Source organism: Lissotriton helveticus, chromosome 10 (genome assembly GCF_964261635.1).
Source record: "Lissotriton helveticus chromosome 10, aLisHel1.1, whole genome shotgun sequence".
In the NCBI taxonomy this organism is placed as follows: domain Eukaryota; kingdom Metazoa; phylum Chordata; class Amphibia; order Caudata; family Salamandridae; genus Lissotriton; species Lissotriton helveticus.
The window spans coordinates 807,331,092-807,403,180 of record NC_136071.1 but is presented as its reverse complement, the minus strand read 5'-3'; positions in this window follow the sequence as shown (position 1 = coordinate 807,403,180).

Sequence of the window (72,089 nt, the reverse complement as noted above, 5' to 3'; positions counted from 1 at the left end):
GATCCTACCGAGAGACAAGATGGCGGCCGCTACGGACTGTTTGGAATGTTTACAGACGCCGGAGAACCAATCAGCTTCGCTTCGCAAAGCTCCGTAACGCGAAAAGTCCGCGAACCGGAGCGCTGCCCGGTCCGCTGTTACAGATATATATCTTTTTTTGAACGTTAATTTCTCAAAATCCACTGGAGCACATATATTGAGACCTACAAAAGGCACATCGGGCTACCAGTCCCTACAATTTTGCCAAGTTTCGTGCAAATCCATTCAGCCGTTCGGGCTAAAAGTGAGGCCAACCGCCCTATGGAAAACTCAATGTTAAAAACACGTTTTGGGACCCCCCTTTTTTCTCGTCCCCCCCTTGACGAACCCCCCCAAATTTTCAAGGGCTGCTCAGAAACAAAATGTGCCATTTTCCTGAACATTTCAGCCAATTCCGTCCACAAACGCCAAAGTTATTAGACATAGAATTTTCAAAAATCCCATAGAGAAAAAATCCTAACTATATATACCTACTGGCGACCGCCAGTAGGTAATATATATATATATATATATATATATATATATATATATATATATATATATATATATATATATATATATATATATATATATATATATATATATATATATATATATATATATTCACTGAAAAAAACAGGTTTTACACACGTTATAGTTAGGAAGTAGCATTTACAAAACCTTTGAAATTCACTGAAAAAACCGTAGGTTGGACACATCTTATAGTTACCTGGACATTTCACTCATATAAAACCATTGAAATTCCCCCGTTATAGTTAGTTCAGCTAACTATAACTCGTGCGCTCGCAATGCACTGCTGATGACGTCACATATTACATCACTCATGACATGGTCCGTGACATCGCTCATGACATCACTGATGACATCTCAAATTACATCACTGATGACATCACTGATGAAATCATCCAGTGAATGGGTGTTTTTCTGAAAATTAAATATGTTTTATATGTGTATATCTGAAGGTTGATGGAAGAAGAAATGGGTATATAAGTGTATAAATGGCTGCTTTTTTGGTGAAAAATAGATTATATAACTGACTGATTAAGTGTATCTTAATGAATACATCTTTTAGTGAGTAATGTTTAAATATATACATTTCTGTATCAGTCTCTCACTTTCTGTATAAGTGGCTGCATGTGTTGGTGAGTAGCTATATGAATGAGTGAGACCTGAGTGTCTATATAGGTTATTGTTTGTTTGATTATCAGTAGGAGTGTCTGAGTGTTTGAGTGTCTGTATGCTTTGTTGGGAGGTCTTACGTAGTGCATAGATGCATGAATGAGTGACTTACTGCTTGTATGTGTTGAAGGCAGCATAAGTGCAGGACTGTATGGGTGGATGAGTGTGTGTGGTGAGTAGCTATATAGGTAATTTTTTTTCTGTATGGGTGGATGAGTGTATATAAGGGTGTGTTAGTGAATGAATGACTGTTTTAATAGTGTATTCGTGAGTAAGTACATATGTTTTAAACTAGTACATATGAGTTATGTGTGAGTAACTCTATGGATGAGTGTCGGTGTGTAACAGGATGATCAGGATGTATCAGTGTCTGAGTACATATGATGAGTGAGTACATGTATGAGTGACTGTATATGTCTGTTGATGAATGAGTGGATGTGTGTATAGATCTTGGAATTACTAAATAGGTGTGTTGTAAGTGGCATTGGTATGTCTATTTTATTGAAAATGTTATTTTCTATTTTTGAATGTGTGTAATAAAAGTTATATTAGGGTGAGAGAAGATCTGCCACTCTTCCACAAGGATGATGTCATCAGTGATGTCATCAGTGATGTCATTTGAGATGTCATAAGTGATGTCATGAGTGATGTCACTGACCATGTCATGAGTGATGTAATATTTGATGTCATCAGCAGTGCATTGCGGGCGCGCGAGTTATAGTTAGCTGAACTAACTATAACGGGGGAATTTCAATGGTTTTATATGAGTGAAATGTCCAGGTAACTATAACATGTGTCCAACCTACGTTTTTTTCAGTGAATTTCAAAGGTTTTGTAAATGCTACTTCCTAACTATAACGTGTGTAAAACCTACGTTTTTTTCAGTGAATTTTAAAGGTTTTTTAAATGCTAATTCCTAACTATAACGTGGCTGTAACCTATGGTTTTTACATTGAATTTCAATGGTTTTGTAAATGAAAATGTTTTAATGTAATAATTGTTATATTTTTTATACTGATTTACTATATTATTATAATTTTTTTATTTTTAGATATATTAATTTTTTAAATTACATTACATATTTTTAATATAAATTGATAAAAAATGTTTGTACACCTCTCTGCAACGCAGCCCCCTGACGCGTTTGCAGTGGGGGAACTAATTCCCCTTGCATACTGGGGGTCCCTGGGGGCCAACTAGCCTACCAGGAACCTCCAGTATTCCTCAGGGGGCTGCATTGCAGAGAGGTGTAATGAGTCCACACCCTTTTTTACACCTCTCTGCAGCGCAGCCCACGGGCGTGTTTGCAGAGGGGGAACTAATTCCCCTTGCATACTGGGGGTCCCTGGGAGGCAACTAGCCCACAAGGAGCCTCCAGTATGCGCGAGGGGGCTGCGTTGCTTTGCCCCGGAGGGCGATGGTCCCCGGGGCAGTGTGGGGGGGGGGGATTGGGCACCCCCCACACTTCTTTATTACTATGCCCCCACAATTTGGTCCCCCTGGGGGGTAATTTTTAAATAAACATACCGTTTTTAAAAAAAAAACATTTTTTGCCATGGGGGTTCTTGTGGGACCCCATGAGCAGGCCTAGGGGGTCAGGGTGCTTCTACCCTGCCCCCTTTTTGTGTTCTACACGTTTGTTTTTCTGCTTTCTTGTGCCTCGGTCTACCGAGCACAAGATGGCTGCCAACACTTCCTGGTTTGAAGTGTTGAAAGCCAATGAGCAATAGTATCAAAGTTTTCCCTCATCGACCAAATTATTTGCATACAAAAATTACTTCACCTCATTTCACTATTCAATTCAAAAAGTACACTTTATGAACACAGCATTTTATCTAAAATGCTGTGTTCATAAAGTGTACTTTTTTAATTGAATAGTGAAATGATGTGAAGTAATTTTTGTATGCAAATAATTTGGTCGATGAGGGAAAACTTTGATACTATTGTATATTCATTCTCCTCTTTTTCCCTGACCCTACGGTCTCATAGAGGAGGTCCCCTTATATTGCATTTGAAAGCCAATGAGCATGCAGCTTGTGCTCGAGAAGTTTTAGAACTCAAAAAGGGGGCAGGGTAGAAGCACCCTGACCCCCTAGGCATGCTCAGGGGTTCCCACAAGGAAGCAGGCCTAGGGGGTCAGGGTGCTTCTACCCTGCCCCCTTTTTGAGTTCTACACTTTTTTTTTGGCTTTCTTGTGCCTCAGTCTACTGAGGCACAAGATGGCTGCCATCCATTTCTGTTTTGGAGTGTTGACAGACAGTGGCAGCCAATCAGCATAAGGCTCGTGCACGGCAAGGTGCGCGCATGGTGCGCGCACGGTGCACGCTTATAGATATATAATTATCTATAACCAAAAGCGTGATCTGCGTACCAGACTCTACCATTTTGCCAAGTTTGGTGTAATTCCGTTCAGCGGATCGGGCTGTAGCCGTGTCTAAAGGTCCTATGGAAATTAACATGGGGAAAACACGTTTTGGGACCCCCCTTTTTTCTCGGCCCCCACTTGACGAATCTACCCGAGACTTTCAGGGAAGGAGCGGAGCGGAGCTGGCCAAAATTTTGGAAAATTACACACAAATTCCTCAACCGGCGCCAGAGTTATTCCCAATAGAATGTTGCGGATTTCCTATGGAAACTAGGTCCTAACTATAACTACCTACTGGCGACCGCCGGTATATATATATACAACAATGTTCCTGCTCACCACTCCACGGTGAGAAAAGCCAGGTAAGGACGTCTTCCAAATGACTCTTAAACGATCACAGCATCAAAAAGGCAAAGAAAGGCAGCAAGTCGTTTTCAAGTGAAAAGGCAGGATATTTATTCCACATAACAGAAAATGAAGGACATAATGTCATCCATGACGCGTTTCGCTCCGTGAAGGAGCTTGTTCACATAACGCGCCCCGAATTGTAACACCAATTTATAGGTCATACACAGGTGATTTCAATTGACACATGCCTAAAATGAAAATAGAAAACAGACTAAAACAGTCGCCATATTGAGTGAGTCACAAATGTTCAGTGCCAAAAATTAATGCCATTGATTAAATAGACCTTGCTATGTAATGGTTGCCTAATGCCAAAACATTACAACAACAACAAACAATGTATGAATATATATGATTCATAATATATACAATGTAAATATATACAAATGTAGAGAATAGTCGACAAGTGTCTTAATAAATGCATTGTAAATAAATGAAGAACAGAAAAAGACAAGTGTCCAAATCTAGTCCATAGTTGGAGTTGTCCTTCATTGTAAATTTCAAATGAATCCAAATTTGACAAGGTCGACAAAATTCAATTCATAATGCAGTTTGTTGATTGGCAGAGTTGAAACATGTAGTGAAAATATGGCCTGAAAATAAAACAAAAATTGTGTATATAAAGTGCATAGTTTAGCGTGATAAGTCATACAAAACCGTGTGTTAAAAACATTACCAAAGCAACATATATATATATATATATATAATTGTACTTACCAACTTGGCGTCTTCATTTATTCGCAGAAAGACTAAAAGAAGAGAAAACATTACAGAATTATTTCATCTTACGCAGACAGCCTTAATACTTATGGAAACACATATTAAAAGGACAAAAGAAAGAACATAGTACAGGTACTAAAAAGTTAACTAGGGTATAGTTGAGTGGTTGGGGACTAGAGAAGTTTCAGAAGTTACACATGTTTTTTTGTTACACAATTCCACAAGAAACACGCACACCTAATCAGAACAGAATAGTGACAGATCATGACTCATAGATCGACACTAACATAAGAAAGCAGCAAACCACTGTGGAAAGACAGGTAACTTAGAGGAAGTCGTGTAAGGAGGGTGATAAGGAGCTGTTTACACTGGTTACTTGCTGTAATTTGTTACGGGAGTCAACAAGAAGAATTCTTTGAGTCCAGTCAGGAGAAGCGAAGCAGTGGCAGTCTCTCTTTCTCTTCCCAATCCCCGTTCCCCCTCACTGCTGCTAGTGAGCATTGAAGTTCGTTGTAGTGGTGATGGGGATTGAGGAAATTCACATCTGCTCCTGTGGAATCTGCCGTTCAGGTATTGGTACTTGATAATGGGTAGTCTAGAGGACCTTCTATTTCAGAGAGAATAACGCTGGGTTTTCAGACTAAGGAGTCACATTCTAGGATTCAATGATGATATTCCATGGTCCTCCTTATCATGACCTTCATATGGTTTTGTATTTGAGATTTATTCTTTTTCATCATCTACTTTATTCTAGAGACTAAACCACAATATGTCAATTTCAAAGTAACAGGATTTTGAGGGTCCATTTATAATCTGCTTAACCCATTTTATAGGTCCATATCTACCTGTTTGCTTGAACATTTCTGTCTTACGATAAGATTAAAGGTACATGTTTTGCATCCAATTGTGTTTATCAATTTCTATAACCGCCCCGTTCTATTATCCATGAGAACCGTGGATTGTTGGAAATAGAACTAGAAAGTGTACAGTGGAGATACATACATTATTCAATACTATATTCCTTGCATTATAGTCCTCTAGATGAATTAAACACAATTTTTAGGAAAAATAAACTAGGTTTACTTGTATTTTTTGTGCTCCCTTGCAATCTTGTAGCACTCATTAGAGACGGCAAAGGGACTATCTTTCCCTGTATCCACTGCGCTCTCTGGCATTCTCAGAGTGTACGTTTGAGACGTCATTGATGGTAGATGCACCTTCAAAATGGCATCCGCCCTCTGCCCACGTTACTTCCTCAACAGGCACATCAGAGAAAAGATGCATAAAACCTTTTTTTTTTCTTAGTAGTCACATGTAATCGGAACCTTAGACATTTGTCCCCACTATGTAAGTCTTGGTTTGTGATTACGCTTTTGGCATATTCGCTGTCCATGAATATACTTTAACGAAGACTCATGTCTTTCATTTCTTTATTTCATCAGGCCTGAGGCCTCTTGTGAATAATTTTTAGGTGCAGAATATTTATGCATAGAACTTAAATACATTTGTATCTGCTTTACACTGCTAAGCTACTGCTTCATGAAACAAAGTGTAGCTGATATGATACATATTACAGTACCTAGTACAATCTCTTAACTTTCCTTTTCCTTCACATTTACTTGCATGTAGCATTGTTACATGTGTTGCCTTGATTTAGGCTTGAGTGGAAGTAATACACTTTACTCCTCTAGGGTAATACTTACCTCATTACTAAGTGCCACACTCTATTAGTATAATTCTGGTGACTTACACAATTACAGATGCATGCCCATGCTTTCACATCATGAACACCTTTAATTGGACTCTGAATGTGCAATAACTTATTGTTGGTTGTGTATGCTTAAAAGTCTATGTATTCTTTTAGGGGAGAACAACAGTTGACTCCGCTAACCCGAAGTTGTGGGCCACCTTCTATATCTGGTGGTTCACCACCAACCCCGACTTCTCATACATACATACAATTGTCTATGCCTATTACAGAGTGACAGTGTTTGATGGTCCTGAAGAATGGCGAAGAACCTCTTGATAGGGTCATAGATAGGGCATAACCATGTTCACCTTTTATCACTAGGGAAAGTCCTTTTGCCCCCATTTTCATTGTTTTACGCTATCCTTTGGAGGCATCAGACTAAAGTTTAGATTTTGCTTACCACAAGGTAGTTTTAATTCATTTCACTCTTATATATCTAACACTTTGGAGTCCTCACTCATAGCAATATCTTCATAAGGGTTTATATGGAAAGTGTCTACAAACCCCTCAAGAGCTCCTCTCTTTAGAAGAGAGTTGTAGCCCACAACAGGTACCATTGTTCATAGTGTGAGGAGGGACCCTGTGATGAAGCATGCCCCCTTAATGGGTGGGGTTTCTCGTCCCAAATAAAAAATATTTTCCTTAAATAGAGGAATACATACAATTACTTTACTACACATACTTTATTATGTTATATTTTTAGATTTGTGCCATCAAGGGTGAGCTCAGTTTAAATGGCGGTCAAAAAATGCTCATTTGTTAACAACTGTAGCATCCTTTGAACGGGTGAGCATGGCCAAGATGGCAATGGCATAGGTTGCAATGCAGTGCTCCGGGTATAACTGCCCCATACATAAACATCCTGTAAACACAATAATACATTTCAGCAGAATTGGCCCTTCCTCCTAGTTATTTAGCCCATTAACAGGGGCCTGATCTCCTAGAATGAGCTTTACAGTGTCCATATTTATATTCGCTGCTGTACTCATGAGACTGAGATAATGGCCTCGCGTATTGTAGCCCGGCAATGTTTTTTTGTACAAATCAAATTAGTTACTTTGTTCATGGGGGAATCCATATTCTCCGTTTAGCCTTTGGCCAGTTTTGGCAGATTTCCCATATATATCTCCGATCTCTCTACACAGTGCGGGTTATAGGGGTGTGACATGCTAACCCTGTCCATCCTAGCCATCCTTTAAGCCTTATCCAGAAGGATTAGTAAATTATCAGAATGATATCTATCACTCTTCTCATTGAAACCAGAAAGGAAAATGGTCCTGGAAGGTTTGGAAGCATGCAGGTTACACAATTGCTTTGCTCTTTATTGAAAGGGTGCCATTTGGTCGTCAGTGGCATAGTAAGACCTTTTGCCGTCCTGGGCATTTCCAGAATTTGCCCCCCAGGGACGGCTTGGGGAGGTAAGACTGGGAGTTGGCAACAGATGACGAGGGAGAGAAAACATACCTTGCGCTCAATGCCGTCCCAGAAGTGTGCCCTCTGGGATGGACTGCCCCCAGCCCCTCCTAGCTATGCCACTGTTGGTGGCTGAATCTTTAATATGGGGTTCCAAATTGACCCGTGTTGGAGAGTTGCAAAGAGGGTGGAATTTGACTGCAACCTGTAGGAATACCACTTAAGTGGTGAGTAGATTCTCCATTTGGACGTATTGCGGATGAGGGCCCCACTAAATAAAACTGGTGCAAACGGGAGGTAGGGGCAGTTTCCTGGATAATGGTAAAGTTCAGGGTAGCAATAGATTCCTGCATAAACCTTAAAGTAGAATTAACTCCTTAATTTGGGAGAACTAATTTTTGAGATAGACAATTAAGACTTGTAAGTCCCCTGTAACTAAGGAATCAATATCCCCTATTAGCATCAGTCTTGTGGGGCTATCGCTACTACCCTCTGAGCAATTGTAGGCATTTAAATGGTAGGCTGAGATAAGGGGTGGAGCATTTATATCTGTAAGTTCTTTCTGCTGGACACGAGGGGCCTTACCCACAGGTTTCACACTATTGACCATTTGGCTGGATACCTGGGTTCATTCAATAAGTGCCTAATTCGGGATTACAATGGCCGATTTAGGGCACATACTGCGATCATACAGGCTGCTACCTGAAGTGAGTTCTTTCTCTTTAAATTTGCTTTGTTTGCCTGAGTTGATGTGGGTGATTTTATTTTCCTTAGCAGATTTCATAAATTTAGCGGACTGTTTGTCATTGTGCTTGAGCATCCCCTCCACTTCTACAATTAAATTGTCAATCTCACTTGAGGTTCAGTTCTCTGCAGAATATCTAGGTGTTTTTGCCCCTTTCCCATTAGTCATCGTGCTTCACGCCACTTTCTTCTAACCCATTATGCCCTCATGAACTCAGGGCTCACTTTGCTTCTTATCTTGATAGTGACCACTTATTGAATAAAGTAATTGAATCTATCACCCAGACTTTGTGCAGATTATACAATTGGAAGGTTATTTAGTAGTATGTAAACAAAACTGCCTACCAGAAGCTGTATTTGGAGCAAAGAACGTATCACAGGACTCTTGAGTGCAGGTCCAAGGGGTGTGGGCCTGCCCTGTCTTCTCCTCCCCTTGAAGGGTGAAGGACGGGCCCGACATTGGCCTAAGCTTGGTCCATGGTCGTCCTTCACAGCGGGCTCACTGGAAGCGCTATATAGCGCACACGAGATGAGCAGCAGGTGTGGTGATGTCAAGGGCTGCCACCTCGCCCCCCAAGAGAGATCTGGGACACATAGTCCCAGGGCTATTTCTGGTGTTTCCGAATTTTGACTATTAGATCTAAGAAAGATATTGGCCAACCAGCTGCTTCCAATAGTAAAATAGATCATGCATCTAGGTCAGAGTGGGTTCATGGAAAGGAAGGAACGTCTGGCTTTAACTAAAATGCTTGTTTCACGTAATTGACAGGGCAACTGGGGACAGGGCAACTGGGGAAAGCTTGGGGCATTTTTGGTAGTCTTGTTGGATAATGAAAAGGCCTTTGACTCTCTAAGTTGACCATACATCATGGAAGTGCTTCCGAGGTTGGGCCTGAGTTCAAGCTTTCTGGAATGAGTACAGTTAATCTACACAGATCCTTCAGCCAGGGTAGGCACGGGCCGGGTAATACTTGTTCAATTAAATATAGGCAGAGGCACAAGGATGGGGTGGCTTTTATCACCAATTATTTTCGAGATGGCATTAAAACCATTGGCATGCCTTCTCAGGCTTGGAGGACCACACTGAGGAGCAAACGTGGGTGGTAGATGGTACTTTGTTTAATTAAATACTGTTTATGTGCTTATCTTCCTGCACAAGGGTATTTCCACCATATCACCTTAATGTCACTAGTGAAGAAATTTTAGAACTTGGTACCACGGTAAAAAAAGCAGAACTCCCGCCCTTTTCAATTATAATCTTCCCGGATTGTACCATGGCCTGAAGGGTTAGTGCATTGTTTAGTGGTAGAAAAAGGGGAGTGAACATTCAGGTACCCTCCTCACCAAGCCACATAATGGCCTGGAGACGCAATCACCCATCCTCCGGGGTCTGATGCATAATGTATTTATTTGGTGAAGGGATGGGGAAGGCCCCTCTCATAACCATGTATTGGCCCTAGGGACCCCACCCACTGGGGTCTGAGGCAATATTTATTTGGGGAGTGCGGCCTGGGGACACCCACTCTGTGCCACTTAATGGCGTAGGGCACCCTCTCAAGGCTGTCTGTGTGGCGGCTGGGCATGGTGCGTTGAAGGGCTTAGCACACCCATGCGCTGACCCTCACAACTGATCACCAGAATGATGTGAAGTGTCGCAGAATGCACGACGACAAAAAACACAAAAATAAAATAATAAAAAATGAAAAATGACATATAACAGTCCGGGGATGCAACAATCAGATCTGGCAACATCATTTCTGTGGCCACTGGTTCTGTTGATATGACTACGCAAAGTAACAGAACAGAAGCAGCTCGCAGTGGAACGAGGAAGTTAATAAAGAGGCAGGTCTACCTCGTGGCGACATACAGTAAACTCATCCACCAACCTTAAGACCTGCTGTGAGGAACTGGGTGGCCCCGAGTTTTCTTCGGAAGCTGATTGTTATTTTTTTAGAGAGCCATTGACATGAAGATATTTTTGGGTAAATCTCTGATAAGGTTGACGTACGTAATTAACAATCTATTTCCCAATTTTATAGCACAGTCCACATACCAGTTTAGTACAGTCACCTTTGTTCATAAAAAAGAAGCTCATTTACCTTTTCTTTAACAGGCAGCTGAAGTGTCAGCTTTAAGCCACAAATAACAAGCCTTGTCAAAGCCAATAGGTCTGGCCCTTGTGTGGTGCACTCATAGAGGGACACAACAAGCCGGCAGCTGCACCCGTGCGTATGTGCACACAAACCACAAGCCCATTTTGATATTTAGATGCACAGAGGAATAGTTACACGTTTCATTCATACCATAACTACACGAATTAACAGCGGGCACGTTTCAGATCATGCCTGATGCATATCTAGAAAAGTACGAGCACCTTTGACTATGAGGAGCTGTGACAGCTGTATGTACTGCGAGTATCTAAGAGTACATCCTCAATACCGTATGACGTTAAATGGCAGGGTGCAATGCATGGGGCAATGTACATTTGTAGCAGGGTAGAAACATGCAATGTCTAGAAGGCTTTGAAAGCATTTGCATATCAGTATGAACATTGCTTGAATGGGCAGGTACTGTCTGGTACTGAGTACATGGGCTTCTTTAATTTGACAGGGAGATTACCTGCACCTCTCAGCAGTCCTGTAATATATTAAGTGAGAGAGCGTTGGCATTTATCAGGACAAAAAGGGGACTCTAAACAGTGAGTACCTACACTTTCTATATTCCAACTTAAAGCACTGAGTATGAAGTTCCCTGCATGGTAGGTCATGTATTGGTAGAATGAAGCTATGAGGTTGATGACATGCATGGCCTAAGATGACTCCCCAGCAGCTGGATGTCCACTAACTTGGTAAAATGTCTCTGGTGGTGTATGGTGCTTTCCTAGCAGAATCACATCCATTGAGAAAGCACCACAATGCCAGACCAATAGATGTAAGTACTGTACAAATACCAATAAAATAATGACATAAGACGAAAACACATACACTTATTACAGATTCAGCAATAGCGATTCTGCAGTTATGGTTAAGGAGTTTCTTTCGAAAATCACGTTTTTGCTTTGCTAAATACGTTTCCACTATTGAAGGAGTCTGCACAAAACGTTCCAACAAAAGTGCATCCCGTTTAGGTTTGGCATGCCAAGTTTTGTGCAGATCTGTCCAGGGGAAGGATAAATTAAGGGAGGGGAGGGGGCTAAAAAGCAACCTGTTTCGTTCTAACTGCAATACTTTTCTCTCTCCTACAGAAGAAGACCGCAAAGCACCAAATTTCGCATGGAACTAGAACTTTACCTATTGGAGTGCCTTTACTTGTTTTACTGTAAATCCATTGAGTAGTGTTTGTGGATATTAGAATTTGAAAGAGGTCAGATGGTCTTCAAATGGTTAAAAAGTGTTAATTTGTTGATAACTGTAGCATCCTTTGACTGGGTGGGTTTGGCCAAAATGGCAACTGCATAGGTTGCAATCCTGTGCTCCGGCGACAACCGCCCCATTCCTAAACATTCTGTCAACACAATAATACATTTCTGCAGTCGTGGGCTGAGTCTGAGCTGGGACACTCCACCAGTCTGCAGGGATTAAAAGGTGGAAGTCTGCAGGTCCTCAGTACTGCCAATCAGGTTGGGCTGGAGGCACGCCAGGGAGAGAGAGGTTTACCATATCTTGACTATGAGATACTAGGAAAGATATTGGCCAACTAGCTGCTCCCAATAGTATAAGTGATAATTAACGAACCAAGATCAGAATGGGTTGTTAGAAAAGATGGAACACCTTGTTTATTATAAGATGATTGTTTCACGTAATCAATAAGACAACTTAGGAGGGCTTTAGGAACTTGGTAGTCTTGTTGGATATTGAAAAGGCTGTATCTCTTCAGACTCGGACACCGGACCGAACGTCTTTTCTCTCTTTGCTAAAATTTGGGGCAACAATACCCTTTGGAAGAGCAGACACATTTTAAAAAATCCACAGACAAAATAAAGTGGTGCTCTTTATCCTACGAATTGAACTTAAAACAAGGACATATATTATTTATCGAACTCTGATCATTACAATCATGGAATAAATAAAAACACAAAAAGCCTTGAAGACGTCCCATGGGGACGAAATGCATTGCGTCGGCTATGAATTTGTATTGTGTTTTAATGAAATCCAATGAAGCATCATCAAAAAAGAATAAAAGAAGAATAGTTTTCGCATAAGAATTTGGAGCCTGTAATAATTTCTTTGGGAGATTATTTCATGTTCGATCATTATTAAGTCTCATACTGTTGTACGTTAAATGATATCAATCTTTACTTCGGGGTATGTGCTGATCCTTTCCGTATCTCGGATATTGAAAAGGACTTTGATTCTCTAAGATGGCCATACATTATGGAAGCGCCTCGCAGGTTGGGCCCGAGTTTAAGCTTTCTGGAATGAGTACAGCTAATCTACACTGATCCTATAGCCAGGGCAGGCACGGGCCGGTTGATATCTGTCCAATTTCATCATCATCAAAATAGTTCATTTCGGGTGTCACTGAGTTCATAAAACACACAAGCCATAAAAAGTAACATTGCAAAACATTGTGAACATACAAAGTGAAAGTTTGCTTAGTATAAGAGTAAAACTGCTGATCGATAGCTCCTAAAATATTGCTCTGGTTACAGAAAGAGAAAGTGCATCCACAATTATAAATATACAATACTAATAACAATTTGCTATACATCACAATTACATTAAACGAAACCAAGGTAGAGAGATTTAAAATCAAACGCAATATAAAATAGTTGCTAGACACTAGTCGGCCGAAAGCCCTTTTTTCTATGGTGAAGAAGCTAGCTGGCTCAAACACCTCTCCTACTCCACCAGCTTTGGGGGAAACTCAATACAACAAAATCACCGACTTTTTTATATCTAAAGTCGACACAATTTATAACTCTCTCTCTACTGCTCCCACTGGGGTACTTCATGACTCTCCCACTTTAGGAAGACATGGATTTCCATCTTCTACGGCACAGGTTACGGAGTGGCCCCAGTTAGATCAGAGCTCGCTTCGGGATTGTATGGCCAGGGTAAATTCAGGCTCTCCCTTGGATCCAATCCCTATCGATACTCTTTGACAGCTATCTCCTGATCGACGTTCGCATACAACGCGTCCAAGACTTGGAACACTCTTCCACTCCATCTCAGAGCTAACCCTAACCTCACAGTGTTTCGCAAGCAATTAAAGACTTTTCTGTTCACATCCCCTTACTAATTGCTTGTCCCCCTCCTTTGCTTCAGTGGGTTTGTGGCTATCTTAGTGCTTGGACGCCTCCGGGCAACAATTCGCGCTCTATAAATCAGCAAGTTTACAAGTTTACTCCAGGTCATTCAAGAGCTCCTTAATTCCTAATTACGGGAATCCATCATCCCGGATGAATGGAAAAAACGCCATGGTGGTCCCACTCCTAAAAAAAACGGCGCAGATCCCAAGATGCTTTCTAACTTCCGTCCCATCTCTCTGCTGCCAATGTTCTCAAAGATACTGGGGAGGTACATTAACACACATCTAACCTCCCACGTGGAGACCACTGGATTTTTGCATCCGTCCCAATCTGGGTTTCGCTCCCACTTCCCCACGGAGACCACTCTCCTGGGGGTCTGTGAGAGCCTACGCTCTCACCTCGATTCAGGGCCAAACCTTGGCGCTTATACTTTTTCGATTTAAGCGCCGCATTTGACACGGTCTCACACCCTGTCCTCCTGAATGCTCTGAGGGTGGCTGGGGTGACCGGTTCTGCGCTGGCCTGGCTGTCCTCCTTTTTGAGTGGCCGATCATGTCAGGTTGTTTCCTCTAACTCCTCTACCTCTGCCCGTTCGTCTGCGCATGGGGTGCCCCAGGGGTCCTCACTGAGCCCTATGCTCTTTAACATCTTTGTGAGGCCCCTGGCAAGCATCGTGGAAGATGCTGGTCTTTCCCTTTACTCCTACGCAGAAGACACCCAAATCATCTTTTCCCTTTCTTCGGCTGAGTCAAGTGCTCCATCTGCTCTCAAACAGGGACTCAGCCGAGTGGCAGAGTGGATGCAGTCGAACCTCCTGAAACTGAATGGCAACAAGACGGAGGTGGTCATCTTGGGCAAGGATAAACATCTCTGGGGCCCCCAACATTGGCCACCGGAAATGGGCCCGCTACCCATGCCTGTCGCGCAGGTACGAAACCTTGGTTTTGTTCTGGATGACTCGCTCTCCATGCGGCACCAAGCGGTCAGAGTGGCAGCCACCTGTTTTTCCATCTTAGGGTGGCACCGGAAAATCCTCTGGATGCTCCTGGACTCGACAAGATGTACTGTAGTCCAGGCCTTGGTCATCTCTCGCCTGGACTACGGCAATGTGCTCTACCTTGGAGCCAACGTGGAAATCCAGAGGAAACTCCGGCTTGTCCAAAATTCAGCCGCTCGTCTCCTGTGTAATGTTCCCTGGAGATCCTCCATTTCCCCCTTTCTAAAAGACCTACACTGGCTCCGTACTGAAAGCCAAGTCAAATTTAAGGCCCTCTGCTTTATGTTTAAGATCAAGAAGGGGTCTGCTCCGGCATACCTCCAGTCCCTGGTCCAACAATACTCTCCACCTCGTCTTCTCAGATCTTCAACTTTAGGGAACTTTCTGATTCCACGTTTTAAGCTGACGAGAATGGGCGGACGTTCCTTTTCCTGCCTGGCTCCGAAGCTGTGGAATTCTCTCCCTGTTGCGCTGAAATTCAAACCTTCCAGGATGAAATTTCGTAGAGATCTCAAGACCTGGCTCTTCCCTCAGTGATAATTGTCGGGACTTTTAGAGCCACCTCAAGCGGCGCCGGGAGACCCCATGTGGGTAGCTGAGCGCCTTACAAGTTTAACTACAAATACAAATACAAATGCAATTAACAGATGAAGTAGGCGGGGGCCATCATGTAGAAATCATATATACTTAGGTCCAACGTTTTGCAAAAACAGTACAATGAGGTGAATGATTATAGCGGAATGCCAAGGCGTTTTCTTATGAACCAAACCACAAAAATGTGTCTACTCATAGCAAATACAATAGGCTCATCAGTATTTGATATTAATATACTTGAGGCTGTTTGGTAACATCTAAGCTCCATGGTGTTCCAAAGTGGCTTAATTCATTTCCTAAGAGGATATTTATATTGGGAGCAAAAGAACAGTAAATGATCAATGTCTTCGCCATTTGCTTAGCACATGCCACACCTGGACAAATCTACCAGATGGTTATTCCAGTTTTTGTTATACTGTCCAATTTGGGTTGAAGCCAATCTAAATTTAAAATATAAAATCCTTGCACAGCCATGTTTTATTTCTTTCCAGGTAGTGTTCAAAAGCTGGGCTAGATTTAGACTGGAGAAATACTGATGTAAAAAAACCCTGTCTACTGTTCTGATGATACTGCTCTTTCACGTATGACCAATATCCTTTTTTACCGGCTAATTTCATATTATTGGTAATTACAGATGGAGTAAGCCAATGTTGGCTCATGCCTATTACTGAGAGGGTCTTTTTACAAGCAGGAGCTACTTTATGGATTCAGATTTTGGGATGCTCATAACCTCTGTTAATTCATTACGGAAGGGTTCCAACCCCAGCGTACCCCACAACCGCACACAAAACAGTACTGAGATCGGCAATATCACCGAACCGCTTAAGGTTGGTTTCAAAGACTCTATGGTAGTTTAAACAGTGATCCAAGAAAATAATTTTCTTCGCTAATCACCTCTTTTTTTCCCACATGCCCTCAGATTTCTGCCCCATAGGGGTATGCAATCTAAATCATGGAGCAACATATTTTGATAGCCAGTGAGACATATCGTGTAGTTGTACTTTTATGTCTCTTCAGCACATCATCAGCTCCATGTAAAAGGGAGAAACTTGTTTAAGTCATATGTGACGCCCAGAATTTGATTTGATAGATTTAGATACCCAAATAATCAAATGTATCCTCCCTTTGTAAGGGGATCCCTTTCATACCAAAAGGGCCTCCATGGGATCTGTGGGGGTTTAAGCACATGTATTTTGTTTTATTAGTGATAACCTCAAGATCCATTTCATCACCAAAAACTGTGAATTGATTCAAAAGATTTTGTAGACCCATAGAAGTGTGCAAAATCAACAGAGCATCATCAGTAAATAAGACCCTTGTTAATGGCTTACAACATAATCTAGGGAAATAGTGTGTGCAATCGAGTAAGTGCTTAAGTACATCATTGATGTATAATGAAAAGAGGGTTGGTCTAGGGCACAGCCCTGACAGACTCTGCAATTAATTTGAATACATTTAGTTAGTTCCCCTTTTATGCCAAATCTCACCTGTGCATAATTTGAATAATTCAATCTAATTAATATGTATAATAAGGACGGGTGCATCCCCATCTGTTCCAGCACTTGCCAGAGCTTAACCCTAGGTACCAGGTCGAATGCTGTATTAGGATCCACAAATGCTACAAATAAATTATCTTTGGATAACTGAAGATACTTCCATTGCTTTAAAGTGTATCTACAAATTTGGTCAACAGTACAGGTCTTTTGTCTAAACCTGGCTTGTAAAGGGGAAACGATATCTTAGAATGTATCCAACCATTAATTTTATCTAAAACCTGAAAACAAAATGTCTTTTGTAAGATATCAATTAAACCTGTAGGGCCGTAATTCCCGGGATGGTTACTATCCCCCTTCTTACAATTCAGAAGTTTATTTATATAAGGGACCCAAACTTCCTGTTCTGAGGAATAGAGGTCACATGGAATTTTAGCGGGTCCTAGTGCCTTCACTGACTTAAGTTGTTTTACTGCTCATCTTGCCTCTTCTAAGCTAAAACTCAGTGGCGGATCGATTTCTTTCTCCTTGATGCATGAAACCATTGGGCTCCCTATCTGCTGTAGCTTTGAGACACTAGTGTACAGGATGCTAAAATGTTGCTCACATGAAGGGGTATGGATGTAATGGTCCAGCAGGTGAGTCGATCTTAAGTTTCCATTAGCTACTATATGCCAAAAGAATCTACCATCTCCAGTTCTAGCTGCTATGAGCAAGCCCTCCCAACTGTTTTTTACTCTATTCCTGCTTAGACTTAGCTATGGTATCTTTAACCTTAGCTCTTTTAATTCTGATTAAAGATGTATCTCCTGACTGACTTTAGGACAGTTAATAGTGCAAGTCTAGCTTGCCTACATTCGAGATTAAACCAAGATGAAGATTTGGTATTGACTGGACTAATATGTTTGGGATCAGTAGAGCAAAGTAGACTCAAGGTGCTAAATAATTCACAGTGTACTTCCATGAATGTGCCTCCTGCATTATGACTATTTAAAGATGGCCCAAATATGGTGTTAAAAGAGTTGTGTATTGTTGCCATGGTCTAAGGGTATTTCAAAAGTACACCCAAACTGACTGCTCTCCTGTTGTTGGATACCATAATCACAGTATTGGAATGATCTTCTGTTAGGGTGTCACTATGGGAGTGAGTCATATTGATGGACAGATGTAAGGGATAGTGATCCCTATCACCCCTCTTTCACACTCTGAAATCAATCATGGTATGCCAGATCCCTTAGTCCCAAAAATATAGTCAATCCTCCTCTTGGATCTACCCCTTATGGATGTATCATCTCTATGGGTATCAGATTAAATCTACCATTACAGGCCTTAAGCCCATGTTTAGTTGTCATTGCACTTAGCTGCAGAGCCATAACACACCATCTCATTTAAGGCTTGGCAGCTAATCTCTGGACATTTCTATCTCTGCCCACCATTTCCACAATAAAATCAATATGAGGAATGGGTTCAAATGTAACATTAAAGTCACAGGCGATGACCAATGGAACATTGAAGGGGCCACTGGAGACAGCGAGATCTAATTTTGACAAAATAGGTGATTCTCTGTTTAAGTTTGCTGGTCTGTTGTAAACATTAAACTATTTAATTCAAAAGCCTTTAGGGCCCTTAACAAACAACCCCAATATATAATGACAATCTGCATGGATTATCTAGTTTCCCCTCAGCCTTGCAATATTCCAAGATAGAATAGACAGAAGTCAAATCTGTGATGGGAACAGGGGCTAAAGTTATAGGGCCCGATGTAGGTCGGTCGGTAACGGTCGAAAATCTGTATTTTCGGCCGTTACCGACCGGTATTTAGTAAATGGTATGTAGGGCCACATATTTTACAGAATCGGTAAATTTACCGATCGGTAAATTTACCGATTCTGTAAAATACCGAATCGGTATTTATACCTAATCGGTAATTTTGATATGTAGGTGGGACTCTTCTGAGTCCCACAACCCTTACCGAATCTGTATTTTACCATCAAATATATTTGATGGTAAAATACCGATTCCGGTGTGCATGCACATGTGTGCATGCACACCTGTGTCATATGACAGGCAGACCTGCCCTTAGGGCAGGTATGCCTGCCACATGGCACCCCGAACCTTTTTTGGGGGTGCTAGAGGGTGTCAAAGTGACACCCCCTGCACCCTTGTCAAAATCTGTATTTACCGATTCGGTAAATACCGACCGGTAATGCCCCATTCATTCCTATGGGCTTCAAAGCCCATAGGAATAAATGGGGCATTACCGGTCGGCATTTACCGAATCGGTAAATACAGATATTTACCGATTCGGTAAAAGGAACATCTGGATGTTCCTACATATCCACCCCTTAGATTTACCAATTTTTAATTACCGAATCGGTAAAATTCGGTAATTAAAAATCGGTAAATCTATTTTACCTACATCGGGGCCATAGTTGGTAGATAAATGCTTTCATTGCCAGAGTTTATGTTATGGACGAGTCAGACGTCTTCAGAGGGGATAGTACCGGCATTGCGAGGAGCAGAAAGTTCCTTCACTATTGTAGTAGCTTTCTCAGTAGTCATGCTGCCTGAAGTTGAACTCCCCCTCTCAGGTGTCAACATCTTTGTCTTAAACTGAATATTGGACAAAGCTGTTGAAATTGACCCTTCCTCCACGTTAATTAACCCATTAACCGGGGCCTGATCTCCTAGAATGAGCTTTATAGTGTCCATATTTATATTCGCTCCTGGTACTCATGAGACTGAGATAATGTCCTTGCGGATTATAGGCCGGCAATGTCTTTTTGTACAAATCAAATTAGTTACTTTGTTCATGGGTGAATCCATGTTCTCCTTTTAGCCTTTGGCCAGTTTTGGCACATTTACGTTATTGAAAGGGTGCTATTTGGTCGTCAGTGGCATAGCAAGACCTTTTGCCGCCCTGGGCATTTCCAGAATTTGCCCCGCAGGGACGGCTGGTGGAGGTAAGACTGGGGGTTGGAAACAGATGACGAGGAAGAGAAAACATACCTTGCATCGATGCCACCCCAAAAACGTCCCCCCCAGGCTGGACTGCCCCTAACCCCTCCTAGCTATCCCACTGTTGGTGGCTGAATATTTAAAATGGGGTTCCAAATTGACCCTTGTGGGAGAGTTGCAAAGAGGGTGGAACTTGACTGCCACCTGTAGGAATACCATTTAAGCGGAGGGTAGGTTGCTTGTTACACTCTCCATTTCGAGGTATCGCGGATGAGGGCCCCACTAAATCAAACTGGTGCAAACGGGAGGCAGAGGGAGTTTGATGGATAATGCTAAAGTTCGGTCAGCAATAGATCCCTGCATAAACCTTAAAGTAAAATTAACTCCTTAATTTGGGAGAACTCATTTTTGAGATAGACAATTAAGACTTGTAAATCACCTGTAACTAAGCAATCAATATCCCCAATTATCATCAGACCTGTGAGGCTATCGCCACTACCCTCTGAGCAATTGTAGGCATTTAAATGGTAGGCTGAGCTAAGGGGTGGAGCATTTATATCTGTAAGTTCTTTCAGCTGGACACGAGGGGCTTTACCCTCAGGTTTCAAACTATTGACCATTTGGCTGGATACCTGGGTTTATTCAATAAGTGCCTAATTCAGGAATACAATGGTCAATTTAGGGCACATCCTGTGATCATACAGCCTGCCACCTGAAGTGAGTTCTTTTTCTTTAGATTTGCTTTGTTTGCCTGAGTAGATGTGGGTGATTTTATTTTCCCAAATTTAGCGGACTGTTTGTCATTGTGCTTAAGCATCCCCTCCACTTCTACAATTAAATTCTCAATCTCACTTCAGGTTCAGTACTCTGCAGAATATCTAGGTGTTTTTGCCCCTTTCCCATTAGTCATTGGTGCTTCACGCCACTTTCCTCTTCCCCATAATGCCCTCAGGAACTAAGGGCTCACTTTACTTCTTATCTGGCCAGTGACCTCTTATTGAATTAAGTAATGTAATCTATCAGCCAGATTTTGTGCAGATTAAACAATTGGATGTTTATTTAGTGGCATATAAAAGAAACTGCATACCAGAAGCTGTGTTTGGAGCAAAGAACATATCACAGGAATCTTGAGTGCAGATCCAGGGGTGTGGGCCTGCCCTGTCTCCTCCTGCCTCTGACGGGTGCAGGACGGGCGCGACCTTGGCCTAAGCGTGGTCCATGGTCGTCCTGCTCAGCGGGCTCACTAGAAGCGCTAAATAGCGCACATGAGATGAGAAGCAGATGTGGTGATGTCAAGGGCCGCCACCTCGCCCCCAAGAGAGATCTTGGATCACTGGAAGCGCTGTATAGTGCTTGTGAAATGATCAGCAGGTGCGGGGATGTGAAGGGCCGACTCCTCGCCCCCCACCCCCCATGAGAGATCTGGGACACTTAGTCCCGGGGCTATTCCTGGTGTTTTCCGTATTTTTACTATTAGATGTTAGGAAAGATATTGGCCACCCAATACTAAAAGAGATAAAAGAGATAATGCATCTAGATCAGAGTGGGTTCATGGAAAGGAAGGAGCGTCTGGCTTCATCTAAGATGCTTGTTTCACGTAATTGACAGGGCAACGGGGGAGGGCTAAGGGCACTTTTGGTAGTCTTGTTGGATATTGAAAACACCTTTGACTCTCTAAGTTGATCATACATCATGGAAGTACTTCCCAGGTTGGGCCTGAGTTTAAGCTTCCTGGAACGAGTACAGTTAATCTACACTGATCCTACAGCCAGGGTAGGTACGTGCCAGGTGATACTTGTTCAATTAAATATAGGCAGAGGCACGATTCTGGGGTGCCTTTTATCACCAATTATTTTCATGATGGCAGTAAAACCATTATTATAAAAGACAAGGGAAACCCAAAAGGAATTGCACTAAGGTCCTTGGGCGGTAGTTTATTGCAAAAAACAGTGGACCCTAGTTCTACAGGATCAAGTAAATGATAGACATATACTAAATAGTACGTATGTCCTTTGTCCAGCCGGACAGGATTTTATTAGTTTCAGTGTTTTGGTTCATATAATCAACATTTATACACAAGTGGGCACAGCCAGTGACCCACAGGAGACAAGACAAAACAAGAGGAGGGAGTTTATGTAAGGGCGCACAAGGCGGTCTGTACTAGTATTCCGTTTTACAGACTTGGTTCTGTTTTAACACACCATTGTAAATAACATTATGTGACATATTAAAGTAAATATGGTGCTCTTAGGTCGACGACGTTTCGATGCCACTACTCAAATGCACCGTAACCAAAACTGGGTCTGGGCTCACGGGCAATAAGGACAAGCCTCACGAATGAACAAAAACCAAAACGAGCACCACTATTGCCGACTATTTGTATTAGGGTCTGTGCTGACCGCTCGACCTACTGATTTAAACAGTAACTCTCAGGACACTTGTTTGTCCGGAATTAAATCCAATGATTTTGATCAATTTATTTTATCAAAAAACATCTCAATGAATAATATTTCACATGAATTGGAAAACAATGCTTATTTCACTCCACATTTGACAAATAAAAATGACCCACTCTCTCAAATATTCGCATTCAAACACTCTCAAACACTCATACTTACAATACAACACAACACAAAAGTAATACATATATCTTTCATCAGTTATTTTTACACAAAAAAACATAGCATTGGAAAACACTTTTTGGAAAAGGTTGGTCGACAGTGTTGTAATTTTCCACAACTTTCCTAGTGCTAGATGGAGGTCTAAGCGTTTCGATCACCCCTAATTATGGGGGATCTCATCAGGACCACGTGCCTGTGAATGAAAGGGATAGACATGAATGAATGTGGTGGAGGAACCCGCCTGTACACACTCAGAACTACGGGGGAACCTAATCCTACCTCAAAGGTGCTCGATTTCTCTTGGACTTGGCGCTGTAACAAAAAACAGACTAAACTTAATACCAAGCTAACTCCTGCTTTTAAACTTTTACAAAGAAAAACAATCGAAGGTACTTACAGGAAATGATTGCTAAGCCACTTATGGTTCAAATGGAAGTGGAGATCTGTTGGAAGCAAGTGGAAGTGTGTCAGTGCATGCTCAAAGAGAGCCGGTAGTTAATAGATTGTAAAGGAGGGGGGGGCGGGGGGGCCTCGGGAGGTCTTACTTGTATGCCGGCGTGTCCGGGATCTGACAGGTAGTCGAAGGCTTGCGGGTCGGTGATTGTGCCTGCTGGGATCAAAAGGGAATCTTGATGAGATTTCTCATTACCGCGCTGTCTGGAATTTGCATCGGGGGGGGTGAACTTTCACTAAGAATACCTTGTTGGTCGGTCTAGTCAGCCAACGTTGGGGGTTCACGCCATCCAGCCTCCGAGTGGATCTTCAGAGTGCTGGCGCCATCAGTGCGATGTCGAAATCACCGCGAGTCGACGTCTATCTAACTTCCTGGTCCAGAGGATTCTGGGGATGGTAGTTTGTTGCGCGTGGGCGCTGACACACTTAGAAATGGATCTTCTGTAGTAGAAATGCAGGGGGATATGCTGCAATGGTCCTCATGTGGCCGGTGCACTCACATGTTTAACGGTGACAGGGGGCATTGGTGGTGTCCAATGTGTGATTAGAGTCGGTATATTTCGGAAAGTTCATTGAGGCCATCTATGGCTGTATTAAATTTGACTATTAACATAGCCTCGTTACGTGACAATTTCTGTTCAATATCGCCGCCTCGGGGGTCTTTTTCCACTTTCATGATTACTGTCCATTTTAATTCGTCTACTGTATGATTATTGCTCCTCCAGTGGTTAACTAGCGGGGCAGTCATCACATTCTTCTTAATACGCGATTTGTGTTGCGTAATTCTGCATCTGACCTCTTGACTAGTCTTACCGATATATAGTTTATCGCACGGGCATTTTATGCCATATACGACATATCGGGATTTGCAGTTTGAGAATTTTTCATGCTTCCAGAAGCTCTGATTGTGCTTGAAGAGGGTGCCTTCCTCTGTACTTGCGCAACATATACAAGAGCCGCATTTGTGATGCCCTTGGACAGGTGGTAGCCCAAACAGTGAGCCCACTGTTAGTTGCTTCTTTTTTATTGCTGCTCGCACCAAGTGGTTCGCTACACTTTGGTCTTTTTTAAAGGCAAAGAGTGGTTTTTCTTTCAATGATTCATCTATGTTTTCCACTAAATGCCAATTCTGCAGAATGGTCTTTTTGAAAGAGTTGGAATTTTGGCAATTTTTGAATTGTGACACACCCACCATCTCTCTCTTTTCCCGCAGCCTTCTGCACAGTACCTTGCCGCGCCGCCCATCGCCTGGACAGGCCGGCTAAGTGAGTATTTGGCCAAAATGTTAATGGCATTTCCCTCCCCCCCTTTTTAATAACCTGTGTTACTTAAACCTCTCTCGTCTATCCCAACAGAATCACTCTACTCCTCTTCACGAGTCGAACAGAGACCGCTTAACCTCTCCTCCATCCCGAGGAACGCGTGACTCACACGCAGGTATACACCAGACCCCTATCGACCCCCTATCCACGTGGCACCGCACTAAGAACTTTGTCACTGCGCCAAAAAATTGTTTAATTGTTTTCACGAGTGAGGAGTTTCACTGCGCCGTACTATATATATTTTTAAAACCTCTTCCTGCACCACCAAAACACACTGTTTCTTGATCCGACCAGCATGCCTTTGGACTCACTAATGTTAAAAGGCCAATTATTTGTACAGATCATAGCTGAGTCACCTCGGTCTTAACCTCGCTTGTTTTTCGAGTTGTCCAAAATAATCATGCAAGCTGTCCCAAAAAAACGTGCAAGCATTTTAACCCTATTTGCTTTCCCCCTTCTCTCCATTTTCCTCCTTCATTTTTATGTAAATGTCATAAAGGCTTAAGTTTAAAAATGTTCTCAAGACAAACTTGATATATAATTTTTGTCCTGATGATGATGCTTGCATTTGAGTAGTGGTACAAAAGGGGGTGGTGATGGACGGGGCATCTGAATCAATCAAACACTCACACCCAGTCAAAAGATCTGGATTTAATCCATCACCGTTCTTTAGCCTACTCTGCCACCCCAGTTCAGACATGGCTATATGCAAATCAGTCTGACCCTGTGCCTCATGGGAACAGTCCAGCCCGAACTACCAAGCCATGTCTTCCCTGGAGCGGAAACAAGCTTCTGAGGACCGGTTTCTGGCATTCCAGCCGTCTTCCGCCCGGCTTGCTTGAATCCAGTGGCAAAGTAGGCAAGGGACTCACGTCTGAGCATACCCTGCCACACTTATGGCGGCCAAAAGCGGTACAAAAGGGGGTGGTGATGGACGGGGCATCTGAATCAATCAAACACTCACACCCAGTCAAAAGATCTGGGTTTAATCCATCACCGTTCTTTAGCCCACTCTGCCACCCCAGTTCAGACATGGCTATATGCAAATCAGTCTGACCCTGTGCCTCATGGGAACAGTCCAGCCCGAACTGCCAAGCCATGTCTTCCCTGGACCGGAAACAAGCTTCCGAGGACCGGTTTCTGGTATTCCAGCCTTCTTTAGCCCGGCTGGCTTGAATCCAGTGGCAAAGTGAGCAAGGGACTCACACCTGAGCATACCCTGCCACACTTATGGCGGCCAAAAGCGGTACAAAAGGGGGTGGTGATGGACGGGGCATCTGAATCAATCAAACACTCACACCCAGTCAAAAGATCTGGGTTTAATCCATCACCGTTCTTTAGCCCACTCTGCCACCCCAGTTCAGACATGGCTATATGCAAATCAGTCTGACCCTGTGCCTAATGGGAACAGTCCAGCCCGAACTGCCAAGCCATGTCCTCCCTGGACCGGAAACAAGCTTCCGAGGACCAGTTTCTGGCATTCCAGCCGTCTTAAGCCCGGCTTGCTTGAATCCTGTGGCAAAGTGAGCAAACGACTCACGTCTGAGTATACCCTGCCACACTTATGGCGGCCAAAAGCGGTACAAAAGGGGGTTGTGATGGACGGGGCATCTGAATCAATCAAACACTCACACCCAGTCAAAAGATCTGGGTTTAATCCACCACCGTTCTTTAGCCCACTTTGCCACCCCAGTTCAGACATGACTATATGCAAATCAGTCTGACCCTGTGCCTCGTGGGAACAGTCCAGCCCGAACTGCCAAGCCATGTCTTCACTGGACCGGAAACAAGCTTCCAAGGACCGGTTACTGGCATTCCAGCCGTCTTCAACCCGGCTTCCTTGAATGCAGTGGCAAAGTGAGCAAGGGACTCACGTCTGAGCATACCCTGCCACACTTATGGCGGCCAAAAGCAGTACAAAAGGGGGTGGTGATGGACGGGGCATCTGAATCAATCAAACACTCACACCCAGTCAAAAGATCTGGGTTTAATCCATCACCATTCTTTAGCCCACTCTGCCACCTCAGTTCAGACATGGCTATATGCAAATCAGTCTGACCCTGTGCCTCAAGGGAACAGTCCAGCCCGAACTGTCAAGCCATGTCTTCCCTGGACCGGAAACAAGCTTCCGAGGACCGGTTTCTGGCATTCCAGCCGTCTTCAGCCCGGCGTGCTTGAATCCAGTGGTAAAGTGAGCAAGGGACTCACGTCTGAGCATACCCTGCCACACTTATGGCGGCCAAAAGCGGTACAAAATGGGGTGGTGATGGACGGGGCATCTGAATCAATCAAACACTCACACCCAGTCAAAATATCTGGGTTTAATCCATCACCGTTCTTTAGCCCACTTTGCCACCCCAGTTCAGACATGGCTATATGCAAATAAGTCTGACCCTGTGCCTCATGGGAACAGTCCAGCCCGAACTGCCAAGCCATGTCTTCCCTGGACCGGAAACAAGCTTCCGAGGACCGGTTTCTGGCATTCCAGCCATCTTCAGCCCGGCTTGCTTGAATCCAGTGGCAAAGTGAGCAAGGGACTCACGTCTGAGCATACCCTGCCACACTTATGGCGGTCAAAAGTCATACAAAAGGTGGTGGTGATGGACGGGGCATCTGAATCAATCAAACACTCACACCCAGTCAAAAGATCTGGGTTTAATCCATCACCGTTCTTTAGCCCACTCTGCCACCCCAGTTCAGAAATGGCTATATGCAAATCAGTCTGACCCTGTTCCTCATGGGAACAGTCCAGCCCGAACTGCCAAGCCATGTCTTCGATGGATTTAGGCCCAGATTCTTGTACTGGGGTGAATGTATGACATTGTTCTACATTCTGTCCATCAACTGTGTTTATTGCAATTTTCACCCCGAGTGGGCTGGGTATGCTCAGACGTGAGTCCCAGGCTCTCCACACCACTGGAGTCAAGCTATCCAGGCTGATGAAGGCTGATAGCCAGAAACCGGTCCTTGGATGCTTGATTCCGGTCTGGGAAAGATATGGCTTGGTAGTTCGGACTGGACTGTTCCCATGAGGCACAGGGTCAGAGCTGATTTGCATATAGCCAGTGTCTAACCCAGGGTGGTGTGGAGTGCAAAAAAACGATGGATTTAGGCCCAGATCCTTGTACTGGGGTGAATGTATGACATTGTTCTACATTCTGTCCATCAACTGTGTTTTTTGCAATTTTCACCCCGAGTGGGCTGGGTATGCTCAGACGTGAGTCCCAGGCTCTCCACACCACTGGAGTCAAGCTATCCAGGCTGATGAAGGCTGATAGCCAGAAACCGGTCCTTGGATGCTTGATTCCAGTCTGGGAAATACATGGCTTGGTAGTTCGGACTGGACTGTTCCCATGAGGCACAGGGTCAGAGCTGATTTGCATATAGCCAGTGTCTAACCCAGGGTGGTGTGGAGTGCAAAAAAACGATGGATTTAGGCCCAGATCCGTGTACTGGGGTGAATGTATGACATTGTTCTACATTCTGTCCATCAACTGTGTTTTTTGCAATTTTCACCCCGAGTGGGCTGGGTATGCTCAGACGTGAGTCCCAGGCTCTCCACACCACTGGAGTCAAGCTATCCAGGCTGATGAAGGCTGATAGCCCGAAACCGGTCCTTGGATGCTTGATTCCGGTCTGGGAAAGACATGGCTTGGTAGTTCGGACTGGACTGTTCCCATGAGGCACAGGGTCAGAGCTGATTTGCATATAGCCAGTGTCTAACCCAGGGTGGTGTGGAGTGCAAAATAACGATGGATTTAGGCCCAGATCCTAGTACTGAGGTGAATGTATGACATTGTTCTACATTCTGTCCATCAACTGTGTTTTTTGCATTTGAGTAGTGGCATCGAAACGTCGTCGACCTAAGAGCACCATATGTACTTTAATATGTCACATAATGTTATTTACAATGGTGTGTTAAAACAGAACCAAGTCTGTAAAACTGAATACTAGTACAGACCGCCTTGTGCGCCCTTACAAAAACTCCCTCCTCTTGTTTTGTCTTGTCTCCTGTGGGTCACTGGCTGTGCCCACTCTTGTATAAATGTTGATTATATGAACCAAAACACTGAAACTAATAAAATCCTGTCCGGCTGGACAAAGGACATACGTACTATTTAGTATGTGTCTATCATTTACTTGATCCTGTAGAACTAGGGTCCACTGTTTTTTGCAATAGGCAGTAACACCATTGGCATACCTTCTCAGGCATGGAGGACCACACTGAGGAGCAAACGTGGGTGGTAGCTGGTACTTTGTTTCATTAAATACTGTTTATGTGCTTATCTTCCTGCTCAAGGGGTTTCCTACCATATCGCCTTACTGTCAGTAGTGAAGAAATGTGAGGACTTCTCAGGCCTAAAAATAAGTTGGGCTAAATCATACTTATTTTTTCACTAATAACTACTACAGGATGGTGGTGGATACAAGGTTGGTATGAAAATGTGATACTTTCAAATAACTAGGGGTGAATGTCTACCACACTGATGAGAATCTCATCAAGAGCAATCTTGGTTGAGTACTCGCTGTAACACACCAGTCTCTTGCATTCTGGATTACATTATCTTTTTTGGCCAATGGGTCTAGTGGTGATAGCTAAGATGTTACTCTTGCATAGGCTAGTGCACCTTTTCACAGGACTATCAGTGTTATTTATTTTTTATTTATTTATTCTTTATTTCGGCCAACGGCCATAAAAGACACACATAAGTACATTCATTAACTCATACATTTAGAACATAATACATGTGTAAAATTAATTAAGACAATAATTACAATAATAAGGTGTAAAGTTAATTCTCACCAATTAAATCAAGGACATAGTTCATTCAGCAGGCAGATACAGTTTTAGCAACAGAATTCACTTATTTAAAATCTATCCAACTTCAAAGCACCTGTCCCATTTTCTTTCGGACAATAAAAACTGAATGAAGAAACCTACTAATACTGAATACAATAAACTGTGCAGTACTAGTTTTTAGGATCCTGTATGCTATATAACAAGATCTAGTGCCTAGAAGAGCACACATTGGTTTGAGCCATTTTTTTCGAGCTTTCTGGTATGCTTTGCATATGAATAACATATGCACCTCATTCTCCTTACATATATCTGAGCACATGGGGCATCTCTCACTTATATTATTAGGGCAATCCAGATTTTTATTTGTCCAACGCTCAGTATTAAATTTCAGCATGAGGTTCCCATACCTAAACTTCAGGAAGAGAGTCTTAGCGAGGGGAGGCTCTATTTCGTCCAAAAACGATTCAAAACATGGTTCAGTTTTAAAAGTTAAACAATGATTGGTTAGGGTGCCAGTTCTACTATCATGAATATATCTATCATTCATGAAGCACCAGTATGCTCTTTTTACTGTATTTTTGGCAAGAGCTGGTAGATTCTCTGGGTTTTCCCAGAAGGAACTCAACCCCAGATTGTTAAACCATTTTTTAACATGCCCGAACCACCGAATGGAATTGAAAGAGTCTAGATTCAATACTTCTTGGAGACCATTTCTGTAATCTACCAGTTCCGGAGTGGACCAAATCCTAATCCAGAACATTAACGGTCTTATAATAGTTAAGTGGTCGGTTCGTTTAAAATTCAAATCGAGATGAAGAGGTATTAGTGGTGTGCTGGTTGGGACCTTTACAATTGATCTCATAAATTTGTTATCGAGCCCTTGGAAACTCTCCCTGGCCCAAGGACCCCATATCTCAGCCCCATATAAAGCTGCAGATTGAATTTTAAATTTAAAAAGTTCAAGTACGGGAGTTACACTTTTACTTGTACTAGCATTCAATCTACAAATTATAGGTTTTGCATTATGGGCATATGACACCTTACTTTTTTCGATTTGCGCTTTCCATGTTAACTTTGAATCAAGTACCACCCCCAAATAAGTAAAATTCTCTACAGTACCTAAAGTTTCCCCATTCAGGGTCAGGTTCCCTCTATCCGGTCTAATAGGATTTAAAGCCATACATTTTGTTTTGTCAATATTTATTTCTAGCCCTTTAGTCACACAGTAACTGCTGAAGGAGTTTAAGAGTGCCTGGAGGCCCTTCTTAGTTTGGGATATTAAGATGGTATCATCCGCGAAGAGCAATGCAGGCACTCTCTCTCCATTCAGTTGTGGTGAATCGTTATTGCAATTATTGAGATAATCAGGCACATCATTAACAAAAATAGAAAATAGAGTTGGGGCCAGGACGCATCCCTGTCGGACACCACGCTCGATCGGGATGTCACGCGTCAATTCACCATTCGGACCCCATCTGATATTTGCGTGATTTCTAGCATGCAATTCAATAATGTGGACCAAAAGACTTTCTGGCAGACCGGCTGTGTTTAATGATCTCCATAGCAGATTGCGAGGAACAAGGTCGAATGCCGCCCTCAAATCGATAAAGGCTACATACAGGTGTCCTTTCCGAATGTGAACATACTTCCAAAACAGACAACAAAATCTAAAGACCTGGTCTATCGTGCTGGTCTTAGACCTGAAGCCTGCCTGAAATTTGGAAAGTATGGCCGACTCCTCCAACCAGTCATTTATCCTGAAAAGTAGATGCTTGGCATAAAGTTTTTGCAGAGTGTCCATTAAACTAATAGGTCTGTAATTAGAGGGAACAGATCTTATTCCCTTTTTAAAAATCGGGACAACTTCTGCTGCACGCCAACTATCAGGAAAATTACAATTAATGGACAGAGCATTAAACAAGCGATTAATATAGGGTGCCCAAACTTCAGGTACATGTTTATAGAGGTCACCCGATATTTTGTCTGGCCCGGGGGCTTTGTTATGTTTTAGTTCATTGATTGCCCTATATGTTTCTTCCAAAGTAAAATCAAGACACATAGGTAATGGAAGTGGACATGGGAGCTCCTCTTCCTTACCGTTATCATATGGTTTGTACAAATTGGAAAAGTGCGTCACCCATGTCATTTCATCAATGAACGAATCCCTCACAGGTCTACCGGCATGGCCCCCATTTGCAACCAACCTCCAAAAGCCAACATTATCATTAAGTTTTGCAGCAGACAACATATCAGCCCAGATTGACTCTTCCCATGTTTTCTGTGCTACCCTTTGGACTCGCTTGTACTCCTCCCTAGCTAGTCTAACATCCTCTTGGGTTTTGTTTTTAATCGCATATAGGAGGTTCCTCTTAGCCAATTTACAAGCATGGTCATACCAAAGTTTCCCATGGCATCCCACTCGTACATTTTGCTGATTCTTCTTGGGCAATTTGGACATATGGACTCTTAATTCATCAAAGAAACCATTGTGTAGCTCAACAAAATGATCACAGTTATCAATAGATAAAGGCTGACCTACTAGAGGTGAAAAAGTGCTGTTAAACAATGAATAAACTGCAGCCAAGGTCTTACCCTCCCTTAAAAGATGTGGCCATTTTAAAGCACGTCTGTTGTTATTAATTATATGTGCCTGCTCACATTGGACATCAGTAACCACCTCACATGTTGCCGGATCGTAAGTATCCCTAATTATGTGCGGATCAATAAAAAGTTCCAGGGGAAAGTGATCACTCTCTACCCTCGATGATACTTTAAAGTCAATCATAAAATGCCAAATAATTAAAGAGACAAGAATAAAATCTAATCTGCTGTTCGATTTCCCGAAGGTAGGTTGTTTTATAAGATCTGACGAAAGGCGACCATTGCACGCTCTGAGGCCATGGTCAACTGTTAGCCTCAATAATTGAACCGCCAGAGTGCTACACGGGACATAGTTCACGGTGTCAAGCTGGGGGATGTTATATGCTTGGTCTTCATCTTGGAAGACATCGGAAATCCCAAGGATCGGTTCGAAGTTGCAATTTAGATCGCCCCCTAATATTACAGGGATTTCTCCCACCACCCTCTTTAAAAAGGTATCCAGAATTTCCAGGGTGGGCGAAACTTTGGAATACCCTATCGGTCTATTATAGACATTAATAATGTAGTATTCACCCCCTTCAGTTGATGTAATTTTTAAGGCCAGAATATCGGGGGTTCCTGTATCTATGACATCAACTCTTATGGCTAAAGTAATTTTAAGCCATATGATCAATCCCCCACATGGCCTTCCCCTATCGGACTGAGTGGCCTTAATGCCAAAAGTTTTGTATCCCATCCTGTGTGGAATATCCAATGCCCAAGTTTCTTGCAATAGGCAAAAGTCGCTGGTGTCGACATAGTCTGCCCATTCTGGGTCTCTCAGATTTTTGCCTACTCCAGCGATGTTCCATGACAGGAAAAACAGATGTGGGGTTGACTCTATACCAGGGGAATCAGATTCAACATTAGGAACCAATGGTACCAAGGGGGGGGCTACACTATCTTGCTGTGGATCGTCTAACCTTAATTCTGCGTCCAAAATCGGTACCCTGGATGTAGAGCTAGTCTTAACAGCTGTACATTCCTCAACATTATCAGTTTGTGCTAGTGTCAGAGTTGGATAGCTTTCCATATGTCCATGATTGTAGTCGGACATTATAAGGGGACTTACAAGAGGCCCTGACATAAAAGTTGCAGAGACCATTAGTTCTACATTGGGCGTTGGATGCCTTATAAGTCAGTCTACCTCCTCAAGGCTACCAAACCTGTTCTGGGTGGGTAGGCCATTCCAGCACATAAAAGAATCTTGGTAATTAGAGGAATAAGTCCTCCAAGGATGACGCTGTACCAGTGACCATCCATCATTCAGAGGTTTTTTAGGGGGTGGAGGATAGAAAAAGGACAAGGGTCTAGGGATAACACAAGAACCTTCCCCATTGGGACAGGAGCATATATAACGTGCTGTATGTGGGTCCTCAAAGGTCACCACTACACAATCTCCAACCACAGATTTCTTTGTAGGGCCCACCCAAGGAACACGTCGAACCATCAGCACTCTACTCTTTCTTCCATTAGGAATTGCACGGTTCATATTGAGCCAGTGCATTGTCTTGTTCTTCAGGGACCAATGGTGCTCGTGGTAATCATTTTCAAGCTCAGAAACACCCGTCAAAACAACCACATAGTCATTAGCCTCTGGGGGAAGATCAATATAACCCCCTCTAAAGTTGTTCTTTACAGAGGTACCCCGGGAGTGCTGTTGACGAGAGTCTGTGGGCCGTGATTTTGAAGGAGGAACTACATTAGAGTTTGTAGTGGGTATAATACAAGAAGAACGGGGAGGAACAGCAGGTTTAGATGCAACAGTTTGATTCACACCCACTGTTCGTGGTTTCGGAACTGGACGTTCCAGTGGTGTTACAGGTAGAGGAATAGAAGAAGACACCTGTGAGATCGAGTCCTCGACCCCAATGCCCTGATTTTCTAGACTTCTCAAGCCAAGAGTAGCCAAGGCTATAATACTTTTCTCCATCTCCAACAAACTGTTTTCGATGGATGAGAGTCTATGAGCAAGAGGGGAGAGTAGTTTCTTAAGTGTTTCCCAAACTATGCCTATGAATTCCCCGTCCTTCCCTTCCTTGACTTCCTGGCCCTCAGCAATTGGGCCCCCTCTTGGGGTGTTTTAGTAGTTTGGACGGGTTCTGACACCCCCTTGGCACCTTCTAGTTGTATCTGTTCCTTAGGAATAATCCCTTCAATTATTTTTGGAATTTGTATAGGGGGCAATTTTGGTTTCTGTGCAGCTCTTGCCCTTTTCCCATAGTAGGTATACCGGGGGATCTTTTTCTTCTGCGGAAAAGTACCCAAATTTAGATTAGTTCTAGATGAGTTAAAAATTACAGGGTCAGGGAATTTAGAGCTAATGACCTGCGTATCAGCAAGGGGTTTTACAGTTGCTGGAATAGAAAAGTTAAAAGAAACATTTTTTACAGGAGACGATACAGATGAAATAATATCACCGGCATCTTCAGTTAGCTCTACAGCCTGTGGAGCAAGCTGTAGAGTTGGAACCTGGTGGACCTCTGCCTGCAAAACTAGTGACTTAAAAGTGGCAGGTCGCTCCGGGGTAACAGCAGTGGCAATAGACCCCAGAGAAGATTTTTTTGAGGTAGTAATTACCTCCGATAATCTTCTAGCGGCTGCCAACTCAAGAGAAACACGAGTCTGTAATTTGGAAATTTCCTCATCAATAGCCAGGTTAGTACGAGTGATGAAATCATCCATAGGGCCACTGATTGAAGTGTTTCCCTTGCCAGTTTTACTACGGGTTATCCTAACTGACATGTTTATAAACAATAACAACCTAAAAATCTAACCGGATAAAAACCTTCTATAGATTTTAAAAGTTCCTAGCAGCTCCAACCACAGTTTGGCAGTTTACAGATGGGCGAAAGAGGGTAGGCCAGTCCAGTCCTTGGCCGTCCTCGAACGGCCTCAAACGGCCCAGTCTTTGCCCTGTCTTCGCCCGGGCTGCGTCCCGCGCTGCGGGAGGCGGATGATGTAATATAGGGGGCGTGGGGGGCGGGCCAGCAGGGAGAGCGGACCGGAAGCTCTCCGTCGGTCTAGCAGGGACTTCTGGGAAATGAAGTCCCTGCACGCTCGCAGCCCCGCTGACGCCTCGCGCCCACAGCCGCCTTACCGCCACACAAAGATGCTCAGCTGATCCGGTGTCCGCAGCCTGTGAAGCGGCACCCGCGAAGCGGGTGCGGCGAAGAGTGGGCTTTAAACGCTGGTCAGGAAGTGAGGTGAGGTAAACTCCGCTGTGCTCTGCCTTGGCGATAAAAAGCTGCCGCTGGTTCAAAAATAATGTCCCATGTGTTGGCGGTTGGGAACTCCTCTTAAGCACCTCGTGGGGGGCGCGGGGGGCGGGCCAGCAGGGAGAGCGGACCGGAAGCTCTCCGTCGGTCTAGCAGGGACTTCTGGGAAATGAAGTCCCTGCACGCTCGCAGCCCCGCTGACGCCTCGCGCCCACAGCCGCCTTACCGCCACACAAAGATGCTCAGCTGGTCCGGTGTCCGCAGCCTGTGAAGCGGCACCCGCGAAGCGGGTGCGGCGAAGAGTGGGCTTTAAACGCTGGTCAGGAAGTGAGGTGAGGTAAACTCCGCTGTGCTCTGCCTTGGCGATAAAAAGCTGCCGCTGGTTCAAAAATAATGTCCCATGTGTTGGCGGTTGGGAACTCCTCTTAAGCACCTCGTGGGGGGGCGGGGGGCGGGCCAGCAGGGAGAGCGGACCGGAAGCTCTCCGTCGGTCTAGCAGGGACTTCTGGGAAATGAAGTCCCTGCACGCTCGCAGCCCCGCTGACGCCTCGCGCCCACAGCCGCCTTACCGCCACACAAAGATGCTCAGCTGGTCCGGTGTCCGCAGCCTGTGAAGCGGCACCCGCGAAGCGGGTGCGGCGAAGAGTGGGCTTTAAACGCTGGTCAGGAAGTGAGGTGAGGTAAACTCCGCTGTGCTCTGCCTTGGCGATAAAAAGCTGCCGCTGGTTCAAAAATAATGTCCCATGTGTTGGCGGTTGGGAACTCCTCTTAAGCACCTCGTGGGGGGGGCGGGCCAGCAGGGAGAGCGGACCGGAAGCTCTCCGTCGGTCTAGCAGGGACTTCTGGGAAATGAAGTCCCTGCACGCTCGCAGCCCCGCTGACGCCTCGCGCCCACAGCCGCCTTACCGCCACACAAAGATGCTCAGCTGGTCCGGTGTCCGCAGCCTGTGAAGCGGCACCCGCGAAGCGGGTGCGGCGAAGAGTGGGCTTTAAACGCTGGTCAGGAAGTGAGGTGAGGTAAACTCCGCTGTGCTCTGCCTTGGCGATAAAAAGCTGCCGCTGGTTCAAAAATAATGTCCCATGTGTTGGCGGTTGGGAACTCCTCTTAAGCACCTCGTGGGGGGGGCGGGGGGCGGGCCAGCAGGGAGAGCGGACCGGAAGCTCTCCGTCGGTCTAGCAGGGACTTCTGGGAAATGAAGTCCCTGCACGCTCGCAGCCCCGCTGACGCCTCGCGCCCACAGCCGCCTTACCGCCACACAAAGATGCTCAGCTGGTCCGGTGTCCGCAGCCTGTGAAGCGGCACCCGCGAAGCGGGTGCGGCGAAGAGTGGGCTTTAAACGCTGGTCAGGAAGTGAGGTGAGGTAAACTCCGCTGTGCTCTGCCTTGGCGATAAAAAGCTGCCGCTGGTTCAAAAATAAAGGGATTTTTTGTGGGATCTACAAAGAATTCTCTTAATGTTGATATTGGGGACTAGAAGGGCATAGAGACTCTTGATGGAAGGTGGTTTGGGGGCCCATACTACAAATTAAATTATATGGCAGCCCATTTGCACTGCCTATGAGATAGTTAGGTTGTGCACCTGACCCAGAGAGGAAGGAGAATCTGACAGAATTACAAGAGGACACAATCTTGGACTGGTTAATGAGCAGGAACCCTCGTCACAGAATGTTGAACAAGTTCATAAGGGTAGCGAGACACAATTGTAAAACATATGTTTGTGTGAAGCCCCTGACGCCCGTGCTCCCAGAAGCACCATTGTGGGCACTTTCAGAGTTAGCTGCATTTAATGGATCCATACACCGAGGCAGATGCACTGACCTCGGGAGATATGTTCAAGCATGGACTGCTAAGCTTGTTCAATAATATTAAAGAGGTACATAGTATGCAGGAGGGCAATTTCTAGCATACAATGCAATGTTGAGAGTGCTGACCAAGGAATGGGGAAAAGATCAAAATGTGCCACATGCATCAGGGTATTGCATCTTATTTTAAATCATAGCCTCGGGAGAAAGGAGATCATAAACAAATAAATTTGTATGGGGAGTGATTTACCTCAATCAACAAAAGATTTTGGAGAAATCACCTTACTCACAACTTCTCGTGGTATGCTTCATCGTAGCCGATTTTCCATTTGATGGTACGAATGTACCACCATCACAGACTCAACCATTGCCGGGATTTCAGAAATAAATGTTTATTGGATAAATACAGGGGTCCAATTACAAATACAAATAACCAGTGTCTAACCCAGGGTGGTGTGGAGTGCAAAAAAACGATGGATTTAGGCCCAGATCCTTGTACTGGGGTGAATGTATGACATTGTTCTACATTCTGTCCATCAACTGTGTTTTTTGCAATTTTCACCCCGAGTGGGCTGGGTATGCTCAGACGTGAGTCCCAGGCTCTCCACACCACTGGAGTCAAGCTATCCAGGCTGATGAAGGCTGATAGCCAGAAACCGGTCCTCGGATGCTTGATTCCAGTCTGGGAAATACATGGCTTGGTAGTTCGGACTGGACTGTTCCCATGAGGCACAGGGTCAGAGCTGATTTGCATATAGCCAGTGTCTAACCCAGGGTGGTGTGGAGTGCAAAAAAACGATGGATTTAGGCCCAGATCCGTGTACTGGGGTGAATGTATGACATTGTTCTACATTCTGTCCATCAACTGTGTTTTTTGCAATTTTCACCCCGAGTGGGCTGGGTATGCTCAGACGTGAGTCCCAGGCTCTCCACACCACTGGAGTCAAGCTATCCAGGCTGATGAAGGCTGATAGCCCGAAACCGGTCCTTGGATGCTTGATTCCGGTCTGGGAAAGACATGGCTTGGTAGTTCGGACTGGACTGTTCCCATGAGGCACAGGGTCAGAGCTGATTTGCATATAGCCAGTGTCTAACCCAGGGTGGTGTGGAGTGCAAAATAACGATGGATTTAGGCCCAGATCCTAGTACTGAGGTGAATGTATGACATTGTTCTACATTCTGTCCATCAACTGTGTTTTTTGCATTTGAGTAGTGGCATCGAAACGTCGTCGACCTAAGAGCACCATATGTACTTTAATATGTCACATAATGTTATTTACAATGGTGTGTTAAAACAGAACCAAGTCTGTAAAACTGAATACTAGTACAGACCGCCTTGTGCGCCCTTACAAAAACTCCCTCCTCTTGTTTTGTCTTGTCTCCTGTGGGTCACTGGCTGTGCCCACTCTTGTATAAATGTTGATTATATGAACCAAAACACTGAAACTAATAAAATCCTGTCCGGCTGGACAAAGGACATACGTACTATTTAGTATGTGTCTATCATTTACTTGATCCTGTAGAACTAGGGTCCACTGTTTTTTGCAATAGGCAGTAACACCATTGGCATACCTTCTCAGGCATGGAGGACCACACTGAGGAGCAAACGTGGGTGGTAGCTGGTACTTTGTTTCATTAAATACTGTTTAGGTGCATATCTTCCTGCTCAAGGGGTTTCCTACCATATCGCCTTACTGTCAGTAGTGAAGAAATGTGAGGACTTCTCAGGCCTAAAAATAAGTTGGGCTAAATCATACTTATTTTTTCACTAATAACTACTACAGGATGGTGGTGGATACAAGGTTGGTATGAAAATGTGATACTTTCAAATAACTAGGGGTGAATGTCTACCACACTGATGAGAATCTCATCAAGAGCAATCTTGGTTGAGTACTCGCTGTAACACACCAGTCTCTTGCATTCTGGATTACATTATCTTTTTTGGCCAATGGGTCTAGTGGTGATAGCTAAGATGTTACTCTTGCATAGGCTAGTGCACCTTTTCACAGGACTATCAGTGTTATTAAAAAAGGGATTTTTTGTGGGATCTACAAAGAATTCTCTTAATGTTGATATTGGGGACTAGAAGGGCATAGAGACTCTTGATGGAAGGTGGTTTGGGGGCCCATACTACAAATTAAATTATATGGCAGCCCATTTGCACTGCCTATGAGATAGTTAGGTTGTGCACCTGACCCAGAGAGGAAGGAGAATCTGACAGAATTACAAGAGGACACAATCTTGGACTGGTTAATGAGCAGGAACCCTCGTCACAGAATGTTGAACAAGTTCATAAGGGTAGCGAGACACAATTGTAAAACATATGTTTGTGTGAAGCCCCTGACGCCCGTGCTCCCAGAAGCACCATTGTGGGCACTTTCAGAGTTAGCTGCATTTAATGGATCCATACACCGAGGCAGATGCACTGACCTCGGGAGATATGTTCAAGCATGGACTGCTAAGCTTGTTCAATAATATTAAAGAGGTACATAGTATGCAGGAGGGCAATTTCTAGCATACAATGCAATGTTGAGAGTGCTGACCAAGGAATGGGGAAAAGATCAAAATGTGCCACATGCATCAGGGTATTGCATCTTATTTTAAATCATGGCCTCGGGAGAAAGGAGATCATAAACAAATAAATTTGTATGGGGAGTGATTTACCTCAATCAACAAAAGATTTTGGAGAAATCACCTTACTCACAACTTCTCGTGGTATGCTTCATCGTAGCCGATTTTCCATTTGATGGTACGAATGTACCACCATCACAGACTCAACCATTGCCGGGATTTCAGAAATAAATGTTTATTGGATAAATACAGGGGTCCAATTACAAATACAAATAACTTTAGGTATACCCAAGAGTCTTAACCTTTATTGTGAGTACCACAGGCATGATTAAAACACCACAATTACCTCAACTAAAATGATAATAACTATTTTATTATCATTTTAGTTTTTCTTCCTGCTTAGGTGTGGGGTGAGGCAGATGAGACTCGCCAGAGCAGGGGCCAGGGGTAGGAGTGTTAGGCACACTCTAAAGTGCTACTTATCGTTCACCTCTGGCCACTTATCCTGAATCACATTGATGATGCACAGGGAGGCCAAACAGTCATGCACATTTCACATGATCCCTACCAGGCTGCATTACACAACCTGGTGGGGAACATGCGCAGCCTCCCTGTCCCCATTTGAGTGCTGAACCACGGCACTCAGACCAATCACAACACTGCTGTAATGCAGCATCGAGATTGGCCAGGGGAATCTGGGTGGTTGTGTGCTTCCTGTTACGGCATGGAGAAGACGAGGGAGGAAAGGCGGCGGTTGGCGGCACCCAGGTAAGTCCTTTTATTTTGTATTCCCCCTTTGCTTCCACCCCCACCCCGTCCCATCCCCTCCATTCAGTAGAAGCCGCTACTGAGGTGTGACAAGTTTAATGCAGATATTTGAAGGGTGAAAATGTAAAAAGGAAGGGCAAAATTTTTTCCATGTGCTAATAACTTTGGCTCTGTTTATTCAAAATACACAGCATTTGACTTTTCAAAGTTGTCAATTACAGGAATCTTAGGTTTCATGCAGATCCAACATAGGGGTGAGGGGCAAAGTTATAGTAGGATAAAAAAAATGTATTTGCTAATACCTTTTGCATAGTTTTACTGATCTGTGCAACGCCTGGCAGATACTTAAGCCTTATTTACAAACGTCCTTATCTAGTTCTTAAAGTTGTGCTATAGGAATACTAAACCCATACTACAAAAATGCTACTCACAAACCTACAGCCATCGACCTTCGCGTCTGTGATGGAGCAAGGATTCGCATGTAACGCGACTTGCTTGTACTTAACCCTTTCGACATAACGTTAATAAATTAACCAACATGTTTTTATTACTAATATTGCATTACACTACATTTTGGGTATCTAGATGAAGCTTGCATATGTGCTTTTACTAACCGTAATCCGCTTGCAACTAAAATGGCTGCTTTTACGCAGGATTTTCTACTGCGCATGTGTCTGTCATACTCACGTGACATGACGTACTCTTTGCATTGGAGGGAATCTTTCGCTTCTGTGCACTAGAACTAAGATGGCTGCTCTGTGTTACAGCATGCATGAAGCTTGCACTGCTGCTTTCGCTAAGCTGTTCATTCTGCTTAACCTTAATGCAATAGTTTAAAATAAATAAATGGGAATAGAGTAGAGATAAGTGGTATACAGTGCATTCAATTATTCTGTGTTCTAAAACTGTTTCTTTTCTATTTTTTATGTATCGTAATCTTTGGGCCTGGGAGGTTCTATTACTCCATCTTGGAAAGCTACACTGCGTATGTCGACTCAGGAAGGAGCTATGTCATTTGTCATTGAAACCCGGCCAAGGCATGACTTGCTAGAAGATGTTGCTGGGAAAGTCAACTCCTGAACTTTATGAAGAAAACAGAATTCTAATATGAACTAAAATGATTCAAATCTGATACATTCATTGTCGGGTGGAATAAAATATAAGTGAGAAAATAAAATTGAATGGGCGGGAACGTTAATAGAATATGCAGAAGAAAAGTGTCATTTTGGTATGATGTGATGACCTCTCCTCATCTTTTGGGAAACATCCGTTACAACGCGGATGTTTCCCCGCGGTGCTGTTACGACGCGTCCGTAACAACGCAAGTCGTTACCACGACTTGCGCTGGAGGGCGCTAGAAGATTAAAAATAGTAAATTTACTATTCCAACATCTTCCCTAGTGTCCACGGGGACTGGTGTTAGAATAGTAAATTATACTATTCGACATCCGCGCCCCCAACGCAAGTCGTGGTAACGACTTGCGTTGTGAGGGACGCGTTGTAACAGCACGCGTTGTGACGGTACGCGTTGTACCGTCATACATCCCATCTTTTTGTCCAATCCAATTTGGGGATTCTTACACTTGCAACATTGGAGGGTGGTACACTGACCTGAAACATAGTATAACCATTGTAGGTTTAGCTAGAGAAATTGTCCGACTTGTCCAAATAGCTGACCTGTCACTGACCCAACGCACTCAATAGATGACTAAGAGCAGAGGGCTGCGGAGCACTCTGTCAGAAGATTCGATAACCCAATCGGGGTTCTGGGAAGCTGAAGTACTGGCGAAGCACTTTGTTGGGGAAATCGATAACCGCATCGGGGTTTGACTGTTTGCTGCAGAGAGGGAGTAGCGCAGGCGTTGCAACTTAACTGCGGGTGCCAGTCTTATCCTTTGGTGGTCCTGTCCTGATCCAATTTGGGTTTACCTGTCCTGATTCTAATCTGCACCTGTTAGCCTACTGGCGACTGCAACTTTCGGGGTTCTGTCCTTTAAACTGACCTGTGGCCAGGGTTAGTTCTTCACACCATTCCTAGGTAAATATAAATTTGTCTGGGTTCGTCATTGACTTGTTTCCTTCTCTCACCCTCCCTAAATATTACATGTTTGATAATAGTGATTGCATATGGATGTTCCTTCTCTTTACCCTCCCTTATTGATATGAGTTTGACATATGTTCCCTTTTTCCCCCTCCCCTTTTGTTAAATGCTTAAACATTTTTTTAATCATATTTTATGTTCCTTCTCTTTACCCTCCCTATTGCTAAATGATCGAAATTAGTTTAATACATCTTTTGCATAGTTACATTTTGATTCTGATCTTCATAATTGAAAGACTTTTGGTGTTTAATCTCTGGATCATGACCACTTAAGAAACTTAGATAAAGAATTCAAAACTTCCCGAGTTTGTGGTTATTATATGAGTGCAAATGTTATTTTTTGCTATTATGCTAACACCCTTGATCCCTTAGGACTATAGGTACCGGTGACGTGGATTGGTAAGTCAAGGTATAGATAGCTCAAAAGTCCTAAATGTTCAAAATACACTGATAGTAGAGCGAAGGTTACCTGTTTTATTTTTTAGATTATTGATTATGGGCCCAGGTGACTATTTTTGGTAAAAGACTAGTCGGGTGACCTGCGCGCTCTATCATCTGTCCCTTCCATCTTTACTTTGTGGAAGTCTCTGCCACAACGGCGCACATCTCCACACACATAAGCATACATTTTTGTAGTAAATAGAGGAGGGATCGAGGGGGTGGCTGGAAAGTAAGAAATAATTATTACTTATACACACCCACACAAGAGTAAGATCATTGCTATGCACAAACTGTACTTTTAAAGTTACTACAGCCCTAACGGTGTCACAAAACAGTTTCAAATGACCACTCAGAAGTTCAAGTAACACCATTACATAGAAAACAGTGGAGGCAGGGAAATAAAATAACACCCCGTAGTAAATAATGTGAAATCATATCTACATGTAAATTATATATAAGATTGAAGTAATCAGTCACCAGTTGTTTCTTCTTCGGAGAGACTGTCAATGGAATGGAAGTTTTTTAGAAAATGAAATTGTTTAAGGCAATTGATATATGGCAATTAACCATAAGTAGGGAATAGGTTATTTTGCAAAACAAACACAAAATGTTGTGATATATACACCTCGTAAGGTAGACAACGATAAGTGATCTACACACTATATTTTTTGCCTTGCGGTGTGGGTATTGTTGACTTATGTGACCCTCCTCACCAAGCCAAATAATGGCCCCGGAAAAACAATCACCCATCCTCCAGGGTCTGATGCAAAATGTATTTATTTGTGGAAGGGGTGGGGAAGCCCCCCTTTCAAAACCATGTATTGGCCCTAGGGACCCCACCAGTTGGGGTCTGAGGCAATATTTATTTGGGGAGTGCGGCCTGGGGACACCCAATCTGTGCCACAAAATGGCTTAGGCCACCCTCTCCAGGCATGGTGCGTTGAAGGGCTTAGCACACCCACGCGCTGACCCTCACAACTGATCACCAGAATGATGTGAAGTGTCGCAGAAGGCACGACTACAAAAAACACAAAAATAAAATAATAAAAAATGAAAAAAGACAAATAACAGTCCGGGAATGCAACAATCAGATCTGGCAACCTCATTGAAGTGGCCACTGGTTCTGTTGATATGACTACGCAAAGTAACAGAACAGAAGCAGCTCACAGTGGAAAGAGGCAGTTAATAAAGAGGCAAGTCTACCTGGAGGCGACATACAGTAAACTCATCCACCGACCTTAAGACCTGCTGCGAGGAACTGGGTGGCTCCGAGTTTTCTTCGGAAGCTGATTGTTATTTTTTTAGAGAGCCATTGACATGAAGATATTTTTGGGTAAATCTCTGATAAGGTTGACGTACGTAATTAACAATCTTTTTCCCAATTTTATAGCACAGTCCACATACCAGTTTAGTACAGTCACCTTTGTTCATAAAAAGAAGCTCATTTACGTTTTCTTTAACAGGCAGCTGAAGTGTCAGCTTTAAGCCACAAATAACAAGCCTTGTCAAAGCTAATAGGTCTGGCCCTTGCGTGGTGCACTCACAGAGTGACACAACAAGCCGGCAGCTGCACCCATGCGTATGTGCACACAAACCACAAGCCCATTTTGATATTTAGATGCACATAGGAATAGTTACACGTTTCATTCATACCATAACTACACGAATCAACAGCGGGCAAGTTTCAGATCATGCCTGATGCATATCCAGAAAAGTACGAGGCACTTTTGACTATGAGGAGCTGTGACAGCTGTATGTAATGCGAGTATCTAAGAGTACATCCTCAATACCGTATGACGTTAGATGGCAGGGTGCAATGCATGTGGCAATGTACATTTGTGGCAGGGTAGAAACAAGCCATGTCTAGAAGGTTTTGAAAGCATTTGCATATCAGTATGAACATTGCTTGAATGGGCAGGTACTGTCTGGTACTGAGTACATGGGCTTCTTTAATTTGACAGGGAGATTACCTGCACCTCTCAGCAGTGCTGCAATATATTAAGTGAGAGAGCGTTGGCATTTATCAGGACAAAAAGGGGACTCTAAACAGTGAGTACCTACACTTTCTATATTCCAACTTAAAGCACTGAGTATGAAGTTCCCTGCATGGTAGGTCATGTATTGGTAGAATGAAGCTATGAGGTTGATGACATGCATGGCCTAAGATGACTCCCCAGCAGCTGGATGTCCACTAACTTGGTAAAATGTCTCTGGTGGTGTATGGTGCTTTCCTAGCAGAATCACATCCATTGAGAAAGCACCACAATGCCAGACCAATAGATGTAAGTACTGTACAAATACCAATAAAATAATGACATAAGACGAAAACACATACACTTATTACAGATTCAGCAATAGCGATTCTGCAGTTATGGTTAAGGAGTTTCTTTCGAAAATCACGTTTTTGCTTTGCTAAATACGTTTCCACTATTGAAGGAGTCTGCACAAAACGTTCCAACAAAAGTGCATCCCGTTTAGGTTTGGCATGCCAAGTTTTGTGCAGATCTGTCCAGGGGAAGGATAAATTAAGGGAGGGGAGGGGGCTAAAAAGCAACCTGTTTCGTTCTAACTGCAATACTTTTCTCTCTCCTACAGAAGAAGACCGCAAAGCACCAAATTTCGCATGGAACTAGAACTTTACCTATTGGAGTGCCTTTACTTGTTTTACTGTAAATCCATTGAGTAGTTTTTGTGGATATTAGAATTTGAAAGAGGTCAGATGGTCTTCAAATGGTTAAAAAGTGTTAATTTGTTGATAACTGTAGCATCCTTTGACTGGGTGGGTTTGGCCAAAATGGCAACTGCATAGTTTGCAATCCTGTGCTCCGGCGACAACCGCCCCATTCCTAAACATTCTGTCAACACAATAATACATTTCTGCAGTCGTGGGCTGAGTCTGAGCTGGGACACTCCACCAGTCTGCAGGGATTAAAAGGTGGAAGTCTGCAGGTCCTCAGTACTGCCAATCAGGTTGGGCTGGAGGCACGCCAGGGAGAGAGAGGTTTACCATATCTTGACTATGAGATACTAGGAAAGATATTGGCCAACTAGCTGCTCCCAATAGTATAAGTGATAATTAACAAACCAAGATCAGAATGGGTTGTTAGAAAAGATGGAACACCTTGTTTATTATAAGATGCTTGTTTCACGTAATCAATAAGACAACTTAGGAGGGCTTTAGGAACTTGGTAGTCTTGTTGGATATTGAAAAGGCCGTATCTCTTCAGACTCGGACACCGGACCGAACGTCTTTTCTCTCTTTGCTAAAATTTGGGGCAACAATACCCTTTGGAAGAGCAGACACATTTTAAAAAATCCACAGACAAAATAAAGTGGTGCTCTTTATCCTACGAATTGAACTTAAAACAAGGACATATATTATTTATCGAACTCTGATCATAACAATCATGGAATAAATAAAAACACAAAAAGCCTTGAAGACGTCCCATGGGGACGAAATGCATTGCGTCGGCTATCAATTTGTATTGTGTTTTTAATGAAATCCAATGAAGCATCTTCAAAAAAAGAATAGAAGAAGAATACTTTTCGCATGAGAATTTGGAGTCTATAATAATTTCTTTGGGAGATTATTTCCTGTTTGATCATTATTAACTTTCATACTGTTGTATATTAACTGATATTAATCTTTACTTTGGGGTATGTGCTGAGCCTTTCTGTATCTCGGATATTGAAAAGGACTTTGATTCTCTAAGATGGCCATAGATTATGGAAGCGCTTTGCAGGTTGGGCCTGAGTTTAAGCTTTCTGGAATGAGTACAGCTAATCTACACTGATCCTATAGCCAGGGCAGGCACAGGCCGGGTGATATCTGTCCACTTTCATCATCATCAAAATAGTTCATTTCGGGTGTCACTGAGTTCATAAAATACACAAGCCATAAAAAGTAACATTGCAAAACATTGTGAACATACAAAGTAAAAGTTTGCTTAGTATAAGAGTAAAACTGCTGATCGACAGCTCTTAAAATATTGCTCTGGTTACATAAAGTGCAAGTGCATCCACAATTATAAATATACAATACTAATAACCATTTGCTATACATCACAATTACATTAAAAGAGACCAAAATAGAGAAAATTAAAATCAAACGCAATATAAAATAGTTGCTAGACACAATTAACAGATGAAGTAGGCGGGGCCATCATGTAGAAATCATATATACTTAGGTCCAACGTTTTGCCAAAACAGAACAATGAGGTGAATGATTATAGCGGACTGCCGCGGCGTTTTCTTATGAACCAAACCACAAAAAGGTGTCTACTCATGGCAAATACAATAGGCTCATCAGTATTTGATATTAATATACTTGAGGCTGTTTGGTAACATCTAAGCTCCATGGTGTTATAAAGTGGCTTAATCCATTTCCTATGAGGATATTTATATTGGGAGCAAAAGAACAGTAAATGATCAATGTCTTCGCCATTTGCTTAGCACATGCCACACCTAGAAAAATCTACCAGATGGTTATTCCATTTTTTGTTATACTGTCCAATTTGGGGTGAAGCCAATCTAAATTTAAAATGTAAAATCCTTGCACAGCCAGGTTTTATTTCATCCAGGTAATGTTCTAAAGCTGGGCTAGATTTAGACTTGAGAAATACTGATGTAAAAAAACCCTGTCTACTGCTATGATGATGATGCTCTTTCACGTATGACCAATATCCTTTTTTTACCGGCTAATTTCATATTATTGGTAATTACAGATGGAGTAAACCAATGTTGGCCCATGCCTATCACTGAGAGGGTCTTTTTATGTGCAGGAGCCACTTTATGGATTCAGATTTTGGGATGCTCATAACCTCTGTTAATTCATTACGGAAGGGTTCGAACCCCAGCGTACCCCACAACCGCGCTCAAAACAGGACTGAGATCGGCAATATCACTGAACCGCTTAAGGTCGGTTTCAAAAACTCTGTGGTACTTTAAACAGTGATCCAAGAAAATAATTTTCTTTGCTAATCACCTCTTTTTTTCCCACATGCCCTCAGATTTCTGCCCCATACGGGGATGCAATCTAAATCATGGAGCAACATATTTTGTTAGCCAGTGAGACATATCGTGGAGTCGTACTTTTATGTCTTTTCAGCACATCATAAGCTCCATGTAAAAGGGAGGCACTTGTTTAAGTCATATGTGATGCCCAGAATTTGATTTGATAGATTTAGATACCCAAATAATCACATTTATCCTCCCTTTGTAAGGGGATCCCTTCCATACCAAAAGGGCCTCCATGAGATCTGTGGGGGTTTAAGCACATGTATTTTGTTTTATTAATGATAACCTCAAGACCCATTTCATCACAAAAAACTGTAAATTGATTCAAAAGATTTTGTAGAGCCATAGAAGTGTGCAAAATAAACAGAGCATCATCAGTAAATAAGACCCTTGTTAATGGCTTACCACATAATCTAGGGAAATAGTGTGTGCAATCGAGTAAGTGCTTAAGTACATCATTGATGTATAACGAAAAGAGGGTTGGTCTAGGGCACAGGCCTGACAGACTTTGCAATTAATTTAAATACATTTAGTTAGTTCCCCTTTTATGCCCAATCTCACCTGTGCATAATTTGAATAATTCAATTTAATTAATATGTATAATAAGGACGGGTGCATCCCATCTGTTCCAGCACTTGTCAGATCTTAACCCTAGGTACCATATCGAATGCTGTATTAGGATCCACAAATGCTACATATAAATTATCTTTGGATAACTGAAGATACTTCCATTGCTTTAAAGTGTATCTACAAATGTGGTCAACAGTACGGATCTTTTTTCTAAACCTGGCTTGCAAAGGGGAAACAATATCTTAGAATTTATCCAACCCTTAATCTTATCTAAAACCTGAAAACAAAATGTATTTTGTAAGATATCAATTCAACCTGTAGGGCGGTAATTCCTGGGATGGTTACTATCCCCCTTCTTACAATTCAGAAATTTATTTATATAAGGGACCCAAACTTCCTGTTCTGAGGAATAGAGGTCACCTGGAATTTTAGCGGATCCTAGTGCCTTCAATGACTTAAGTTGTTTTACTGCTCATCTTGTCTCTTCTAAGCTAAAGCTCAGTGGCGGATCGATTTAATTCTCCTTGATGCTTGAAACCATTGGGCTCCATATTTGCTGTAGCTTTGAGACACTAGTGTACAGGATGCTAAAATGTTGCTCTAATAAAGGGGCAGGGATGTGATGGTCCAGCAGGTGAGTCGATCTTAAGTTTACATTAGCTACTATATGCCAAAAGGATCTACCATCTCCAGTTGTAGCTGCTATGAGCAAGCCCTCCCAACTTGTTTTACTCCATTCCTGCTTAGACTTAGCTATAGTATCTTTGACCTTAGCTCTTTTAATTCAGATCAAAGATGTATCTCCTGACTGACTTTAGGGCAGTTAATAGTGCAAGTTTAGCTTGCCTACATTAGGGATTAAACCAAGATGAAGATTTGGTATTGACTGGACTAATATGTTTGGGATCAGTAGAGTAAAGTAGACTGAAGGTGCTAAATAATTCACAGTGTACTTCCATGAATTTGCCTCCTGCATCATGACTATTTAAAGATGGCCCAAATAGGGTGTTAAAAGAGTTGTGTATTGTTGCCATGGTCTAAGGGTATTTCAAAAGTGTACCCAAACTTACTGCTCTCCTGTTGTTGGATACCATAATCACAGCAATGGAATGATTTTCTGTTAGGGTGTCACTATGGGGGTTAGTCATATTGATGGACAGATGTAAGGGATAGTGATCCCTATCACCCCTCTTTAACACTCTGAAATCAATCATGGTATGCCAGATCTCTAAGTCCCGAAAATATAGTCAATCCTCCTCTTGGATCTACCCCTTATGGATGTATCATCTCTATGGGTATCAGATTCAATCTACCCTTACAGACCTTAAGACCATGTTTAGTTGTCATTGCACTAAGCTGCAGAGCCATAGTACACCATCTCATTAAAGCTCGGCAGCTAATCTCTGGACATTTCTATCTCTGCCCACCATTTCCACAATAAAATCAATGTGGGCAATGTGTTTAAATGTAACATTAAAGTCACAGGCGATGACCAATGAAACATTGAAGGGGCCACTGGAAACAGCGAGATCTAATTTTGACAAAATAGGTGATTCTGTGTTTAAGTTTGCTGGTCTGGTGTGAACATTAAACTATTTAATACAAAAGCCTGTAGGGCCCTTAACAAACAATCCTAATATATCATAAACATCTGCATGGATTATCTAGTTTCCCCTCAGTCTTGCAATATTCCAAGATAGAATAGACAGAAGTAAAATCTGTGATGGGAACAGGGGCTAAAGTTATAGTTGGTAGAGAAATGCTTTAATTGCCAGAATGTATGTTATGGACGAGTTAGACGTCTTCCGAGGGGATAGTACTGGCATTGCAAGGAGCAGAAAGTTCCTTCACTATTGTAGTAGCTTTCTCAGTAGTCATGCTGCCTGAAGTTGAACTCCCCCTCTCAGGTGTCAACTTCTTTGTCTTAAACTGAATATTGGACAAAGCTGTTGAAATTGACTCTTCCTTCAAGTTAATTAACCCATTAACCGGGGCCTGATCTCCTAGAATGAACTTTATAGTGTCCATATCTATCGTATCTATTGTTACACAATTGCTTTGCTCGCTTTTGAAAGGGTGCTATTTGGTCATCAGCAAGACCTTTTGCCGCCCTGTGCATTTCCAGAATTTGCCCCCAGGGACGGCTGGTGGAGGTAAGAGTGGGGGTTGGCAACAGATGACGAGGGAGAGAAAACATACCTTGCGCTGGATGCCGCCCCAAAAACGGACTGCCCCCAACCCCTCCTAGCTATGCCACTGTTGGCGGCTGAATCTTTAATATGGGGTTCCAAATTGACCCTTGTGGGAGAGTTGCAAAGAGGGTGGAACTTGACTGCCACCTGTAGGAATACCACTTTAGCGGAGGGTAGGTTGCTTGTTACACTCTCCATTTCGAGGTATCGTGGATGAGGGCCCCACTAAATCAAACTGGTGCAAACGGGAGGCAGAGGGAGTTTGATGGATAATGGTAAAGTTCGGGCAGCAATAGATTCCTTCATAAACCTTAAAGTAAAATTAACTCCTTAATTTGGGAGAACTCATTTGTGAGATAGACAATTAAGACTTGTAAATCACCTGTAAATAAGGAATCAATATCCCCTATTAGCATCAGACCTGTGGGGCTAACGCCACTACCCTCTGAGCAATTGTAGGCGTTTAAATGGTAGGCTGAGCTAAGGGGTGAAGCATTTATATCTGTAAGTTCTTCCAGCATGACACGAGGGGCTTTACCCTCAGGTTTCAAACTATTGACCGTTTGGCTGGATACCTGGGTGCATTCAATAAGTGCCTAATTCAGGATTACAATGGTCGATTTAGGGCACATCCTTCGATCATGCAGCCTGCTACCTGAAATGAGTTCTTTCTCTATAGATTTGCTTTGTTTGCCTGAGTAGATGTGGTTGATTTTATTTTCCCAAATTTAGCGGACTGTTTGTCATTGTGCTTAAGCATCCCCTCCACTTCTACAATTAAATTGTCAATCTCACTTCAGGTTCAGTACTCTGCAGAATATCTAGGTGTTTTTGCCCCTTTCCCATTAGTCATTGGTGCTTCACGCCACTTTCCTCTTCCCCATAATGCCCTCATGAACTCAGGGCTCACTTTACTTCTTATTTGGCCAGTGACCTCTTATTGAATAAAGTAATGTAATCTATCAGCCAGATTTTGTGCAGATTATAGAATTGGATGTTTATTTAGTGGCATATAAAAGAAACTGCCTACCAGAAGCTGTATTTGGAGCAAAGAAGATATCACAGGAATCTTGAGTGCAGATCTAGGGGTGTGGGCCTGTCCTGTCTCCTCCTGCCGCTGACGGGTGCAGGACGGGCCTGACCTTGGCCTAAGCATGGTCCTTGATTGTCCTGCACAGCGGGCTCACTAGAGGCACTAAATAGCCCACGTGAGATGAGCAGCAGGTGTGGTGATGTCAAGGGCTGCCACCTCGCCCCCAAGAGAGATCTGGGATGTATAGTCCTGGTGCTATTCCCTGTGTGTTTCGTCCTGCCCAGCGGGCTCACTGGAAGCGCTATATAGTGCTTGTGAAATGATCAGCAGGTGCGGGGATGTGAAGGGCCGACTCCTCGCCCCCCATGAGATATCTGGGACCAGTAGTCCCGGGGCTATTCCTGGGTTTTTCCTTATTTTTACTATTAGATGCTAGGAAAGATATTGGCCAACCATCTGCTCCCAATAGTATAAGAGATAATGCATCTAGATCAGAGTGGGTTCATGGAAAGGGAGGAGCGTCTGGCTTTATCTAAGATGCTTGTTTCACGTAATTGACAGGACAATGGGGAGGGCTAGGGGCACTTTTGGTAGTCCTGTTGGATATTGAAAAGGCCTTTGAATCTCTAAGTTGACCATACATCATGGAAGTGCTTCCCTGGTTGGGCCTGAGTTTAAGCTTTCTGGAATGAGTACAGTTAATCTACACTGATCCCACAGCCAGGGTAGGCACGGGCCAGGTGATACTTGTTCAATTAAATATAGGCAGAGGCATGAGGCTGGGGTGCCTTTTATCACCAATTATTTCCGTGATGGCAGTAAAACCATTGTCATGCCTTCTGGAGGACCACACTGAGGAGCAAAAGTGGGTGGTAGCTGGTACTTTGTTTAATTAAATACTGTTTATGTGCTTATCTTCCTGCTCAAGGGTCTTCCCACCATATCGCCTTAATGTCACTAGTGAAGAAATGTGAGGACTTCTCAGGACTAAAAATAAGTTGGGCTAAATCATACTTATTTTCTCACTAATAACTACTACAGGATGGTGGTGGACACAAGGTTGGTATGAAAATGTGATACTTTCAAATAACTAGGGGTGAATGTCTACCACACTGATGAGAATGTCATCAAGAACAATCTTGGTGGAGTACTCACTGTAACACACCAGTCTCTTGCATTCTGGATTACATTATCTTTTTTGGCCAATGGCTCTAGTGCTGATAGCTAAGATGTTACTCTTGCATAGGCTAGTGCACCTTTTCACAGGACTATCAGTGTTATTAAAAAAGGCATTTTTTGTGGGATCTACAAAGCATGCTCCTAATGTTGATATGGGGGACTAGACGGGCATAGAGACTCTTGATGGAAGGTGGTTTGGGGGCCCATACTACAAATAAAATTATATGGCAGCCCAATTGCACTGCCTATGATAGTTAGGTTGTGCACCTGACCCAAAGAAGAAGGAGAATCTGACAGAATTACAAGAGGACACAATCATGGACTGGTTAATGAGCAGGAACCCTTGTCACGGAATGTTGAACAAGTTCATAAGGGTAGCGAGACACAGTTGGAAAACATAGCCCCTGACGCCCGTGCTCCCAGATGCACCATTGTGGACACTTTCAGAGTTAGCTGCATTTAATGGACCCATAGACAGAGGCAGATGCACTGACCTCGGAAGATATGTTCAAGCATGGACTGCTAAGCTTGTTCAATAATATTAAAGAGGTACATAGTATGCAGGAGGGCAATTTCTAGCATATAATGCAATGCTGAGAGTACTAACCAAGGAATGGGGAAAAAAACTAAATGTGCCACATGCATCAGGGTACTGCCTCTTATCTTAAATCATGGCCTGGGGAGAAAGGAGATCATAAACAAATACATTTGTATGGGGAGTGATTTACCTCAATCAACAAAAGAGTTTGGAGAAATCGCATTACTCACAACTTCTCGTGGCATGCTTCATCGTAGCCGATTTTCCATTCGATGGTATGAATGTACCACCATCACAGACTCAACCATTGCCTGGATTTCTGAAATACATGTTTATTGGATAAATGCAGGGGTCCAAACACAAATCCAAATAACTTGAGGTATACCAAAGAGTCTTAACCTTTATTGTGGGTACCACAGATATGATTAAAACACCACAATTTCGGATATAGAAAGAGAAATAATGACTCATCCACTTTTTGAATTATGCCAACATATTATATTTGGCAACGATTTAGTTTGGTCTTCTGTAGGTATGACAGCGGCGGCTCCTCCACTAAGGCAGATGAGAATTGCCCCATTGCTCTGTGAGCTGTTTAAGAAGGAAAACTAAAATGATAATAACTAATGTTATTATCATTTTAGTTTTTCTTCCTGTTTAGGTGTGGGGTGAGGCAGATAAGACTCGCCAGAGCAGGGGCCAGGTGTAGGAGTGTTAGGCACACTCTAAAGTGCTACTCATCGTTCACCTCTGGCCACTTCTCTTGAATCACCTTGATGATGCACAGGGATGCCAAACAGTCATGCACATTTTACATGTTCCCTACCAGGCTGCATTACACAGCCTGGAGGGGAACATATGCAGCCTCCCTGTCCCCATCTGAGTGTCGTACCACTGTAATGCAGCATCGTGATTGGCCAGGGGAATCTGGGAGGTTGTGTGCTTCCTGTTGCGGCACGGAGAAGACAAGAGAGGAAAGGCGGCGGCTGGCGACACCCAGATAAGTCCTTTTATTTTGTATTCCCCCTTCGCTTCCAGCCCCCACCCTCGTCCCGTCCCCTCCATTCAGTAGAAGCTGCTACTGAGGTATGACAAGTTTAATGCAGATATTTGAAGGGTGAAAATGTAAAAAGAAAGGGCAAAAATGTTTCCATGTGCTAATAACTTTGTCTCTGTTTATTCAAAATGCACAGCATTTGACAGTTCAAAGTTGTCAATTACAGGAATCTTAGCTTTCATGCAGATCCAACATAGGGCTGAGGGGCAAAGTTATAGTAGGATAAAAAATGTATTTATTTGCTAATACCTTTAGCATAGTTTTACTGATCTGTGCAACGCCTGGCAGATACTTAAGCCGTATTTACAAACGTCCTTATCTAGTTCTTAAAGTGGTGCTATAGGAATACTAAACCCATACTACAAAAATGCTACTCACAAACCTACAGCCATCGACCTTCGCGTTTGTCCCTTCCATCTTTACTTTGTGGAAGTCTCTGCCACAACGGCGCCCTTCTCCACACACATAAGCATACATTTTTGTAGTAAATAGAGGTGGAACCGAGGGGATGGCTGGAAAGTAAGAAATAATTATTACTTATACACACCCACATAAGAGTAAGACCATTGCTATGCACAAACTGTACTTCTAAAGTTACTACAGCCCTAACGGTGTCACAAAACAGTTTCAAAAGACCACTCAGAAGTTCAAGTAACACACATACATGGAAATCAGTGGAGGCAGGGAAATAAAATAACACCCCATAGTAAATATTGTGAAATAATGTCTACATGTAAATTATATATATATATAACCATACATATTACCTAGTGGTGGTCACCACTGTGTAGTTATAGTTATGACCAGGTTTTCAGAGGCAATTGATTTTTGGTTTGTTAATAACTTTAGCAACAGTTGATGAATCTTAATGAAACGTTTCAAAAGAAGAGAAAAAATAAAGGTTCCTGCACATCAGCTCCTTCCTGGAAAGTTTTAGGGTGATCTGTTGAGTGGGGTGGGAGAAAAAAGGGGGCCCAAAATGGGATTTTCCCATGCAATTTCTTTTAGGAATCTTGAACAGCGCTACAGACAAAACAGCTAAAAGGAATTACACCAAATTTGGCAGAAAGCTAGTTCTGTACCTAGAAAGCATGCTTTTATGTGATTCAGTAGTTCTTGTGAAATTAAAGTTCGACTTTTATGGATATTTCAGGCCAAAGTAGTCCCGTGGGACCAGCACATCAAAATATAAAATCTGATTGGTTGTTATAAACATCTAAAAAGATGCTTGACAGCCATTTTAGGACTTGGGGACTCAATCCCCAGGTTGTAGGAAGAAAAAACAAAAAACATAAGAGGTCAAAAATAAAAAAAAATAAAAAATGTTGGTACCACGGTAAAAAAAGCAGAACTTCCGCCCTTTTCAATTATAATCTTCCCGGATTGTACCATGGCCCGAGGGGTTAGTGCATTGCTTTGTGGTAGAAAAAAGGGAGTGGACATTCAGGTACCCTCCTCACCAAGCCACATAATGGCCCCGGAGACGCAATCACCCATCCTCCGGGGTCTGATGCAAAATGTATTTATTTGTGGAAGGGGTGGGGAAGTCCCCTCTCATAACCATGTAATGACCCTAGGGACCCCACCCGTCGGGGTCTGAGGCAATATTTATTTGGGGAGTGCGGCCTGGGGACACCCAATCTGCGCCAAAAATGGCTTAGGTACCCTTTCCAGGCAGTCCGTGTGGCAGCTGGGCATGGTGAGTTGAAGGGCTTAACACACCCAGGCGCTGACCCTCACAACTGATCACCAGAATGATGTGAAGTGTCGCAGAAGGCACGACGACAAAAAACACAAAAATAAAATAATGAAAAATGACAAATAACAGTCCGGGGATGCAACCTCATTCCACTGCAACCTCATTTCAGTGGCCACTGGTTCTGTTGATATGACTACGCAAAGTAACATAACAGAAGCAGCTCACAGTGGAACGAGGCAGTTAATAAAGAGGCAGGTCTACCTGGTGGCGACATACAGTAAACTCATCCACCGACCTTAGGACCTGCTGCGAGGAACTGGGTGGATCTGAGTTTTTTTCGGAAGCTGATTGTTATTTTTTTTAGAGAGCCATTAACATGAAGATATTTTTGGGTAAATCTGTGATAAGGTTGACGTACGTAATTTACAATCAATTTTCCCAATTTTATAGCACAGTGCACATAACAGGTTTAGTATAGTTACCTTTGTTCATAAAAAAGAAGCTCATTTACATTTTCTTTAACAGGCAGCTGAAGTGTCAGCTTTAAGCCACAAATAACAAGCCTTGTCAAAAGCTAAGAGGTCTGGCCCTTGAGTGGTGCACTCACAGAGCGACACAACAAGCCGGCAGCTGCACCAATGCGTATGTGCACAAAAACCACATGGCCATTTTGATATTTAGATGCACAGAGGAATACTGAAGGTACTGCTGCACCTCATTGGAAACAAATTAATAGATCTAATTCCACACATTTCCTAGAGAGTAATGTTCCTGAGGTATTGATTCACGGAGACACTCACAGTCTTGACCACCTTGGTCCTGAAGAAAGCCCACCTGACCTACAAAGGCAAAACAAGGGCTGAAACATGTCGACCATTTTTTTTAACAATATTTGAGGTGCGAGAGATCTGCAACTCAGTCTCAGAACGCACCACAACCTACTTTTAAACAATATTTCAAATCCAGATTTATTAAAATCCTAACCTGGCTGTACGAATATTTTTTAATCTAAGACACTAGTATTCTTGATCATTACTGCACTAACCAGGGGTACACCTCCGGGTGGAGGCAAACATGAACACTAACCCGATGATGAGGCTGTCATGTGATGAACAGTAGAGCGGAGAATCAAGATATATCGCTACATCTACCACCTGCACGTGAATGAGGCTTTTTTATTGGGACACGAAAAAATAGAAAAATGCTAACCCAAATTATACAGGACAAGTGATCCTGATGGAGCAAGATGGCAAAACAAAATTTTGTATACCCCTTTTACAATCAATGTTCCATAACGTTAACATTTACTAATGGTGTGTTGTGGTGAAATAATCAACAATAGTATAAGATGCACACAAATGCACACGTGGCAATACTAATTTTGCCTGCATGAAGCAATATAATTAACTCATTTGTACTGTTATTGTGATGTGAATATATGCACAGCTTAAATATAAATAAACGCAACATGAGTGTGCTTATTGTACACATTATTGTGTTAGAAAGTCGTGGGATATGTAAGTGTAAAACGCATTTATGTGGCTTACTTGCTAGGTAATAACTAATGGGGAAACATTAGTACGGGGGGAGGTAAACAGAAGGGCTTTAGTTCCATATTTAACATGAGTTTGTGTTTGTTTCTATGATAGTTCCAAAAGTGGCCTCTGTGGCCTAGTAAAAACATGGCTGCTCTGGTAAACTGAGAGCAAGTGCTGGACTGCGCATGCGCGCCTAAAGCCTGCAAGCGAGAGTGAACTGCCTGTACTCGGATGGGAAGTTCAAGGCTACTGTGCCCTGGAAGTCAGAATGGTTGCCAAAACATGGACGTTGGAGTGTTCTGAAAGTGGAAAAGAAACGTGAAGTTATAAGTCAAGGAAGTGACTAGGCCAAAGACTGTCCTAAACAATACCCCTTTATTAAACTGCTGATTCACCGTGAATATGATGCTGTAATGGTGAGGAGATGCTCATCCATCCCAAATGTGTCCAATTACAACCCGAGTTGGTGATGTTAGATACTTTTTAGATAGATTAAGTTAGTAAATTAGTGAATAAAAACCCATGACTTTGCTTAGAGGGGATCGCTCCTTTTGATTTCATCTCGAAGTGCTGTCGGATTGCTGATCAAATCCTGGATATAAGACTTTGATTTATTTCTTGTTTTTCTTTGCAGGACTGAAGGATAAGATGAGGGCGTTAGTTAGAGATGTTAGGAGAGAATGAGTTTCGAACTATCTGTTCTTTGCTAAACTTTACACTGATTTCTAAAATAAATGTCTATTTTTCCAAGCCTTAAATAAAATTATCATTTTGAAATAAAGTTTAAGATTTTTACTGAATAAAGAATTAATTAATGCCTAAATGTCAGACATGCTAAAAGTTTGCTTTTAATAAAATTAGATAAATGGAAAATTAAAGCTGGTCTTGTATTTTCCTATGCCTGATTTTCTTTCTAGCAGATCCATTGCCATTATGGTGGTGTGTCTGAATAAAATTAATATTTGTTGAAAACCACGGTAAAACGTTTAAAACTGCAGGTGTAAATAATAACTAGTTAAATAGGTTTAGACACTCTACCAATGTTACAGCATTACTCCCATTTGTTTCACCAATCCCTGAAGTAGAATTAAGTGATCAGAGAAAGTGTCCAGTGTTATGGGCCCCACTGGTGAATGAATGTGTGTTCGGATATTTCAGGGAAATGGCGATGCTAATTTAGAAATTATTTTTGGAGTCCCGCTGTAGCAGTAATATCTTGGTAGCAGAGTAGTGGTTGCTAAGGAAATTAGCTAGGGTTATGTATAAAGTACTATATAGAATTTAATGTACAAAATTATGAACTAACATCTGTTGAGTTTGTATTACTTTATATGTAGTTCAGAAAAGGCTTCCAAGTGTTGTATGAAGCTAGTGCCTCTGTCTGCAGGCAGAGGAAGTGTGGCAAGTAAAGTCGCACAGTGCATTGGTCTGTTTCAAAGAATAAGTATAGTTGTATACTGCGGTGGTATTGTCATATATCACTGTTTAGGGACATTAGGTGTGAAAGGATAAATGTATAGTGAGGACAGCCTATAAAATCTTAGCCTTCAAGTATAAGGATCATTGCGTATCCTGACTAAAACTTATTGCTGAGAGAATAATAGAGCTTAACCCGAGCTTGAGTGAAGGGTAAAGTAGAGGTAATAGTGCTACTTTACTGACGTTAGAGAAATTCTGTGGTGGGCTAGAGGTAAGCGCTGCCTACTGGAAATGCAGAATTATTGTATGTATGAATAGGGATTTCCGTGTGAAAGTGTGTAAATGAATTAGCAATATGCGCTCTTGTGAAACTCTGGGTTAGACTCTAAGGAGGTGAAAAAGATCTCTGTATGTGTTTTTCCTGGAGAAACGGGTTTGTTATTGCATGACAGAAGGGTAAGGTAGAGGGTAGTGCTACTTTATCGATGGGTCTAAAAATTCTGTGGCGGTAAGCGTCGTCTACTCCACATACAGAATACTTTTGTGATAGAGAAAATTCTATCCGTTTATTTAGTGAAACAGGTGAATGGTATTGTTTTCTGTAAGTTACTAACTGATTTTGTAAAATATCTTGTAAATACAGCTTCTTGAAAAAAAAACTCTGTAAAGGAGGGGTCAGGGGGCGCTGCAGAAGCCGGAGCACTGGTGACGTCAAAAGTGTCGCGCTGGGATTGGTCCTCGTGACCAAGACGGGAGTAAGGGCTGATTGGTGCATCACGAAAAACAGCAGAAGCTACTGGTTGAGCACTATAGTGACGTATCTTGTTCTAATCCGTACGTTAGTGTGAACCGTGCTGTGATAGGTTGGTGTTACGGAACAGCAATAGAGTAGTACGCAATCTTTTGAAAGCAGGAAATCAATTGAAAATGGCTTACTACTATTATGATGAAGACAAGAAGAAACCTTCATGGTTTAAAAAGTTGAAAGATATGTTTGTAAAAGACAAAGAGGTAGTTACGAGAGAGGAAAAAATACTTCCTTCACCAAAGACGCCTGCTACTCATATGTTGTCAAAATATGGTTACCATACGTGTGTTTGGTTGGAGAATTGGGTACAGTATACCAAGGATGATGGTGTGTTAGCTTTTCCAGAAGGAGGATCTTTTGACTTGGCAAATTTGAGAAATCTGAGAGACAGAATGATGAAGCTTGAGCCGAGCCCTAGACCAACTCAATTTGAAGCACTGGTTGAATGAGAAGATGAGATGCATGAATTGGAGAGTGAGAGGTTAAGCAGCTATATCAGACCAAGAGGTAAAGGCCGAGATTTATGGGGAGAAACACATGAGAGTAGAATGTGTAGATCGAGAAACGGTAATATGTGTGACGGCATGTATCCAGTTAGATTAATGGATGGATGTGAGGGACGGAAATGCACAGAAAAGAAAAAGAATGTGTAGATAGGGAACCAAAGTTATGGTGAAAGTGAACCAGAGGATGCTGTATTAGAGGAAATATTAAATAGGAGACCACCACCATATCAACCAGGTTCTTTATGGACTACTCCGAATGCTCCGATAGCAGATGAGAGAATTAGTGAAACTCCAAGACAACCATCAAATTTCAGAGAGTTCCCTGAAAAAGTAGAAACAAGATATATTCCAAGTACACCGATTAGTGAAGCTAGAATTACGGGTACTCCTGTGCAAATTAAGGATTCGCACAAAACTGTGCTACGTGCTGAAAAGCGAAATGATGAACAGCCAGCTATTTCTGATTATGAACGTTCTGCACATGAACTGATCCAAAACCCTACTAAAAACATGGAAGCAGTAACTGTCCCAGTAACGATAGGGCCTGTAATACCAGTGTTCGAAAATCAAAGAATAAAAGAGCCAAGTTTGACAATTCTGTTACAACAGAGTTTACAGAAAGTAAAAGAAAACATTTATCCTGATTTATCAGAGATAAAGCGAAATAATAATGTGAATCCGCCTGAATTGACTTTTAATCAGAGTTTACCATACAGATACCCGGCTGGAGCAGAATCTGACTCTGCAATACCAGAGAAAAGTGTAGATAAAATAGATTTGACACAAACACCTGTAGGACCATCAGAAAGAGAATTGAGTGACTGGATTAAAACTTTAAAATTAAAAGAGCATGAATCAAAAGTGCTGGATGTGGCAAAATTAAAAGTAGACATAGAAGAATTAATTATTGGACTATTGGAACAGATAGATTAAAAATGTGCCAGGATGATGAACTTATGTTTATGTGTAAAAGCATAACATGGAAGGCCAAAACGATGTATGACCAATTGGAAGAATTGGTAAGTGAATTAGGAGTGGAGTTTTCAAAATTCAAATCATTGCAGAAATGATACAGAGTAGATTTTGCTGAAAAAGATATTGAAAACATGAATACAGCTGGGAGGTTAGCGCAGATAAAAGAGCTGATTGTACTGTTGCGAAAATGGGGAGATGTAAGGAAATGGAGGATTAAGTGGGCAAAGAAGAAAGAAGAGAATAGTGATAAATCCACATTAGCCTTTCCAATCAGGGAAAAGAAGAGAGTGACAACTGAGTTTCCCATGAGAGAGATACCTGGAGGAGGATATGTACATGTTCCTTGGAGCAGACAAGACATATTGTCATTTACAAATGATTTCCCTAGGCTGAGAGAGAAACCAGTGGAATGGTATTGACAGGTAGACAGATTTATAAAAGTGTCAAAAGGTTTTATGGATTGATTTGGATGGATTGTTTGACATAGTGGTGCCAGCAGATTTATGGACAGAATGCAAAATAGCTGTAGATTGGCCAAGGGAAGAGTATCCCAGAGATAAAGTAACAGGAGCTCCATCACCAGATTTAATGCGAAAGTATGAACAAGTGATAGATAGTATGGCTGAAAAATAAGATACCTCCAAAAGAAACTGATTGGGTAAAAATAGACAGGACCACACAAGAGCTGAAATAATCTGTACATTCATTTTATGAAACATTATTGTTAGTTTTCAAACAATATAGTGGTTATGAGGAACTAAATGAGAAGGATATGAGCCACTTTATATATAGATTTGTATTTGGCTTGAGACCAGAAATTTCAGATATGATTAGACACAGCATGATAGGATGGCAGTCGAGATCAGTAGTCAAAGTATTGAGACAGGCAAAATATTGCAGTGAAGAAATTGATGCAAAGCAGAAAAAGCTGAAAGAGAAAGCCATGTGGGCACAAGTGAAGGTAGCAGAACAGCAAGTGGCGCAAATTGAGAGCAAGAATGCAGGGAATCAAGGGAATTTTAAGGGTAAACCTAAATTAGTAGGAAATATTGATGAATTGAAAAAAAAGTTCCACTGTTTTAATTGCGGCAAATTAGGGCATTGGAAGAAAGAGTGTAAATGTCCGCTGAGAGTTAATGCGGAAAATACATCATTGACTCCGCAGGTGCAGTTTGCCGTAAGCCAACAGCAACCGCAACAACAGCAGATAGCAAATCAGTAAAGTCAGGTGCAACAACCGCCACTGCCACACAGTGTAAACCAGCAGAGATACAGTGCAGAGACAGGATTCAGCGGAGGTGAGCAGGTAAAAAGACCGCAAAGAGTGAATGCGTGTCCTCAGTATTGGTTACAAGAGGAGGGTGGCAGTGAGTCGGATGAAAGTTTCTGACAGTGCCTGAGAGAGGAAGAAGAGTGTGTGCTTGGAGCCACTCTTGAGGAAGATCAGTCTGGCCCATTTGTGAGCGGGAAGGTGAATGATGTAGAAATAACTTTCCTAGTGGACACTGGTGCTACCCGTTCTACTGTTAGATCAGTAGAAGTTCAAAATCTTCCTCTCTCGGGAGAGATGATCCAGGTTGTAGGATTAGCTAATAGACAGATAAAAGCTCCCCTGACAAAATCAGTTGAAATAGAAATTGGATCTTTCAAAGATATGCATCGATTTGTGGTGTACGATAGTAATTGTAATTGTAATTGTAATTGTAAGTGGATTTATAGAGCGCGATTTATGCCCGGGGGCGTCCAAGCGCTAAGGGACCAACAGATGGTTAGGCAGAGGCGGGGATAGTACCAGGAGATTACTGTGGGGAGTTAGTAGTCCTGTTAATTTGTTAGGAAGGGATATTTTGTGTAAAATGAATTATGTCATATATTGTTCACCGGATGGCATGGAATTGCAAACCCCAGATGAGGATAGTTTGTATAAAATGACAATGCTCATGATTGACGCAGAGCAGAGCAAGCTATTGCCTGTTTTTGACCGAGAAAAGATTCCTGTTGAACTGAAAGAGGTAGTGAAAGAAGGAGTATGGATTTCACTGGAAAGGATATAGGTTTGATGAAAGGTGTTGATCCTGTAAAAGTCACAGTAAAAGAAGGTGCAAGTTACCCAAATATTCCTCAGTATAAAATGACTGAAGAAGTAATTGAAGGAATAACTTCAGTGATTGACAAAATGATTGAGCAGGGAATACTGAGAGAAATAGAAAGCAGTCCTTGTAATTCACCAATCATGGGATTAAAGAAGCCTAATGGTACATTTAGAATTGTGCAGGACCTTAGAAAGGTTAATAAAATTGTTGTCTCATGTTGCCCGGTTGTTCCGAATCCAGCAGTGATTCTGTACCAAATTCCCCATGATGCAGAATGGTACACTGTGATTGACCTGTGCAATGCGTTCTTTACTGTTCCATTGCACCCAGAAAGCCAACCAATTTTTGTGTTCCGATTCCAGAATGAATCTTAGCATGGTGTAGAATTCCACAAGGATACACTGAGAGTCCATCAATTTTTAATCAGCTGCTAAAGAAATCATTAGAAAACTTGAACATGCCTGGAGAGTCTGTGTTGGTCCAATACATTGATAATCTTTTGGTTGCATTGAAAACAAAGGATGCATGTGTAACTGACACTGTAGCATTGTTGAATCATTTGGCCGAGGAGGGACATAAAGTGTCTCCATCAAAATTGCAGTTTTGTCAGAATGAAGTACAATATTTAGGTCACAAGATTGCCAAAGGAATCAGACAGGTCACAATTGAAAGATTCAAAATGATACAAGGAATGCAGCCACCTAAAACTCAAAGACAGGTGAGAATGTTCCTGGAAATGGTAGGTTATTGTAGACAGTGGATTAGTGGATTTTCATTGATTGCAAAACCATTACAGAGACTGACAAAAGCATACATCAGAGACCCCATAGTTTTGACCAAAACAGAAATGGAAGCATGTGAACAACTGAAAACGAAACTGTGTGAAGCACCAGCTTTAGAAATGCCTGATTATGATAAGGAATTTGAACTGTACTGCAGTGAGCAAGAAGGATGTGCATTGTCAGTGTTGGCTCAGAGACATGGAAAACGGAGAAAACCAATTGCGTATTTCTCAGCTGTTTTGGACTCTGTTGCAAAAGCGTTGCCAGGTTGTCTGAAAGCAGTAGCAGCTACTAGTGTAAGTCTGGAGCAAATTGAAGGAATTGTGATGGGATTTCCTGTGAGGGTGTATGTACCTAATTCTGTGGAGATTCTCCTCACAAGGCCTAAAATCTTGCTGTCCTACTCATCAGCAAGGACACCTTCTCGATCCGGTGTTTGCCAGCTGGGAGGAAGTTGAGGTGCTAACTCCACTCTCTGTCCCATGGTCGGACCACTTTTGGTCCCTCTTGTATTTTCAATGCCTACGAGTATATGTCAGGAGGGGCCCTTGAACTGTAACCTGTGTAGAAAGTGGAAAAACTTTGCACAGGACAATTTAACAGAGAACTGAGTGTGGGTGGCCCTCCAGGTGGTTCTGATATTAAGACTGCTTGTGAGAATCTGGAGAGGCGTATCAATCTTGCCCTCGATAAGGTAGCACCGCTGCTCCCTAATAGAGCCAGGGGTAGAGGACGGACAAGCGCTCCCTGGTTTACTCCCTCCCTACAAATAGCTAAAGCTGTATGTAAACGCCTGGAGAGGCAGTGGAGGAAAGGCTTTCGAACCCAGGACCGACTGTTATATAGGGAGGAGCAGAGGAGCTATCAATATCTGCTTAGATGAGCTAAAGCCACCCACTATAAAGATAGAATTGGAGTTGCTGAGAATTCCACTAAAGAACTTTTTAAAAAAATTTAAGGAAATATCTTCCTTGACAATAGAGCCTAGCTGCGGGTCCGTTGAAGAGTGCAATCGGATAGCAGAGTACTTCTCAGGGAAGGTGGAAAAATGTATTCTTCCTTCTCAGGAAGCGCAGTCAGTGGGGCTGATTTTGAAGAACAAGTGCAGGATAGTAGCCCAGGACTGAGATTGAGTAACTTCACGGTCCCCCCTCCTGAGACCCTAAGGAGCATTTGCGTGAGTGTAAAATCTGGCTCTCCTCGAGACCCTGATCCACCCAAAGTGATGGGGCTAGCCTGGACATGCTTGAACCTTTCATCAGGCATGTGCTGGCTACTTCGTTTACTCAAAACATCCAGCCTGATGGTTGGAAGCAAGCAATTGTTCTTCCTATTAGGAAAAAACCTAATGTCAGCCTAGACGTATTAGAAAATCTGCGACCTATTTCACTCCTACCTTATCTGGCAAAAGTCGCGGAGAAAGTGGTCAATCACCAACTTATGGCCAAATTTGGAAGACGCTTGTCTCCTTCATCCCTCCAAATCAGGATTTCAGGCAGGCCACTCTACAGAAACCGTTCTACTCCGCGCCACGGAAACCCTCAGTCAAGGGGCTGATGCGGGACACACCATGGCACTGATTATGCTTGATCTCAGTGCTGCTTTCGACACTGTGGCTCATTACACCGTGCAGGAAAAAGTTATGGCAGTGTCCCAAAAGAAGAAAATGACAGCGGAGAAGGAATCCCTTTAAGTTTGGGTTCCCACTACACGAGTTCGATTACTGGACGCAACCACTAAGTATCACAACAAATGCTGTAATCAAGCAGATTTAAACAACACCATACAATAACGCTAGTATCTATGTCAAAGATAAAATAAATTTTTTGTGTGACAGGAAAAGGAATACAAAAGTTTTTAAAAAGGTAAACACAAGTCTATTACACATATTCAAATGATGGAAGTACAAAGATTCATACAAATTAAAAATACATCATAATACACGAAAGTTTCATAAAATATTAAAAATGTTCTTGAGAACACAGGTCGACGCGGCGTTTCGGTTTAAAAAACCTTCCTCAGGACAGCGTCTACAAAGAAACATAATATTACTACAACATAATGAAAAATGTGTACATCAGGAAAATGTGTCTAGCTGTCACACAGTTAGCGAAACTAATTTATTTTGACAAGTTAGGACAGTGTTCTAGTATTAACGATAGCAAGGATTTGCCATTTAGTTAACATACTAAACATTTTTTACTTGTGGTTGTGCCATTGAACTCGTGGAATTAATTGTATGGTCATGTCTCTAAAAGTCCCTAGTATAAGGAGACCAGGTCACTTATTTAGGGTGAGTTTCTATATTACCCAACCTGTGGTGTGGAGGTGTCTTACCTCAGGATATTCGTTGCGGTATAGCTCTCAGTTTATAATTCTGAGGTCTAGTGTCTGATAGACAGTAGTATATGTGTCCTGTTTTTGGTCCACATCCACAAGTGCTGTGGTCCCAGTTATTCGGGATATGATATTGTATGCCTTAATCTATAAAAGCAAGATGGAGAGTAGTATATTATTTCAGTCCCACTTTTGTTCATTGTATAAGTGAACACAGAGGCGTTGGTTGAGTTCCTACCTTGAATATAAGGTCCGATAGATTTTCACTGTATCGGAGGGGCCACCAGTAAGGATAAGTGCACCAGTAAATTCGCGTGCACTGGAATGAAAGTAAACGGGATGTTCCGGTAAGTATTTCGGGGTTTATTCTAGCTGCCAGAGATTTACCCATTAATAGATAGAACTTACCAATAATGCTGCTTGTGTAATTTCTGTAGCCGCGTGCTAAATGTGCTTCATCGGCAAGCTTTTGATCATCTCAATTTCTAAAGCATCTGGAAGTCAATAGAAACCATATCTATGTTTGGTTATGCTAATAGGGATCTACATGGAGGTTTACAAAATATTCACTTATGGTGTATTATTTAATATACTACGCTGTCTGGGTTTGATTCACAGACTTCACAAAAGATTTCCTGTTCGTACCATAACGGTTATCGATATCTTCAACTATCACGATCGATAGTAGCCTATGTTAGGATTAGCTTCACAGACCTCATATAAAAAATCATATTAGTACCGTGACAGTTATCGACATCGTCAATCGTCACGATCGAAAGTAGCTTATGCTTTTTTACTTTAATTTTTTATATTTGATGTCTATAGACCCGAGGCTGCCCCTCTGTCTGTTATTGCCCGGACATTAGCTGGTTACATGCCATACGGTAATTATAAGGCCGAGATCGGAGTTAGAGCATTATCGACAGCCCTGTTTGTTTAATTAACAAGACTGAATATGTGGATCCAAAGAAGTATATATTCCCTTATTTTTAAATTAACATGAAATGGCATAGAGCTTACGCTAACTCTTCATATCAGTAGTACCCAACGGTACTCATTAATACAATATAATTTCTAGTGATTCTAACGCAGCGGGAATTTCGCTCTGCAATTATTTCTTAATTTGCTTAACAGTTATCTAATTTTTGCCTAGATCTAGTCTTATACTGCTAATCTATTACTTACTTGGATACAAACGGCTGGCCTCCCTGCTCCTCCGTATACAGCGTCTGGGGGTTCTGTGTTTCCAGTAAAAGACGCTGCTGCCATGTTTTTAGAGCCTTAAATAACAGCAGTCTCTCTATTGGTCAATATTAGGGACTGTTCTATTGGTTAAAGTTTGATCACATGATCGCTGTGGAGAACTTTATTGTTTTTGCATTAACATATTTATAACCATATTATCGATCGCTTAATTCAATGTTGTGAAAGGTTCTACGACGTAGTTTGTATATTAGACATAGACAGATGCCCTTCTGTTTTATTTTTCGCCGAGGTCATTGTATAAATGAATTTTATTTGGTGATCCCTTATTGAGGCTCTTCACTAAGTATGAGGCGTTTAAATACGGCTTCAAGAATCAACTTTTATTTTAAGGTATTTTGTAAGAAAAGGATATAAAACCAAAACAATTGTATTATTGTATGTTTGACTCATGAAGTCTCTCTAATGGTCGATATTAGGGACTATTCTATTGGCTGAAACTTGATCACATGTTACTATGTCAGTGGTTCATCACTCATTTAGCGGTGCGTTATTGCTCAGGATCCAGATTGGTCTTTATTTTGCAGTTTCAGGGAATGGATTGAAAAATAGGCGCTGTTCTCTGATGGCCATACCAATGTGTACTAGCACATAGGACCGTAGGTTATTACTCAGAAATCAAATAAGTCCTTATTTTGCAGATTTTTGAAGCTTTATTAATCATGGTCGATTTTAATTATATGAGGGGAAAGCACACAAGTTACTAACAAATACTGCCATATAGGAAATGGTTGGTGAATACTGAGATTAATCTATGCATGTTTATCAAACCATAAATATCACAGTATTGTTGGATAGAATGGGACGTTTATTTGATTCAATTAATGATGCGTTCCCAGTCTTCACGACTGTTTAAGCCTGATCTGACGCTGTTAAACCTCGACATAAAGTATTGCTCACGTTTTCTACGTTTCTGATTTATGTCGCCTCCTCTGTTGTTAATAGTAACAGCTTCTAGGCAACACCATTGGAAGTCATTGATGTTATGGCCCAATGTGTGCCAATGGTCAGTAAGTGGAGCACCCTTCTTTTTATTCCTTATCGCTGATTTATGCTCGTTCATTCTGATGCGAACCTCACGTGATGTTTCCCCGATGTATATGAGGTCACATGGGCAACGAATCATGTAGATAATATTTTTAGAACGGCAGTTCATAAAACTTTTGATTTCTACTGAGTTGTTCTTGATTTTAATTGTGTTGCCCTTAATGATGTCTTTACAGTTGGTACAGCCTGAACAGGCAAATGTGCCAGTAGATAATGGTGCTTTATTTATACTAGGTTGGGTGCAGATGTTGCTGTCACTGTAGGTATGCACTATACTGTTCCGAATTGTGCGGTTTCTGCGGTAAGAGAACATTGGTTTTGGATAGTTTATCTGTTGTTTATTGTTTATAAGGTGCCAGTTTCTATTGATAATGTTCTTTAGCTTGTTGCTCACTGAGTTATAGTTATAGTTAGTGACAAAGACAAGTGGTTGAGGGCCAGTGACTGAATTTTGTTTTCCATTGAGTAGGCTGTCGCGATTATAATATTTAGCTCTTTTGTATGCGTGCCTTATCATACGTTTAGGGTATCCTCTTTCAATAAATTTTTGTTGCAGGAGATTGGCATGTTTATTGAAATCTTGAATTGTTGTGCAATTGCGCTTTAACCTTAGGAACTGACCAAAAGGGATGTTATTGATTTGTCTTGGGGGGTGGTTACTATTGAAATGGAGCATAGTATTTTTGTCGGTGGGTTTTGTGAAGAGTTCTACTGTCGATAACTGTTACGGTACTAATATGAATTTTTATATGAGGTCTGTGAATCTAATCCTAACATAGGCTACTATCGATCGTGATAGTTGAAGATATCGATAACCGTTATGGTACGAACAGGAAATCTTTTGTGAAGTCTGTGAATCAAACCCAGACAGCGTAGTATATTAAATAATACACCATAAGTGAATATTTTGTAAACCTCCATGTAGATCCCTATTAGCATAACCAAACATAGATATGGTTTCTATTGACTTCCAGATGCTTTAGAAATTGAGATGATCAAAAGCTTGCCGATGAAGCACATTTAGCACGCGGCTACAGAAATTACACAAGCAGCATTATTGGTAAGTTCTATCTATTAATGGGTAAATCTCTGGCAGCTAGAATAAACCCCGAAATACTTACCGGAACATCCCGTTTACTTTCATTCCAGTGCACGCAAATTTACTGGTGCACTTATCCTTACTGGTGGCCCCTCCGATACAGTGAAAATCTATCGGACCTTATATTCAAGGTAGGAACTCAACCAACGCCTCTGTGTTCACTTATACAATGAACAAAAGTGGGACTGAAATAATATACTACTCTCCATCTTGCTTTTATATATTAAGGCATACAATATCATATCCCGAATAACTGGGACCACAGCACTTGTGGATGTGGACCAAAAACAGGACACATATACTACTGTCTATCAGACACTAGACCTCAGAATTATAAACTGAGAGCTATACCGCAACAAATATCCTGAGGTAAGACACCTCCACACCACAGATTGGGTAATATAGAAACTCACCCTAAATAAGTGACCTGGTCTCCTTATACTAGGGACTTTTAGAGACATGACCATACAATTAATTCCACGAGTTCAATGGCACAACCACAAGTAAAAAATGTTTAGTATGTTAACTAAATGGCAAATCCTTGCTATCGTTAATGCTAGAACACCGTCCTAACTTGTAAAAATAAATTAGTTTCGCTAACTGTGTGACAGCTAGACACATTTTCCTGATGTACACATTTTTCATTATGTTGTAGTAATATTATGTTTCTTTGTAGACACTGTCCTGAGTAAGGTTTTTTAAACCGAAACGCCGCGTCGACCTGTGTTCTCAAGAACATTTTTAATATTTTATGAAACTTTCGTGTATTATGATGTATTTTTAATTTGTATGAATCTTTGTGCTTCCATCATTTGAATATGTGTAATAAACTTGTGTTTACCTTTTAAAAAACTTTTGTATTCCTTTTCCTGTCACACAAAAATTTATTTTATCTTTGACATAGATACTAGCGTTATTGTATGGTGTTGTTTAAATCTGCTTGATTACAGCATTTGTTGTGATACTTAGTGGTTGCGTCCAGTAATCGAACTCGTGTAGTGGCAACCCAAACTTAAAGGGATTCCTTCTCCACTGTCATTTTCTTCTTTTGGGACACTGCCATAACTTTTTCCTGTCATTCCCCCTGGTCCCAGATTGCACTTTAGGGGGCCCCCTATACTTTTTTTGATCATTACACCTTGCTACAGTGTCTGAACAAAGGTGGTGTCTCGGGTGCGGCCCTGAAGTGGCAAAAATCTTTTCTAATCGGGCGCAGTTTCCAGGTTAGGTAGGGTGCACACTACTCCGAAGATATTAAATTGGAGCAGGGAGTTCCTCAGGGCTCGGCCCTTAGTCCTTCCTTGTTCAATGTATACATGTCTCCTTTGGCAGAGATTGTGCAGGACTTTGGAGTAGATGTAGTTTCTTATGCTGATGATACCCAGATACTGATCTCCCTATCCCAGGCTCCTAAGGCTGCGTCTTCCAATTTCAGAGCCAGTATGCAGGAGCTCGCCTCCTGGATGGATAAGAACTGCCTGAAATTGAACGGCAACAAGACGGAGGTGTTGGTGTTGGGAGGCAACACCTCTAGCTGGACCTCGGAGTGGTGGCCTCCGAGTCTGGGGCCTAGCCCTACCCCTTATACCGAGGCGAAAAATCTGGGAATCTGGGTTGATCCTACTCTCTCTTATGATGGTCACATCCGACGAGTAGTGGGGAAATGTTTTGGAGTATTAAGGAAACTATGGAAAACGCTGGTTCTTCTCCCACTAGGGGCGAGGAAGACGATGATACATGCACTGATTACATCGCGTCTTGACTATGTGAACATACTCTCTCTGGGAGCCACTGCTAAGGGCCTTGGGAGACTACAGGTTCTACAGAATGCCGCCGTCCGGTTGGCGCTGATGCAGCCTAGGAGAGCGGCATCAAAAAAGGCACTTGACTCATTAGATTGGCTCCCAGTCGAGAAATGAGTGATGTTCAAAACGCTCCTCATGGGTCACTGTATTGCCCATAATGTGGGTCCGGCCTATCTAAGAGACCTAGTCACCAAGTATGCTCCTAGCAGGTCTCTTAGATTCAGCGGGACGGGGCAGCTGGTAATTCCCAAGGTGAGGAAGGCCAAAATGGGAGGCCGCTCCTTCCGGGTGCTAGCTGCTCAGAATTGGAATAGATTGCCTATCCAACTGAGGCTTGAATGCTCTGAAATCAAATTTAGAATGCTGCTGAAATCCCACTTGTTCTCTGCTTAGTGTTAGGCAGTCCTCTGCTGCGGTATCTGTCTCCTTCCTCCCACCTAGCGCGGGGACACGCCGAGACGGCGTAACCATGCGCTTTCTAAATTCTA